The sequence below is a fragment of the Vigna unguiculata genome, chromosome 7, assembly GCF_037176805.1.
Source record: "Vigna unguiculata cultivar grain cowpea cultivar isolate G323 ecotype 2 chromosome 7, ASM3717680v1, whole genome shotgun sequence".
Classification (NCBI taxonomy): Eukaryota; Viridiplantae; Streptophyta; class Magnoliopsida; order Fabales; family Fabaceae; genus Vigna; species Vigna unguiculata.
Genome location: NC_140798.1, coordinates 39,279,696 through 39,337,651, shown reverse-complemented (window position 1 = coordinate 39,337,651; position 57,956 = coordinate 39,279,696). Strand labels below are relative to the sequence as shown.

The window sequence follows — 57,956 nt, the reverse complement described above, 5'->3', positions numbered from 1 at the left end:
TACATGTTGGTCAAAGTGGTTGCCACTCATGCATATTGTGCAATCACTCGCAAGTCAACATGAAACTAGGGGTGATCATGTATTGGATTTTTAATGATCCAATCCACATCCATTTTGGATCCAAATAATTGGATTAGATTTTCGATCCAATTCCTTTTGTTCAAAAAAAGTAGATTGGATTTTTTAAAAATCCAGATCCAAATATTTAGATCAAGTTTAAATCCATATCTAAATATTTAGATCAAGTTCAAAATCCAAAATCCATTTTTCATAAAATAAATTCAAATTAAATGTTTTAAAACTTATGTCCATAGAAATGACACTATAGAATTTGACAGATTTTTTGTCGGGGCCAACGAGGCCAAATTTCAGCAAGGGATGAACTTGGATGACTTTCGAACGAATTTCGGTCGGGGACGACGTGACCAAATTTGGGACAAGGTCGACTTGACAAAATTTCAGTCGAGATCGACTTGACTGGATTCGACTGAATTTCGGCCAGGGCCGATGTTGCCTAATACGACCAAATTTTGGCTAGAGCCGACTTGGTCAAATATGACCACATTTGGGCCAGGCCTGATCAGTCAAATTTTGGTCATGGTTGACTCCACTAAATTTGCCGGTCGGGACCGACTTGACTGAACATGGCCAATTTTCGATCACAACCGACTAAGTTGAATATAGTCAAATTTCGTTCAGGACTTACTCGATCGAATACGGCTAAATTTGGGCTAGTGCTGACTCGACCAAATTTTGGTCATGACCAACTCGCCTAAATATGACTAAATTTTGGTCGCGATTGACTCTACTGAATACCACCAAATTCAAGCCAGGACCAACTCGGTCAAATTTTGGTTGAGGCCAACACGACCGAATTTTGATAAGAGCCGACTCGACTGAATTCGGTCGAATTTTGGTCGTGGCCAACTCAGTTGAATATGGCCAAATTTCAATCGTGACCGACTCATTTGAATACGGCCAAATTGCATCCTAGGCCGTCTGAACCGAATATGACAAAATTTGGGTCAGGGCCGACTCAGCCAAATCTCAATTGGGGCCAACTCGATTGAATTCGACCGAATTTTGACTGGAGCCAACTAGGCTAAATACAGCCAAATTTTGGTCGCGGTTGTCTCGGCCGAGTACGGTCAAATTTTGTCTAGGTCGACTCAGCCCAATGCAGTTAAATTTGGGTCAGGGTGAACTCAACTGAATACTTCCAACTTTTGTCCAGGACCAGCTGGGCCAAATTTTGATCGGGACCGACTTGACAGAATTTGGCCTAATTCAGCCAAGTTATAGGGTCACGCCACCTCAATCAAATACGACTAAATTTGGGCTAGTCCGTCTCAACCTTTAGCCTAACCTAACAAAAAATATAAACTAAAAATTTGGATTGGATATTTTGGATTATCCATTTTGAAAATCTAGATTTAGAGTATGGATATACAATCTATAAAATATATAAAATGTAGATCAGATTGATATCCAAATCCAATAAAATGGATTGGATTTTTAATAAAATGAAGATTAAATGGATTCTATCATAGCAAAAATGGTTTGGATCATGAAAATTAGATTTTATGCTTTAGTTCAACTTTTCATATCATCCTCTGCTTCCTTTCACTCATTTAAGAGTTCAATAAATAAAAATTATTGTTGTTATCCTCATAATTTTTATTTTTATGTGTTAAATAAACCTTAATTATTATTTTTACCTTCATATTTTTATTCTTTCAATTTTATATGTATTTAATCTTTTTTATTAATACATTTTTTTACAAAAGTATAATTTAAATTTGTTAGTACAAATTTATGGATATATTAACAATTCTTTTATTAAACTTCTAAAAATTTCAATTAAATTGTAAGCTTTAAAGTTTATAAATATAAATTTCAATGTTTAGTGTTTATGAACGTCTTACGTCTCACGTCCCACATCCCACGTCTCACGTCCCACGTCCTGCATCGTCCAAGTCCTGCGTCGTCCCACGTCTCTCGTTCCACGTCTCACGTTCCACGTCTCACGTTCCACGTCCCACATGTCACGTCTCACGTTTCTCGTCTCACGTCTCATGTTTATCGTCTCACGTCGCACGTTCCAAGTCTCAGATCCCATGTCCCACGTCTCACGTCTTACGGATCATGTTTCATGTCTCACATCTCACGTCGTCTCATGTCTCGCGTCTCACGTCTTACGTTTAACGTCTCACGTCCTACGTCCCACGTTCCATGTTTCACGTCTCTCGTCTCACGTCTCACGTCCCATGTCTCATGTCTCATGTCCAACGTCCCATGTCTCACGTCCCCCGTCCCGCGTCCCACGTCTCTCGTCTCTCGTGTCACATCTCACGTCCTACGTCCCCCGTCTCACATCTTACGTCACACGTCTTACGTCCTGTGTCTCACGTCTCACGTCCCGCGTCGTCCCACGTCCCACGTATCACGTTCCACATTTCACATCTCACGTCGTCACACGTCCAACGTCTCAGATCTCATGTCTCACGTCTTACGTCTCACGTTTTTTGTCTCACATTCCACGTCGTCTCACGTTCCACGTCCCACGTCTTACGTTCAACATCTCGCGTCCCACATCTGTCTTACGTTTAACGTTCCACGTTTCACGTTCTACGTCTCATGTCCCACGTTTCACATCTCACGTCTCATGTTCCACGTTCCACGTCTCAAGTCTATCGTTCCACATCTCACGTCGCATGTCCCACGTCCTTCGTCTCACGTCTCACGTTGTCCCACGTCTCACGTTCCAAGTCTCAAGTCTCAAGTCTCTCGTTTCACGTCCCATGTCTCACGTATCACGTCGCACGTCTCACGTCCCACGTCTCATGTCACACGTTTCACGTCGTCCCACGTCTCATGTCTCATGTCTCATGTCCAACATCCCACATTTGATGTATCACGTCTCACGTCTTAAGTCTCACATTTCTTGTCTGACGTCTTTCGTCTCTCGTGTCACATCTAGCATCTTATGTCTCACATCCCACGTCGTTCACGTCTCACGTTTAACGTCTCATGTCAAACGTCTCACGTTCCACCTTTCACGTCTCATGTCAAACGTCTCACGTCCCACCTTCCACGTCTCATGACCCACGTCTCAAGTCTCACATTTCACGTCTCTCATCTCTTGTGTCACATCTAACATCTCACGTTTCACGTCCCATGTCTTACGTTCTACGTTCCACGTCTCACGTTTCACGTTTCATGTCCCACCTCGCACGGTCCATGTCTCACGTTCTACGTCTCACGTTCCACGTCTCACGTCCTATGTCTCACGTCCCACGTCCGACATCCGACATCTCATGTCCCATGTCCCACATTTTACGTCCCATGTCTCATGTCTCTTGTCCCACATCTCAGATCTCTCCTCTCACGTCGCACGTCCCATGTCTCAGATCTCATGTCCCACGTCTCACATCTCACGTCCCGTGTCGTCCTACATCGCACGTTTCATGTTCCATCTTCCACGTGTCACGTCTCACATTTCACGTCTCTCGTCTCTCGTGTCACATTTCACGTTTCACGTTTCACGTTCCACGTCCAACGTCTCACGTCTCATGTCCTACGTCCCACATTCCTTATCCTACGACTCACGTCCCGCGTCCTCCCACGTCGACTACCATGTCTCACGTCTCACGTCTCTGTTCTCACATCCCTCGTATCACATCTCACGTTCCACTTCTCACATCTCACGTCCCATGTTTTTCGTTTCACGTCTCATGTAACACATCTCACGTCTTTTGTTCTACGTCTCATGTCCTACATCCCGCGTCGTTTCACATCCCATGTCTCACGTCCTACGTTCCACGAGTCTCGTCCTATGTCCCACGTCCCACGCCCCACGTCTAAGTTCTCATGTCTCACGTCTCACATCTTACGTCTCACGTTTTATGTGTCACATCTCACATCGTCTCACGTCTTACGTTCAGCGTCCCATGTCCCACGTTTTATGTTCAACGTCCCATGTCCCACGTTTCATCTCGCTTGTCCAACGTCTCAAGTCTCGCGTCTCACGTCCCACGTTTTACGTCCCACGTCTCAAGTCTCACATTTCACATCTCTTGGTCCGCGTTTCATGTTCCACGTCCCACGTCTCATGTCCTATGTTCCACGTTTCACGTTTCACGTCTCACGTCCCATGTCCCACATCTTACATCTTTCCTCTCACGTCGCACGTCCTATGTCTTAAATCTCATGTCTCACGTCTTACAAATCTCGTCCCGCGTCATCCCACGTCGCACGTTCCACGTCTCACGTGTCACATTTTATGTCTCGTCTCTCGTGTCACATCTCACGTGTCACGCTTCACGTCCCACGTTCTACGTCTCATGTCCCACATTATTTGTTCTACGTCTCATGGCTCACGTTCCGCGTCATCCCACGTCTCAGATCTCTTGTCTCACGTCCCTCGTATCACGTCTTATGTTCCACTTCTCACGTCTTACGTCTCAAGTCTCACGATTCATGTCTATCGTCTCACGTTCTACGTTCTACGTCTTAGGTCTCATATCTCACGTCTCACGTTTCATGTCTCACGTCCCACGTCGTCTAACTTCCCACGTCTAACGTCTTTTGTTTAACGTCTTACGTCTTACATCTCACGTTTTACGTCTCACGTCTCACATCTAACGTCTCGCGTCCCGCATCGTTTCACGTCTCACGTCCCATGTCCTACGTCGTCCTACGTCCCTTGTCCCATGTCCTACGTCTTACGTCTCACATTTCATGTCTCACGTCTTTTGTCTCACATCGCACGTCCCATGTCTCAGCTCTCATGTCCCACGTCTTATGTTCAACGTCCTACGTCCCACGTCCCACGTCTCACGTCTCACGTCTCTTGTTCCACGTATCACGTCTCACGTCCTATGTCCCACGTCCCACATCTCACGTTCCACGTCGTCTCATGTTCAACGTCTTACGTCTTACGTCTCACGTCTCATGTCCAACGTCCCACGTCTTACGTCTCACGTCTCAACGTCCCACGTCTCACATCCCGACGTCTCACGTCCCACGTCTCACGTTTCACATCTCATGTCTCTCGTCCCACGTCTCACGTCCCATATCTCATGTCCCACGTTGTCTCACGTCCGACGTCTTACGTCTTACGTCCTACGTCTCACGTCTTATGTCTCACGTTCTACGTTCCACGTTTCATGTCCAATCCAAATTTTTAGTTATAATTTTGGTTATGTTAGGCTAAAAGTTGAGACCGACTAGTCAAAATTTAGTCGTATTTGATTGAGTTGGCGTGACCCTATACAAAATTTGGCCGAATTTTGTCAAGTCAGTCTCGATCGAAATTTGCCCAACTGGCACTGGACAAAATTTGGAAGTATTCGATTGAGTTCACCCCGACCCAAATTTGACTGCATTGGCCTGAGTCAACCTAGACAAAATTTGACCGTATTCGACAGAGACAACCGCGACCAAAATTTGGTTGTATTCAGCCTAGTTTGCTCTAGTCAAAATTTGGTTGAATTCAATCGAGTTGGCTCCGATTGAGATTTGGCCGACTCAGCCCTAACCCAAATTTGGTCGTATTTGGCTGAGACGGCCAAGGGTGAAATTTGTCAATATTCAAATGAATCGGTCACGATCAAAATTTGACCGTATTCAACTGAGTCGGCCACGACCGAAATTCAGCCGAATTTAGTCGAGTCGGCTTTGGTCAAAATTCGGTCGTGTTGGTCTCGACCAAAATTTGACCAAGTTGGTCCTGGCCTGAATTTGGTCGTGTTCGGCAGAGTCGATCAGGACCGAAATTTTGTCATATTTAGGCGAGTCGGTCTTGACCTAAATTTGGCCAAATTCGGTCGAGTTGGTCATAACCAAAATTTGGTCAAGTCGGCACTTGCTCAAATTTAGTTGTATTCGGTCGACTAAGTCCTGAACGCAATTTGACTATATTCAACTTAGTCGGCTGTGATCGAAAATTTGTTATATTCAGTCAAGTCGGTCCCGACCGACGAATTTAATGGAGTCAACCCTAACCGAAATTTGACTGATCAGGACCTGACCCAAATGTGACCATATTTGGCCAAGTCGGCTTTGACCAAAATTTGGTCGTATTAGGCAAAATTGGCCAAATTTTGTCGAGTCGACCTTAGCCCAAATTTGGTCACGTCGTTCCCGACCGAAATTCATTCGAAAGTCATCCAAGTTCATCCCATGCTGAAATTTGGCCCCGTTGGCCTCGACAAAAAATCTGTCAAATTCTATGGTGTCAGCTCTATCGAAAATCTAATCCACAACCATTTTGGATCCAAATAATGGATGTGGATCCAAATTTTTGTCCATAGAGCTGACACCAAAGAATTTGACAGATTTGGCCGAATACTTCTAAATTTTGTCCAGGACCAACTGGGTCAAATCTCGATCGGGACCGACTTGACAAAATTTGGCCTTAATTCAACCAAATTTTGTACAGGGTCACACCAACTCAATCAAATACGACTAAATTTGGGCTAGTCCGTCTCAACCTTTAGCCTAACCTAACAAAAAATATAAAGTGAAAATTTGGATTAGATATTTTGGATTATCCATTTTGAAAATCTAAATTTCGAGAATGGATATCCAATCCATAAAATATGTAAAATGTAGATTAGATTGATATGCAAATCCAATAAAATGAATTTTAAATGGATTGGATTTTTAATATAATAGATATTAAATAGATTGGATCATAGAAAAAAATAGATTAGATCATAAAAATTGGATTTTTTGCCCACTTACATGAAACCCATATAAAAAATACTTACTGATACATACTGTCTGTAGACTCATAGCTAGTTTGTACAAGGCCTCCCAATCTGGACAACGCTAATGCAACTTCAATCCTTTCATGTGAATCTTATAACTTATTCATCTTTCTACCATGTGATACAACCTTCAACTCAATACAATCCTACAATTGTCAATGAATATTACTTTAACATATCCAACACACATACTAATCTCAATTAAACTATATCAATATATGAACTTACCATCCCATTACACAATTGTCTAGCAACATAGTCATCATAAGAAACAAGCAACGACTTGTCAAACAATCAATCCTTCGAATTGCCTTCTTCACCAACATCATGCTCCTCCTCAATGACAACATTTTCCTCCACATGTTCATCTTCAACAAGAACTTTAACTTTAACAACATTACTTGGACCACCACACTGTCTTCATCTAATAGATGTGGTTAGTCGTATACAATAACTTTAAGACTCACTTACTATAGTTCTTATCATATTTATCTTACTATAGTTACTATAGATACACAAAAGTTAATAATATCCAAAACTCAACACTTTACACAAACTTAACACACTACATAGACCAATACACACGAAGAAAATTATTATGCAAATAGATATACATAAACCAACGCTAATATTATACAATCCACCTCATCCAAACAACCACCTAAATTGACTTAATAATTCAAAACAATTGTACCAAATTTTCAAATTCAAAAAACACAACTACAAAACAAATTTTGGGAATGGTTATTGAAAAAAACTTTACAAAATATTTTTCGAAATGTTGTTTCCGAATGAGAATGTTTTTTCCGGTAACCATTTCCGAAAACTACCTTTAATAATCAACACAACTTTCCTTTTCAGTGAAGGTAACCACCACCGGTGGGAAGCCACCATCGTTGTTGCTACACTGATCTGCTTGCACACTGACCACATGCTTCTTCTCAACCTTCGTAATATGAGATCACTAACACAAAAAAGCCTTTTAACGTCCGACATTTTCGACCTTTGACGTCTGCCCAAACACCGACGTCGTATCGGGTGACGTCAAAATAACGTCGGCAAAATAGCAGACGTCACTTGACGTCGGTCCTTTTGGGAGTCCGACGTTATCCAACGTCGGGGCCAGTAATAGCAGACGTCAATTTTTGCACCAGAAAGAGGGAAAAAACTAAGCAATTTAACGTCTGTCAGAGACTGTCAGACGTTAAATAACGTCGGCCCTGCAACAGTCAGACGTTAAATTACGTCGGCCCTGGTACAGTCCGACGTTAAATTACGTCTGTCAGGGCACACCAGACGTCAAACTGCACCATTTTTTTAAAAAAATTTGACTGTTTTTACAATATCCACACACCTGAAAATCAGAAAATTCCCAGAACAATTTCATAAAAATTTCAGCACAATTTTAGAGTTACAGTTATATATAATAGAACTAAAGTTTCAACATATATTCTAAACTAATATAAATAACAACAAACTAAAAGTTTCAACATGAAATTCTTGTACAATAAAGTTTTTAAAACGAGTTATAATTCATGTGGTATCAACTCCATCTCTCCAATAGATATGCTGCCCATTCTTGTCTTAGTGTGTGGATAATGTCATCTGGTAGAGGTGATGGATTCTTGAATCGCTGAAAAAGTAATACAATTTCATTATGTATGAATATCATTCTTTAAAGTTTGATATGATTTATAATATGTGAAAGATATATATAATTACCTCTATCCATTCATCTTTAACTGCAGCTCGAATGATTGTTCTTATCCAAGACATGACATAATATCCACATTCCCATGAATCTTCTTGCTTGTTACACTGAACATTACAAATAAAATAAACACATCAAAGTCATAAGTTGACATACAGAAATTAATAACTTTAAAATGAATGAGTTCTAACCTTTGGATATATGACTTTAAGTTGTTGGCCTCTAGGTTTACCCACAATTCTAATGAAATTTTGGAAACATAAAACATATATAAGTTTTTATAACTAAGTAGATACATAGGTTAGGATTGAAAAAAAAATAATACTTACTCTTGTAACATGTTTTTAAAAGCTGGTGGAATCTTCCTATGGCATGAACAAAACCATACAACTAGGCATTGTCTTGGAATGATGAGACAAAGTTGCCAATGATACCTACCATCAATCACAAGTACTTAGCCAAAATAATTAATAATACTTCACAAAATATTATTAGCAAAAACACTTACGAATCAATGTATGGCGCAAAGTAGATCTCTCTATTTGACTCAACCATCCATGTTTGCAAATAAAGTTTGATTTGGTCAGGTGAGTTTCCCGAAGGTTGAATTGTTTGAGGTTCAATGAATCCATAGACGGAAGATCGACCTTGGTCCACAATGACTTTGTCCATGTACCTACAAGAAGACAGTTAGGTATAATATTAAAAGGTACCAATTCCTTGCTTTAAATATGAAATACAATAAAAAAATCTTACATGCACCATAGTTGTATGACTGAAATATTTAACATCTTGTCTCCTGTAATGATCTCTAGTGCATCATTCAGGTTTATGTACAATGGGACATGACAATGGAGGCCAAATACTCTTAACTCCCACTCTAGCTCTACCGGTCCTCTTTTCAACTTGTGTAATTTCAGAAGCAGCTTTCCTAGAGGATCATCTTCTGCTTCCGCCATTTCATCATCTTCACGTATAACACGTGGACGTCGGACCGGCTGTTTTTCAGGACGAGTGGACTGAAATAAAGATTTAGAAAGGTTTGACGTTAAAAGTTTTATAAATTGTAAGATTGAACTACTAAAAACATGATGTCATAATACCTTTGGTGGGCTAAAGTATGGCATGATCAATGCTTTAGGCCAAGCAATAAATGTGCCTAAAGCTTCCCCAACAAATTGGATTTCTGAAGTTGGCACAGGCACTTGGGCATGGGGATCTCGAACTTCATCAATCATCACACGCACATGATGGGGCAATAGAGGAACACCATGGATAGTCTCCCCACCCTGAAGTTGTCGTCCTATGGCCACTACGCGCGGGGGGTCTTCATCAACCAATAGCTCATACTGACTTGTGTAGTCAGTATGATCTACACCAGAGCATGAGCCTTTTGTACTCACACGTTGTCCTGTTGGAGCTTGAGTGGGTAATTCCATGTTCTGTTGCTGCATGGACTGAAGCTTTTCTTCAAGTGTTCTTTGTATTTGTTGTTGCTGTTGAAGTTGTTCCATAAAACGTTGCTCCATAATTCCCATGCGTTGGTTGAATCTTTCCTCCATTTGTTGCTCCATCTTCCTCAAGGCCTCTTGACTCAACGATTCATTACTTCTTTGTGGAGGACCAAAGTAATCTCGAAGACCAATGGCACCTCCAACACCACGCACACGTCCTGGGTGCTCTGGCCTTCCAATTGCCGTTGTGAGTATATCGTCCCGACCATGGCCAACAAACGAACCCTGAGTCTCTTGCTCAATTAATTCATCCTACACCACAAAAGAAAGTTTAATCAAAAGGAGAAACATATGAACTATGATAGTCAAATAAGATTTGTACTTACTATTTTTTGAGATATGATTTGAGCTGATTGTGATGTCATTTGCCCATCGGACTTAGTCCGAGCAGCCTTCCACATCTCGTACCTAGGAATTGCATCCACTAGGTCAGGGGACTCAAGTCCCAGAGTCTGTGCACGCGACTTTTTCAATTTTTTCTCCAATAATGCATAACCACCTCGAGAGAGTACATGTGGTGTATCATTAAGCCTTTGTCTTTGTTGGGCTGCTGTCCTTTTTTCCTGCCACACATAACATTATTTAATAGTTTGAATACAGAAATGTATGACTAGTGTCACTATAAACAAATTTAACAAACAAACCTGCCAGTCTCCAGACTCTCTACATGCACGAAATTGCATCCACTCCTCCTCCGAGATTTTGTACTTCTCACAAGGAGTGTCATGTTGTCTATCTCCAAACACATATAAACGTGTGAGCCTTGCCTTGAAGTCCCTCCATCTGGTGGCTATGTGAGATAAGACTTTCTTTCTAATTCGCTCAGTGTTCGGAGTAATCTCAAATTTGTGCTGTTTAAAACATAAAATATGTTATGTTAACAGTAACATAAAAAAATACTATAGTTGGTTTAAGTAAACATACCACAAGATCCTGCCATAGAAGGTTCTTCTCGACCTCCGCGACGTCATCCCAACATGCAATTGCAATAGAAACTTTCGTTTTGGCCAACATTCCTATGTAGCTACGGTACTTTTTTTCCCAAGGGCCACTGGGTTCACCCGATCGAGGATCAATGTGGACCGGCATCCTCTCTCGTCGGTTTGTGACATCCGGCAACCGAGTCACAGATCTACCAGGTCCCTCCTGGTCTGATCCGGAGCTTGTCATACCTGAAACATATCATTAGGAAATGTTAACAATGAAAATATACTCAATTAACCTCTATTATATTAAAACAGGAAGAAAAATAAAAAAAAAAGTAAATGTGACAATATTATTAAATAAACACCTATCAAGAAATTGTGTTCTCCCATATGCCTTCATTGTGATCACTTCGAATAGCATGGATGTCATCAGTTACATCATCAACTTTGTCTTGAATGGTTCTTGATGAGAAAGACGTTGTCTCAAGTATGTCTAGACAATCTTCATCATCATTTACGTGCATGTTTCTTCCTTCCAATACAACTGACAATTTCTGATTGGCTGGATCAATGACATAAAAAATTTGTCTTGCTTGACTAGCCATAATAAATGGTTCATTTGTATCACTCATCTTGTTAAGATCCACCAAAGTAAAGCCAAAGTCATCTGTGCTAACACCCGAATTACTATCAACCCATTTACACTTGAAAACTGGCACTCTAAAAGTCACATAATCAACTTCCCATATTTCGTGTATTATTCCAAAGTAACTCATGGATGCTGTAACTGGATTATTGTCCTTAGAACTGGCAAAATGTACAGATTCAGCTTGAAGTGTAACCCCACTATTTTGAACTCTACTTTTGTCATCTTCCATCTTTGAATAAAAACAATGATTGTTTATGTAGTACCCGCCATATGTAATGACATCATTGTTCGGTCCACGAGCTAGCCTCAATAGAGTTTCAGAAACATTTGGAGTCGCGTAAACCTTTTTCTTAAACCATGATAAGAATGTTTTGTTATGTTCATTAAGTGCCCATTTTTCACTCATTCGTGGATGTGCTGATTTCGTTTCATCAATGTGTTGCGTTATGTAAGGAATGACCTCTACAGTGTTGTTTAAGATGTACAAATGGGCTTGATCAACTAATTTTCTACTAACACTTTGAATCTTCACTCCACGCACACCCTTACCTTCACATTTACCTTCATGTCTAGTCTTAGGAACTCCAATTGGTTCACAACTTGGCATATAACTTGAGCAGAATTCAATGGCTTCTTCTGCAATGTACCGCTCTATAATAGAAGCTTCTGGTCGATACTGATTCTTGACATATCCCTTTAAGATCTTCATGTATCTTTCCACTGGGTACATCCATCTCAAGAAAACTGGCCCACATAATCGAATTTCCCTCACAAGATGAACTATCAAATGAACCATGATATCGAAAAATGAAGGTGGAAAATACATTTCCAATTGACACAATAGTCTAATGGCCTCATTTTCCAAATCGTCTAACACTCGAGGGTCAATAACTTTCTTGCATATGGCATTGAAGAACATACACAAACGTGTTAGAATACCTCTGACAGAAGTAGGTAAGATGGCTCGAAAAGCTACTGGTAAAAGTTGTTGCATCAACACATGACAATCGTGAGACTTTAAACCGACTAACTTTAAATCTTGCATAGAAACAAGGCTACTAATATTTGAAGAGTAACCTTGGGGAACCTTCACACTTCTTAAACACTCACAAAAAATTTGCTTCTCTTTTCTAGAAAGAGTGTGACAAGCTGGAGGCAGGTAGGTTCGTCTTCCAATTGATTGTGCATGTAACTCAGAACGGATGCCCATTTCAGCCAAATCTTGTCGTGCTTTAACTCCATCTTTAGTCTTTCCTTTTACATTTAGTAAAGTCCCGATGACGCTATTACATACATTTTTTTCAACGTGCATCACGTCTATACAATGTCGTACATCAAGTTTACACCAATATGGAAGATTAAAGAAGATTGATCGTTTCTTCCAAATGCTTTTTTCCGTGGTCTTTTTCTTTGGATGTTTCCCAAACACAATGTCAATGTTTTCCACTTGGTTGTATATTTCTTCACCATTGCGGGGTCTCGCTACAACTTCATCCTCAGGACTGCCATTCTTCATCGCCACTATTTCCATCAATTTTCTTTTTAAACCGCGATAAACCACATGTTGGACACGCCTTCAGTGAAGCAAACTCGTCTCTGTATAAAACACAATCATTTGGGCATGCATGTATCTTTTGATATTCCAAACCCATTGGACATAAAACTTTCTTCGCTTCGTAATTACGGATAGGTAACGTGTTATTTTCTGGAAGCATCTCCTTTAACAACTCCAACAATTCTGTGAAACTTGTATCCGTCCATCCATGCCTTGCTTTTAAACTGAATAATTTCAAAGTTGCTGACAGTCGCGTAAAGTTAGTGCATCCTGGGTACAATTGTTCCTCTGAATCGGACTTAAGAGAATCATATAAATGAACTTTTCCAAAATTCTCCTCCCCAACATCACGTACCATATCTTATAAATGATCATTCATCCAGTCATCTACATAATCTGTTCCTCGTGACGTTGTAGGCTTATCTAATACTTCTCCATGCCAAGTCCAAAGTGTATAACTTCTCATTATACCAAAGATGAATAGATGATCACGCATTGTTCCTAAGTCATGACGTATTTGATTAAGACAACGAACACAAGGACAAAAATATGTCCCGTTACTTGAGATTGCGTGTTCTTGAACATATTGCAAAAACTCAGAAACCCCCTTTTCATACTCTTCACTTATGCGACGCTCATTCATCCAGCTTCGATCCATACTATATGTTCGTAAAAAACTCAATCAATCTCAAACTTTTAACTCTCACAAGGTGAGGCCCTACCCATTCGAAAAAATTATTTTTCATAATTTGCTAACACATGTACAAATAAGTCAAACATCATAAATTTCACAAAATTTCGACAGCATTTCGCATTGGTCTCTGAAGTACACGAAATGAAAGTGATTAATCATGATCACAATCAAGTATGCATCCAGAGAACAACACAAATTAGCCTCAATCGAAATTTTATGAAATTTATGCGTAAACCTCAATGTACACATTGTAGCAAATTATGAAAAATAATTTTTTCAAACTGTCCAATCGGACAATTCAAGATTTAATACAAACGATTAAAAATTTAATCATTTGTATTAAATCTCAAACGGGAACTAAGTTTCGCTCACTGTATACTATAATATCTAATAATAATATTCAAAAATAAAATGCAATGAGAATTATTTAAAATGCATATATCTAATAATAAATATAATTTTATTTACTAATTTTACAAATATTATTATAAAATTTTAAATAAAATATAAAAATAGGCCAAAAAAATTAACAAAAAAATAGTCTAAGACTAAAACTATAATGACATTTATAAATTAATACAAGTAATTCTATACATACAATGAACAAATATATACATACAATGAAAAACTAACCTCCTCTAATTGAAAGACGAACTTTGAGAGGAAGTCTAGGGTCTCCGCACACTGCTGGCCAAATGGGAACGAAGAGCAAGTGGGACGAATCTCAAAACGCTGCAAATGGGGATGAAAACGGAAAATAATCGGTTCAAAACGCGTAAAATCAACCCATAATTAAACCCCAACAAGTTTGATGGCCAAAACCTTTCGAAACTCACCTGGAGGGGGTCGGAAATGGCGTCGCCGGCGGGAACTCTCGCGAAAACGATGAACAGCGCGAGGGTTCTGCGTTTCGCGCAGAGATAAAGCAAAACTTAACGTCGGGGGTGTTATGCCCGACGTTAAGTGACGTCGGGGGTGGGGGGGCCGACGTTAAGTGACGTCTGGCGCGCGCTGGTCCGACGTCCCTTGACGTCTGTCGAGCTGGGGGCCGACGTCCTTTTTTGAGTGACGTCGGGGCATTTTTGAACAGACGTTAAGTAACGTCTGACGTGAAGCGGGCAGACGTTAAAAATGTCTCATTATTTATAAAAATGCCACCGCGCATTTTTAACGTTGGGCTTTTTTTAGGCAGACGTTATTGGAGTGACGTTAAAGGCCTTTTTTGTGTTAGTGGATAATGGATGAATCCCGCATTTTCTCACAAATCACACCCCAAACGAACACCTTTCATTTACCTAATCTGTCCTCCTTATTTCCTTTCAACAATACAAACCTTACATGTGAACACAACATAAGGGGATGTACCTCACTGTCACAGGTTCAACGAGATGTCGATGTAGGTTTGGAGATGAAGGATGAAGATTAAGAAGTTAAAAGATTAAAATAAAAATTTAAAAAGTTATCTATGATATTTACATAATAGGATGGAAAAAGAAAACATCATGCAAGAAATAATACCTCAATTTTTAAGGAAAATGACAGTTTGGCAAAGTTTTTCTTTTACTTTGACAAATTACCTATAAAGATAAAAAAAGTAATATTTTATTACTTCATTTTGGTTAAAAAAAATAAAAGGTTTAATTATTCTTTTGGTCACTGTTTTTGTTTAAAAGTATCAAATTGGTCACTCAATTTCTTTTTAAATTTCAATTTGATCCCAAATTTTAAAAAATTGATACAATTTGATAATTTTTGTTACATTTTTTGAAGCGAATTAATGATTTTTTTTATCAAAATTGACACTATGATTATATTAATTACATCAATAAAATAAATCATCATTATTAACAACTTTAATCTTGAAGAAAATTTCTTAATCTGTTACAATAAATTAATAAAAATGACAACAATACATCCATTTTTTAAAAAATCAGGATCGAATTGAAATTTAAAATAATTGAAGGATCAATTTAACATTTTTGAACAAAAACAAAGACAAAAAAATAATTAAACCAAAATAAAAAATTCATCTATTTTAATTATATTTAAACTTTATCAAATTTGTCTAAAAAATTTGTCAAAAAAGAATTTTCCATTTTAACCATCAAAGTTGAAAATAAAAAGAGAAAAAATGACAAATATTTACCAAAATATCAAATTTAAAAATATAAAATATTGCATTCATTCCTCACGCTTTTTATTATTATTATTATTATTAACTAACAACATAAAACACAAATATATATACATATATATATATACATATATATATATATATATATATATATATATATATATATATATATATATATATATATATTCATACTAGTCTTAGATAAAAAAAAATAAATATTAATACCAGTCAATCATATCAATTCACCTTTGCTTTTCGTAAGCTATAGTCTGTTTCTCACGCGCCCTCCACCATCTCTCCGTCGTCATCACTCTGAATTGTTCGTCTCTGATTCATTCCTTCAGCTGCAGGTTCGATTCGCAAAACCTTCGATTCAACGCGCACACGTTCAATCTCGATTTCGAGCTTCATTTTCTCGAGATCTTTCAACTCTTAATGTGTATTCCGAATTGTTGCTACCATTTTTTTTCCTGGGTTTTTTTTCACTCTGAATTGTCAAATGCTTTTGTGCTATCGCACCGCGTAGTCTGTTTCGTGTGAGTGAATTGTTAAAGAGCTCAACTGAAGTGTTCGTGTGAGCCGAAATCAGGGATCTGTCTCTATTCATAGTTGTTGAATCGTGTTTTTGGTGTTTTAGTTAACATCGCCATAGAAATGATAATAAGGATGTGTAATTGTACGTTTGTTGTTTGGCTCTTTCAATGCTGTGCTGGATTAAGTTTATTGGGAGTTTGCTGCCTATTGAATTTTAATAATTGTCTGAAATTGCACCGGAAATAAATGTTTACTTAAGAACGGAAATTTGTTGCTGTGTTTTCTGGTTGTTGCAGAATGACGGAGAGAGTTGTCATTACATTGTGCATATATCATTTTGGTCAAAAGTTTCTGATTTTGCTATTCCAGTTTTTAAACTATGTTTTATCGTCTAGAGACTAGTGCGCAAGTTGAAGTGTTGTTTTTTAATATTACACAAGTTTGCTTAAGAATTTTCATGATTCGTTTCCAGTTAAAGTCTAGCTAATTCTTATTATTTTTTTATCAGCAAATAAGACTATATATATATATATATGTAGAAGAGTGTTCTAAATATTTAAAGAACTGCGTAGAATACAAGTGACAACATCTATCCAATACCTATTAGAGTACTGTTTATTCCTCACATTTATTCAACACCTATCAGCGAATTCTTATTTTATTTGAGTGCAATTGTGTGTTTTTAGTAGATGGTACCTGACTTTTATGTTAAAGCAATATTAGCTTTTCTTTTTATTTGTTTTAACTTGTATTCATGCATTTCAGTTAAAGTTGTGGGTTTGCTGGAGCAAGTTAATCCCATACCTTCATGGTGTGTGGTGATACTGAAGACTCGATATGGGAATTTTTGATGAGTTACCTTTGCCTGCAGATAAAGCTGTAAGTGTCACCCTCTTTTGATATATGCTGCAGATAATATTTCCTTGTACCGTTTTAATTACATAATTAGGAGATTTAATTACACTCCTTAATTAGGAGGATTAAGAGGCTGACAATATATTTTAGATTTAATATACAGGACCATTGATTGTGAATTATAGGGATAAATTGTGTTTCTCATATCTTAGTATTTTCTGTCATTAAGTTTTCTGTATTCTATTTAAGAGCAATTGCTCTTTTTTGAATATCAATCAGAAACCACTTTTCTTTGAATATCAGATTTTCGTTTGGCTCTGGATATTTATCTCAGATTTATTTTACATGCCTGCTTTTGGTTTCTTTGGCATTCAGGGTTTGGATAATGTATTATATTCTATGAGGATTTATGTGTCGGGGTCATTGTTTTAACATTATATTCCCCCTCTTGTCCTCTTATATTTGTCTTGTTTGCATTGCCATCTCTTAAAATTTCTATTTTTCTTGAAATCCTTCTGACCGAGAAGCTTTGGATGTAAAACCCCTCTTCATTTGCTTGACAGTGTTAATTGCTCTTCGTTGGTCAGTAGTTGGACTTCTCTAAAAAGCCTTTTCCTGCAAATTCTCTTTTCTGTTTCTAAGTTTATTCATAGTAAAGATGTCTTGACTGTAAACTTATAAATTATGAATCTAAATTATTTTTTTTGAAGCTTTTGTTGTTATGTACTTATGGTATTTATTCTGTACTGACTCATGCTTACACTGTATACTTATTCTTGGTAATCTGAGTCTCAATGCTACATTTGAATGCAGTTTTTAAGAGAAGACCTCTTGAGGATAGATGAATGTTGGATTGCTGCTCGTTTTGATTCATTACCTCATGTTGTTCACATTTTGACATCAAAAGACCGTGATGCTGCTGCCCAATTTTTGAAGGAGCAAAGTGATATCATTGAAGATGTTGTGGATGAAGTAGTACATTCCTACCATAGTGGCTTCAACAGAGCTATCCAAAACTATTCCCAGGTTTCTTTAGATTTTGTTTCTGTGATTACTTCAAATATACATTGAACTATGGACAACTGGGTCGGTCACGGTCATTTGTCATTGAAAGTCTTGGGTGGTGTATATGTGTATGTATTGATCCTGCCACAGATTATAGTTTTTGTCACAATATCAGGTTCATATCATTGGCATAACAGCTGCTGCTTTGTTCAATTTTCAAAGATTTGTCAGCTTTTTTTGTTTCTTATAAGTTTGTTATAAGACAAGAGAAAGAACAAAATATATTTTTTAATTATCAACCTGTTTTTTACATAATTTGTGGGACATAATTTGTTGTTTTTAAGTTGTTTTTAATTCGATTACTTATGTTTACTGTTATTTTTAGAATGTATTATATACCATTTCATTTTTCTTTTTCTTGCCTTGTTTATGTCCATTTAATCTAATTTTTGTATTGATTCTGTGTAATTACAATCTTAAGAGACTTTCTTTTTCTGATCTGGAATGCAAGGTTAAAAAAGATGAGAAACAATAAACAATCTTAACCTGAATTTCTTGTATCTTAAGAATTTAAAGTTGAGAAGGAGTTATAGATGTAAATAAAATGAAGGACATTTTATTAATAAAATAATTGAAACTGTTTTTTGTTCTTAAATTTTCTTTTTCATGAACTTGAAATTCTTTAAATGGTAACCGGATTTCTTCAGCTGAATTATATGAATTTCCGTTTGATAACTATTTTTGTTTATCTCCAGATCTTGAAGCTCTTCAGTGAATCCACTGAAAGTATATCTGTCTTAAGAGTAGATTTGGCAGAGGCAAAGAAGCGCCTAAGTGCCCGCAATAAGCAATTGCATCAACTATGGTATCGATCAGTCACACTGCGACATATAATATCCTTGTTGGATCAAATTGAAGACATTGCCAAGGTCTATTCTTTATTGTAGTCATTCTGATCCAATTGTGACTTTGGTCAGTTTATGGGAATAACGGAATCCCATTCCATTGTTTAAACTTATGCTTGCTTGATCAGATTCTACATGCCCTGATTTGGAGTTGTTTGAGCTACTTACCAGTTTTTGCTTTGAAATAAAACACTTGCATTTTTTGTATTTGTATAATATGTTCCTTTAACTGCAAAATAATAAGTAATTATTATAATATAGACCATCATTTTTTTTGTCCAAAATTTTTAGTGATTTTCAGCTGTCAATGAACCACTTGACCCTAAAATTTAATTCCTTAAGTTAGAGAACAGTATTGCTTGCTTTAACCATGACAAAAGAATCATGTGTAAGCACATTGGTAATGAAACAGATAAAATAGAGGCTAATGCCTAACACTTATGTTACTGAAACATAGTATTACTGTGTTGAAATTTTAATTATTAGTCTGATGATGACAGAGGATTTTAGACATCGGGTCAACTGTGTTCTGATACTGTATCAAATAAGCTCATGATCTGAATGCTCAGGCACTGAAGAGCCAATAGTATCTATTTAAAAAGTATCCAAGACAGCAAATTATTTGTCATTCTCATTTGTAGATTTTAGTGTTTTGTTTTGATAATAATTTCACACATACTTTCTTTTCAATTGCTCTGTTTGAAATTATTGATTTCATAGAGGGTTTTTGATTCTGAAGCTCTAAGATACAGGTTCCAGCTCGCATCGAGAAACTCATTTCAGAGAAGCAATTTTATGCTGCGGTTCAATTGCATGTGCAATCAGTATTGATGCTTGAGCGAGGTCTACAAAATGTAAGATCTTAACTTACTACCATTATCTAGAGGACTGCTACAGTTCTATTTTTTGAACCTTGTATTTATGTGTTTTTGTTAAAAGAAGATTTTTATAATTTAGAGCAAAGGGTATGTACTTGAAGCCAACAATAATAATGAGCCAGAGAGACTTAAGGCCTATTTATTTTGGGATATTTTTAAATTTATTGTTGTTACAAACGTGTCACTTTTTTTTTTTTTTTTTCTGATTTCAAATATTGGTACTAGAAATGATGAAATACGTGCTGTTTTTGTAATTATTAGTGAAAACAGGAGATGAAAACATATTTCTTAAACTGAGCAGGCCTTAATAAATCCAAGTCTATAACAAAGCCATCACACCTCTTTGACAATAATGATAATTACAAATAATAACATATGAAAGGGAGTCAGAAAAATGTTTTTGGGTAATTTGATTAGAAGTGCAGTAACTCCTAAATAGAATTCAAATGGTCTAGTAAAGAAGTTACTAAACTACAGAATATACAGTTAATTCCTAAAATTAGGGATTAATGGTTCCCATAGAATAAATACAAAACCAGTCTGGCCTGATCTCTTAATTATAGTATTTAATTCTGTCCATGCAAGGAATATTCTATTCAGGTCTATTCTGCCAAAGGGCGAAGGTGAGACCTTTTTTAACAATTCCATTTGTTTAGTATGTATTGAACTTTCAACCAAATGTAACTCTATTCTACAACTCATGTCTTGTTAATTTTTTTTTCGTTTTTTCACATTATTCATATTTTCCAACTTATTTAACTGCTTTGTGTGTGTCATAATTATGATTTACGGGTGGCTTAGGTTGGGGCACTTCAAGATGTCCGTTCTGAGTTAACGAAGTTACGGGGAGTTCTCTTTTATAAGATTTTGGAGGATTTACATGCCCATTTGTACAATAAGGGTGAATATAGGTATTTGCTTTACGCATCTAATTACTAGCTTTAAGCATCATATCTGCTGCATATTTTTGACATGCTATTCTCATGTAGACTCCAGATCTCTATTTTCTCTATAGCTACTTTCTCCTATATGTTGTTTGCGTGTGTTTTTGTGTTGAAACATTTGGATGTCAAGAATGCTCAAGTACAACAAAATTTTTATCTGACCGAATAGTTTGAAATATATATTCTCGAGTTTTAAGTCATGTGATTTATTTGTTTTGTTAAGTTAAATGTATCTGAAGTGCTGTTTGTTCAGTGTTGCTGGCTCAACTTTGTTAGAGAATGATGATGATGTACCAACCACCACTGCTTCCCTTGCTGCACATAATTCACAATCACTGTCTCGAAGAACAAGATCATTCAAAGGTGACAGTCGGAATAGTCTTCAGACTGATGGATCCTATAGGACAGGATCAGTGGCAGGAGGGTAATTGAATTTATCAGTATTTATGCTATTTTTCTACTTGTTCTGTACTACATAAACCATGTTACTGATTTCCTATTGGTGCATTATGTTTTTTTATTATCGAACCTTTCACTGTTGATTGCAAATAACTCTTTCATGGTACAGAGATGAAATTTATGATGTTCCTATCACTTTGTTGTATTTTGTGTGCAGTGCATGATGAGAGTTATTGGTAATGTTATTTTGGTATACTGGTTATACTATTCCATGCTATCTATGATAGTGTGATTTGGTACATTATCACTTCTTTTTCTCTCATAATCTGAGGTTGGTGTAATTTTCTGTTTTCTTAATGTGTACTTTGAATTGAGTTGTCTTCACTAATATTAAATATAGCTTATAATATTAGTTTAGGAAGATATTCTGACAATTGTGTATGTTTCTATGTATTTTGGGATTGACGTTACTGAGTATACTAGTAAAAATGTATTAAATGTCATCATCAAATGTATTTCAGTTCCTACGATGGCCGTGATGAGGCATATTCAAATGAGGAAGGCACCTTAGATGGGAATATGGCAGCAATGAGAAGTAATGGTAGTGATGTACCAAAGGATTCCAATAATGCTCTTCGTCAAATGCCAACATGGCTCTCAAATTCGACACCTGATGAATTTCTTGTATGAGTGACGTAATTGTATTGAATTCACAAATGAGTGACATAATTGTATTGAATTCGGCACCTGGTGACTTCTAGTGTCATGAACTGATGTTCTGAGCTTCTTGTGCATAGGAAACAATTAGAAAGAGTGATGCTCCACTTCATGTGAAGTATCTTCAGACCATGGTTGAGTGCCTTTGCATGCTTGGCAAAGTTGCAGCTGCTGGAGCTATGATATGGTTTGTTATCTTGGCAATTTATTGTTCTCCTTTCAAAACACTCTTATCCTAAGGCATTTCCTACGTTGGTGTTTAATTTTTCTAACTGAATCTCATCATTACAATTTTAAAGATTTCGGAATGCTTTTTTAAATTAAGTTCCTTTTCAAACTAACTTGCAGACTTGTATAGATAGCATGATCTCTTCTCTCCATCTGAATTTATATTTTATGTGTTCAATCAAAAACCTTTTCTGCAATTTTATTTCCCAGTTATACTATTTAAAAACCAGTAATCCAATGCTATTTTTTTTAAACTTTATTCTAATATCATTTTTCTTTTTGTCCTTATTGTTCTAATATCATACTTTATAGATGCTGGTACCCTCCCAATTCAAAGAAAATTATGTGAATTTTTCGATTGTTAGTCTTTTATATTTTCTTAAATAGCAGTGGACCTAAAATTCTAAATTTCTAACATTATCCTTTACTTTTGGTGAATAACTATTTTACATTATGCTGAACATAAGTGGTCATGTCCAGTTCTAGTGTTTGCAAGTCTAAGAATGCTGTCACTAAATGAACGTACATGTTTGATATTGTGGAATAGTCTGCAGATGTACAGAAGGATGTTAGGTTCAATCCTGATTGGTACTTGTTGTGGGGTTTCTTTCCTTTGTGTATGTATTACTTCTAGTTCTAGTGGTTTGTTTTGGGACAAACCTGAAATTCAAATGCAAATCACCCTTTTTGCAGAAAATAACTAAATACTGGTGATCTAATTGTTATTATTGTTATTTCTTTGAGTGTGTGCAACTGTGTACGTCTCACATTATTTTATTATTACCCTTTTAACTATATTTGCTTAGTTGGTGTATAAGCTGTGCTTGTTTTATTCTATACCAGCCAAAGGTTGCGGCCAACAATTCACGACATAATTACATCAAATATTAAAGCTCATGCAGAGTTTTTGAATTCATCAAGGTCTAGCACTGGGCATGGTTCCCACGCTGGAACAGGTAATCTGCACTTCATAAAAGGTCAACTGGAAAGTTTTCAACTGCCAAAGCAGAAGCCTAAGAATGGAATATCTAGCAGTGGGACTCTGTTGGCTGTGAGCCCCGTATCGCCTCTTATGGCTCCTGGTGGGAAAGCACAGGTTACTGCTAAGGAGCTTCTTGATTCAATTTTGGATTCTGTTGTTCGATTATTTGGTGAGACTCAATAATTTTACGTATTATTCTCCTTTCTGTGTTGATCATACATTATTAAAAATTTAATTTTTCAATCTCATGTGTCACTCTTTAGAGAATCATGTCATTGTTGGGGAGCTTTTAGAAGCAAAAGCCAGTCAGCATGCTGACATAAACACGCCAAAATCAGTGCCAGTGGATATAAGTTGGAACCCTGATTCTGAAGCATCTCAAGCCACCGGAGGTTACACCATTGGTTTCTCCCTGACAGTGTTACAGGTAGTCTATGTTAGGACAATGTAATTGCAAGATATTTGATAATAGATTTTAAAATAAATATACAATTTGGTATGACTAGACATGGTTGTTGTCTTGGTCTAAGTTACAGACCCTGCTCAACGTATAATATATAGGATATAGTGGTTATTGGATAGTCAATTGAAGTTTAAGTACATTTATAAATTCTCTCTCTAAATATATCAGACGTTGTCAGTGACCGATTTTCTTTAAAAGATTATGCTGATAAGTGATTGCCAATGAATGATTTTCTTTTTTAAATACCCCCTTTTTGCAAGAGCTTTTGAGCTTGAAATATGGACAATGCACAAGGAACACTCAGCAGCTTACCTTGAATCTAATTAGAGCTGCAAGGATTGAATTGTTGACTACTTGGTTGCTGAAGCTTGGTCACTTTGCATCCACTTCAGCAACTAACTTTGTTAATACTTAAATGCTTAGGGCCTATTTGGGTTAGGAAAATGTTTTCTATTTTCCCTGTACACACACATATAATCATACAATGTTCCTTTTTAACCCCTCATGCCATTAGATTAGTATTAAAGCATGCATTTTTTTATGGCTGCAATGTGGCTTGTATAGATTGTGTTGTGCTATCATGTTATTCTTGATCATTTTACCAAAACGCATTAAGTTTCTGCTTCATCAGTTAGTGGCAAAGGGTGACCTAATTTATATGAAAAAATAGGATACGTGATGTGGATAATTCATATCCTTTGTTGGTTTGTTCCATCTCATCATTTTGTGACAGAAACATGAAAGGTTTCTGTTTAAGTTCATTGTAAAGGGAGCCTAAGTAATGAGACTGACAGGACCTACATTATATTACTTATATTTTATTTATACTTTCCTCTTATATTCCTTCACTCATGTTTTTATAGAGTGAATGCCAACAACTTATTTGTGAAATTCTACGGGCCACTCCTGAAGCTGCATCTGCTGATGCTGCTGTTCAAACAGCTAGGCTTGCAAGCAAAGTCCCTTCCAAAGATAAAAGGCAAGTGAATTGAATTTATATTGTCCTTTAATATAACATTTATTTTGAATTATTGTTTAGGGTCATTTGAGAGGATGAGCCCTAGTGCAGTGGTATGTTTACGGCCTTGTGACTTGGGGGTCACAGGTTTTAAATTCTGGAAACAACCTCTTTGCTTGTGGGAATAGGGCTGCAAACATTTTCCTTCCTCCCCCGAACTCATCATTATGGAACCTTTACCAGCTGACTTCTCTTTTTTATTGTATACGGGTCCTTTTGCCACATAAGCTCCCAGAACCTTAGAATAAATAAATTGAGAAAAATCTACCAATATAGCATAAGAACTAAAGGGATAATAAATTAAATTACTAGCAAACTTCCAGTGCCGAAAACTATTTTTGGAATCCTCTATTAATCTTCTAATTTAGGAGCACATGGTTTGCAACTCAAATAAGTTATTTCTTGTCTCATAATAGTTCATTTTGTGCCTTTCCCTTTAACACACAAACACACCATATTTTAAGCAATTTTGCGAAGAGAAAAACTTTACCTCAGTACAGTAACCAAGTATTCTATAAAACTTCTAGAAATTGATTTTCAAGTTACTAAAGTTCCACACGAGAATAAAACCTCATCAGAAATTAACATATTATTCCTATGAGATTAATAAGCACACGCATTTTATAAAATTTCCTAGGAATCCTATTCTTGGGACAATAGAGTGTTTTTGTTTGAATTTAAATGAAAGATTCCATGTACAAAACAAACTTCACCTTGACCAAATTTGTATGCTGTTCTTATTAATTATCATTTCTTATTGATTACAGGGATGGATCAGAAGATGGTCTTAGCTTCGCATTTCGCTTTACTGATGCTACAATATCCATGCCTAACCAGGGTATGATAAATCTCAAGTTTAGAAGAAAATATTTTTATATAGTCTCATTACATACATCTGGTATATATACATACACTAATGGGATAAATTTGGAAATAAGCATTGCCTATTCTAGGAAACAAATCCCTAAATTTTAGCACCAGCAGATCGTGGGTTCACTAGGGAGGCGGTGATTGACACTAGCTCTGATACCATGTTGAAATAAAGGAGAATAAAGCAAAGTGTGAATCATCTTGTATGTATGGAGCACATAGGGTTATGCATTTATAAATAGGAAAATACAAAGAGATGGGTCTAAGGCTGTTACATCTAACAACTTAATGACAAAAATATAATAAACTGAATCAGGAATATCTAACAATATGCTAGTAATAAAATCAAGAATAACCAATATACAGAATTAAAAATAATAGGAATCAAATCTAAAACTTCATAAAATATCTTAACACTCCACCTCAAGCTAGTGAGTGAGTTTTCTCTATCCCCAACTTGGATACAATTCTCTCAAAGTTACTGTTGTTCAGCCCCTTGGTGAGTATGTCAACAAGCTATCCTTGAGTAGACACATATGGGATGCAAATCAAGCCACTCTCAAGCTTTTCTTTAATAAAATGTCTGTCCACTTCAATGTGTGTAGTTCTATCATGTTATATAGGGTTGTGAGCTATGTTGATTGGAGATTTATAGTCACAATATAACCTCAGGTTCATCCCACTTTATCTTTAAGTTTTGTCTTCCAATATAATCTTCAGCCATAACAATCCACATATTCCTTGAGCAAATTCTGCTCGACACTAGATCTAGCTACCACACCAAGTTACTAGATTTCCACCAAGGAAGGTGCGATGACCTCCTATCTATTATTGAACTTGCATAATCAACATTAGTATATGCCTCAATACTAGCATTCTTGTTTCTTTTGAACAAAATTTCTCTTCCTGCTGCCCCTTTCTAATACTGGACAATTCTAAGAGTTGCTTGTAAATGTGTTTCCTTTGGTTGATGCATAAATTGACTGATTAGACTCACAGAAAAACCAATGGTTGGTCTACTGTGAGATAGATAAATAAGTCACTTCCTATTCTAGGAAACAAATCTCTAAGATTGTGGAATTCATATTCTAGTAATAAAATCAAGATACATCCAATATACAAAATCAAAAACAATAGGAATCAAATCTAAAACTTCCTAAAATATCTAAACAATAAATTCTATGAAAGAAGTAAAATGAATTTTCAAATTGTAACATAGATGTTGAGAAAAACCCAAATTCCACATTTCCTATAGATAGTTTCAAAATACAGAATACAAGTGGGGGCAATCCTCATTTTATAAACCAATTTTATAGGGTTATGTTAGACCTAAACCGCTCTATAATAAAGTATCAGAGCTTGTCCCATATCTATTAAAAGGGTTACTTACTGTGGTATGCACGTAGCAAGCCCAATAGTGTTGGACTTGAGAGGTATATTGAGAAAAACCCAAGTTTCACATAGACTAAAGATAGGCTAAAAAATTACAATCTATAATTGGAGGTGATGGGCAATCCTCTCCTAATAAGTCAGTTTTTTAAGATTGAGTTAGGTTTAGATCAATTTTTAATAGGATGAAAGACTCATGATGATGTAGGTTCAAAGTTGTTAAGATCTGCTATACAATTTTGATGCAACTTAATTTGCACTAATTATGCAAACTACTGATGTGCGCCTATATGAATGTATTAAAGAAGGCTCTCCTTGATGGAATTTTCCAATTTAATTAGATTAACTTACAATATTTCTGGTGATTGAGCTTTGGATAGATAAATGCATTGTCCAAATAAGTCATACTTTAGAATTAAGATTCAGGGATGTGGCAAACACCTTGGTGTCTCTATAACCTTTTTCTGAATGATAGAGATGCGTTTGTTTGAGTCTGAGGATAAATTTTGTACAAAGGACATGATTTGTAACTTTGTGCTGGTCATTATTAACATGAAAAGAATAGATCTGGTTTGACTGTCTTTCAGCGGCAGCATATTGCTATCATCAACTGGATGAACGTGTGATTAATTAGTATTGGGTAAAGCCTAAAATGATGCGCCTCGAATGTTTAAAATATTGGCACACTCTAGTAACTCTGATATATTTATCATTTGAGTTATGGTTTACGCCTCGTCTTTGGAGTATCAGTATCTCTTTCTGCATTATTTTTACACATTATTAGTTATATAATAACCTTAAATATTTAGGACAAGTGTTTCTTGTTTTCTGAGAGATGGGGTAGCCTTGCTGATTTTTTAGTTTCTCATACTTGTGTTTACATTTTTTTTCCAGAGTATCTCTTTTCCTCACAATGTGTTTTTTTGCATAAAATTTCTATTTCTAAATAGAGAAAGAGGTTCTTGGGAGTTTTATGTGATTTATTTGATGGCAAAGAAAAAATTGCAATGTTAAAGAAATTGGAATTCATAAGTTTTTGAGCAGGTAATTTGTGTTTGTCAGAATACTTAGAATGTTTCACAGTTGTGTTTTCTATGTTCCTTTGTAATTGTTTAACATTTGTGATGGTTAAAGCTACTGTCCAATAAATATGATATATTATAGTATGAATCTTACTAATATCTTGATCTGGATAAGCAAATTATTAATGTTTAAGACTGCAAGTAATTTTGGATAGAACATAAACAAGTAATTGCTGATATTTAGGAAACATTTACTTTCTGGCCATTTGTGTGTCTAGTGTCTACAATTCTATATGGTTGTTCTTCAGCTTGTGAAGATTCTCCATTCCTATAGTATGCATTTCTGACCTGGTACATGTGTCATCTGTAATGACTTTAATTTGTAAACAACCCATGGAAGTTTCTTGTAATATCATTTATTTTACTAGTAATTATTTTTATTCCCTACTTGCAGTTTATAATCTAACGACAAGTCATTGTCTCTAAAACACAAGTTTATGTCATATGATATATATTCATGTTTTTCTTTATCATTTACTTGTTTCTTAAGCTGCTAATTTCTTCTTATTTCAACATTTATGGCCGGTTGCAATAATATTCAGGAGTTGATCTTGTTCGCCAAGGTTGGAATAGGAAGGGTCCCAATGTACAAGAAGGTTATGGTTCAGCAGCAGTTTTGCCTGAGGAAGGCATTTATCTAGCCGCATCCATATACCGACCTGTGCTTCAGGTGTTGCATATTCGATTTTCTATAGTCGTGTAAAGTTTTGATCATATTCCTTATCATATTTGTTCCTCACTGGGTTATTGACTTTGTTGTGCAGTTCACAGATAAAATTGCTTCAATGCTGCCAACAAAGTATTCCCAACTTGGGTGAGCTAAAAAATGTTGTAGTCTGTGAAAGATATGATTTGATTTCATCAAATAGGAAAATTTCTTAGGAAATATTTCTCATTATTAATTGTTGATTTTATTACTTTTTACTCTATCTCTTCATAATATATAAGAATTATCATCCTCATTTACCTATGTTGTCACTAATCCTGTCTATGGTATAGAGCATTATCATCCTCATTGACCAACATTTTCTCTTGGGTAAACAATACCAACTTTAACATTTTTTGCTTGCCAAGCAGCCACTGTGTTCTTCAAGCATAGTTTCCTCTCTAGCAGTTGTCACGTCCTCCGAGAACTTATCTCCACAACAATCATTGTGCCATCCGAGGACTTTCCCTCCCGAATAGCCACTGCACTGTCAGAGCACTTCTGCTCTCCAACAGCTGCTGCCCTCTTGGAGCATTTTTTTCTCTATGGCATCTGCCAACCCTCTGAACATTTTTTCTCTCCAACAGCCACTACACCCTCAGTTTTCTGAACTTTTTTCCTTTCCGGCAACCATCCCTCTGAACATTTTTGCACTCCAACATCTGCCAACCCTCTGAGCTTTTTTCACTCCGACATCTGCTGACCCTCTGAACATTTTTTCTCTCCAACAGCCACTACACCCTCAAAGCATTTATTGTCTTTAGAAGTTGTTGCACCTTCTGAACATCTTTGACTGTCATGTGCCCTCCTAGCAGTTTTTCTCTTCAGTAGCAGCCGCATTCTCCAAGCATCTTTTGCTCTTCAATAACAGTAGACTCTGAGCTTTTTAGCTCTTCGGTGGTCCTTTAAGAGTTTTTTCTTCTGGCAGTTATAAATATATTAACAGTTGATATTTCAATATATGCACCATTTGTTATTCCTGTGAACATAGTATTATCCATTAAAGCAAGCTGCTGCTCAAAGAGGAGTTGGATTCATTACTTTCTATCATTTTCTTTCCAATTCTTGAATTGTTATAAACATAAATGTTTTGATCAAGTATGTATTGAAGACATTGTTGGCCACTTTTTTTCTCTTTCTTCCCTTAACCCTATATGATTCTGATAGCAATTTTTAGAGGTACAGGCATACAGAATGTCCATTATAATTGATTTCCATAAGCTCCTATAGTTTGAAAGTTAGGCAGCAAGTATTGAATGCTGCAGACTTGGTTATAGAAGCTCTAATACTGTTAAAAATAATAGTTTATGTAGCATACTCTGAATAATGTGAGATTGGATTCATTCGGTGTGTGTAAAACCCAAAGCTCCATGACCTTTTTATTTTTTGTAAGACTCAGGCTAAATACTAATGTAACTGTATTAATACAAGCCCTACCTAACTAATCCAATAATAGACTTTTAACCCTAATCATCCAATAATTACTAACCCTAATCAAAGTAAGGAAATAGAATGAAATTGGAAGCTCGATTGCTTCTCAATTAGTTTTCTGTTAAATTTTGTATTTTGTTTTAGGGTACCATGCTTAATGTATCTTTACTGTATATTCTCTATTTTATTTTGAACGACAATAATGCTTCTTTCCAAGCTCCAATTTTGTTGCTATATAACTTATTAATGTTAATTGGTGGTGCTATCCACTTTGTGAATTACAGAAATGATGGTTTGCTAGCTTTTGTGGAGAACTTTCTGAAGGACCACTTTTTACCAACTATGTTTGTGGACTACCGAAAAGGCGTACAGCAAGCCATATCAAGCAAGTCTTTATACTATTCTGACTGTTCATTTTGTATCCGTTATTGAGCACCATGCTTGTCTCCTAATTTTGTCTACTGTGCATCTTAGTTTATTTTTTGAAACATCTAAATTGTAGTGTCAATTTGAAGTTTGGTTTGTCTGATATGCAATCACACTTTATTTGGTTTATAGACATGTTATTAGAAATTAAAATAAACCAGGCATTAAAAAATAATTCTTACTTTATGATAAAAAGATATGAAATGGGTGTATGACAGAGAGATAGTATATGCCCTCAGATTTCTCCACCGTAAGTTTGTATTAAGGTTTGATCTCTACATCTAAACAGGTCCAGCTGCATTTCGTCCAAGGGCACATGTGGCTACTGCTTACACTCCTTCAATTGAAAAGGGTCGCCCTGTGTTACAAGGATTATTGACTATAGATCACTTGACAAAGGAGGTAAATTTTTAACATGGATAGTAATCTTACAAAAAATGTGATGTTTTATTCTTCTATATTAGCTGAGAAGATGATATGATACCTAGTCTTGTAGTTTCTGAGTTTGGCCATTATTTCACTATGCATGATGATTTATTTTTCAACTGATGGTTATAGAACATGGATGTGTTCCCTGACTTTTTCATCTAATTTATTGAAGGTGCTTGGCTGGGCACAAGCAATGCCCAAGTTTGCTAATGATCTAGTGAAGTATGTGCAAACTTTTCTGGAGAGGACTTACGAAAGATGTAGGACTGCATACATGGAGGTATTGTTTTTCCCTTTTAGGATAAAAAACCTTGAATGGAATTGCCCAATTATGAAGGATATTTTATCTGCTTAGGGAATATAAACAAAAACAGAGAATACAGTCACAAATAGAAGCATTATTAGAAATGCCAAACCCTCATGTACCACACAAAGTCACCTATTTGAAACAACTGTTAAAATGAAATGTTATTTTATTATTATTTCTTTTGTATGTATCCAGCTTTAGGGTTAGGGTTAAAGCAGTGCCTTACATTTGTTTTGTAACTCATATACACCGATACAAGCACGTCATTGTAGGTTGAATACACTCTTTTGTTCCTCTTCTCTTTATTCAAGTTGGTCTTAAAGCGGGTACAATCTCACTTTGTCTTCTCCTTCATTGTCTCTGGCAACATTTGTTATTGCCACTATCATCAAAGTCAATGTTGCTGCAGTTCTCCACTGTTGCCACCGCTACCCTCCACGGTCATTAAATTGTAAGAAGTCAAGGTTAGGTGCTCTGTAAGGAAGCGACCCAACCCCAATGGTCACACAACCAACCAATCCCTAGTGCGTCATCAACATTGATCTTTGCACTACCAGATTTTGGCACGTTTCCTCACTGCACAGCCTTCTTGTTACCAAAATCACTTTGCAACATTGTTGTCTATCTCATCAACATCTTCTGCCTCCATTTCTGACCTTGTTCTCTGTCTTGAAGTGTTTTGGTGTTGGGACACATTCCCCCTCTTACAATCTTAGGGTTCTTCTCTCTCCTTAGATATGGTTGTTGTTCTTCATCTTTTAGAAGGCTTCAGCAGGTTCTACTCCTTCCTTTCCTGTTACTCGTACCATTACAAGTGCAAAGCTCAACTGAATAATTATTTGTGCTTGTCTGCCTTTGTGGAGTTATGGTTCCTTGGTCAAGGATATCATGACCATTTGGAAATTGAAGCCAGCTCTTGTATTTCTTATTCAAACAGATCTCCAATTATGTGTTGTTTTCTGACAATCAGATGAGCCTGGTGTTGTAGAGATGCTCGGATCCTTTAAAGGATGTTTCTCTTTTTGGAAGAATGCACAAGACATTTTTGGTGAATGGTATTCTGTCTCTTTGATGCAACTCAAAAAGTAACTTCTCTCAAACAGACCAACCATAAAATGGTCTCACATTTGGAAAAGGCTAGGACTGCTGTAGTAGTTAAAAGATTTCTAGTGGCGAACATTAGAGGAATTCAACGAGAAACTTGGTAGATATTATATGGTGTTGGTTCTGAGAATCCTACATTCAGATTTTGATCATGTTTGTGATAAGATTCTAGAAGGTGATCAAATTCTTTCTATTGATGGTTTAGTTACTGGACTTTTCCGTGTACTTGATGAAAGATGACAATCAAACAGAAGTTATTAATGGCAGTCCCTCGTGGAAAAGGAGGAGGTTGGAACATATGGGGAAACATGGTGGTAGGAGTGAATGTCCTCAATGCTCACACCGCAAGTGAATAGGTCATGCTCAAAATAATTGTTATTCCTTGTGTGGCTTTCCAGAAAAGTTATTCACATGTCTAATTCTGAATAATCAGAATCCAAAATTTCTTATGAGTACTAAGAACTTTTGAGGTACAAGTTTAGGTGCCTCAGACTGTATCCCTGCTAACAATTCATCATTTTCCTCCATTTCTTATCCAAAAATTCATCATCTTGTTATTGTTGCCAATGGATTCAAAGTTGCATCTCAAAGAATTGGACAAGTTTGGCCACATATTGAGAAATGCATGGAGTTTAATCCTTGCTGCCCTCTTTGTTAATTGAATTAAGTTTTGGAAGTATGGTCTGGCGATTACTCCCTTCCCAAGGGATAGCCAACAGGTAATACTAATTGTTACAAGAGGAACTGTGTGTTGGGACCCCCAAAATTTTCTAAAATTCAATAAACATCCCAACTTCTTTTGCTATGTTGAATTTAGTTTAAACATTTTGATTAGTTTGGGCCTAGCTCAACCTTAAAACCTTGATCATGAGACCTCAATCCCTAGACTGGTTTTATTTTTTATTGTACTGGGAAAGCTGAAGGCAAGTAAATTACACAGGAAAAACGGCAGAGCTAGGTATGTTTTTGGACAGTTGAGGATAACCTAATATCATCTAGGATAGGCTGCTATCGTCCTAAATTTAGGATTAGTCTAACTTAACCTCAAGCTAGCTCACGAGGTGAGAATTGACCCAATCTTTATAACTCTACTTTATTCATTCTATAGTTTATCCAGGGTCTCAAAAAGCTCCATATAAAATTTATGGCCCTAATCCTTTCCCTAAACAATTGTATTGTTAGGCCACCCAATAGCTTAAGCTTTTGGGTTATGTTGGTTCTTGAGATTGTTAGATACATAACTGTTTATGTACCTGCACCTAAAAGCTCAAGCATTTGGCTAAGTTGATAATTGACATGTCTATAAATAGTTGTTTACTCTAGCATGGTGGCCTTCACTTTTTGCCAACATTTTAATCAATTATATTACAGGCTGTTCTTGAGAAGCAGAGTTATATGCTTATTGGGAGGTTTGATATTGACAAACTGATGAGACTCAACTCATCAAGTGCATATTTACCGAATCAGCTCGGTCAGTTTAATATGGAAAGTAATTCATCTGATGCTGAAACAATTGAGGCTGAATCAGAACTAAGTGAATTACTGTTAAATTTGCGTCCTATTAAGCAGGTTTGATTTTCTCTGTCTATACTAACAAATTATTGTGTTTCCTTGTTGATATAGTTTTCTTCCTGTATATTGTGCTTATGTAGTAATGACTTTGTTATGTTTTTTCTCCAGGAAAACCTGATCCATGATGACAACAAACTTATTTTGTTGGCATCTCTTAGTGACTCATTGGAGTATGTTGCAGACTCTATTGAAAGGTGGATTTTCTTCATGCTTTGCAATTTAGACAGTGTTTTAATTGCATATTGAACTATTGTGTATAAAGTAAGTATATGTGCAGTGCTGTCAGTATTGCAACTTAGACTGTAGATTCCATGATCTGTAGGTTGTGGGTGGTGGAACACATCCACTCCCAGCAAGAAACTTGCTTTGTTGGGATTGTGGAAGGATTGCTAGTAAGATTGGTAAAATCTGTAAATTGCCAATAATGCTCAAACAATTTTCAGTCGTGGAAAAGAAAATGTGGATCCCCCAAGTCTTATTATCTAATGTGAAACTTCTTGTGAGAACCTCCCCTGGGTGTGCTTGTTTCCCTTGGATCTAACTAGGTTTGTACTTGTGAGTGACTCTGCTTCCTGTGAGCCTCTGGCCTGTGTGCTTCTCTGATTTTATTCAGCAAGTGTCTGAGGTTTGTCAAAGCTGTCTTCGACTAATATAAGAAAATCTTATGTTTCAAGTTGCAATCTCATGTTTTATATCTCTAAATTCCAACTTCAACACAATTAAACTGTGTGTATTGGATGTCCCACATCGACTAGAGATAACTCTCATTTAGAGTATATAAGTATGTGCAAACCTCACCTTTTAAGCCGGTTTTGTGGAGTTGAGTTAAGCTTAAAATTCACTTCTTAACATTGTATCAAAGCCAGGTTAGTTTTGGTGGGCTTGTGGTTAGCTGAAGGGGGAAGTTTCAATGTGGACTCACTTGAGGGGGAGATTGTTGGGAAATTCGAGTGAGTTTAAGTTCTACATTAAGTTAAATTGTAGTCTAAGTCCCACATTGAGTAAAAATGAGAAAGTTGAGTACCATATAAGATGAAGACCCATAAATCCATTGCTTTAAGGTTTTGTGTTGGAGGTGGTATCAATCCCTTATGTGTGGATTGGGCTCATGTCTCATTGGTGTTGTACTTCTCCGGTAATCATCTCTCAAAAGACCCATTAGTAAGTGGTATACTGTTGGGAAAGTCAAGTGTGAGTCTAAGTTCCATATTGAGTAAAAATGATAAAGTTGATCACCATATAAGGATGAAGACCCATAAACTCATTGTCTTAAGGTTTTGAGTTGAAAGTGGTGTCAATATTTTCTGTATGAGTTGGGCTCATGTCTCATTGGTGTTTTATCTCTTCAGTAATCCTCTCTCAAAAGACCCATAGTGGTATGTTGCTGGGAAATCCAAGTGAGTCTAATTCTCACATTGGGTAAAAATGAGAAAGTTGAGCACCATATAAGAATAAAGATCCGTCAGCATTGTGTCCAATTTTTGTTTGCTGGCTTTCTTTTCTTTCTTTTTTTTTTTTTTTTCTATTTAGACATATTGCCCTCCTCTGCATAGCTCTTACATTCTTATATCATATATTACACTTTCCTTTCTGATGGAAATGGATTATGACTTTTGAAATAGGTTTTATTTTATTGTCTTCTTTGCCAGGATAAGAGTTACTAGATGCGAGGGTTTAAGCTTTAAGCTAATAGTCATACTCTTAATATTTATAGAGGTAATTATTGAATATAGTGAAATTAGGTTTAGGGTTAATCTCCCTTGTGTCTAAAATACACACAGTAATATATTTATAATGAAGAATGATACAAGTATATATGGCAACCAGACATAACTGTGGTCAATAGAGGATATTCTTACAAATAATATCAACAATATCTACCAATATAAAACAATGTCTCTATTTCCCTAATTAACAATAGACGTTATGTTTTCCTAAATATCATAAAACGTAATATATGGAACCGTAATCAATGTAACACATTCAGAATACTGATAGCGTACTTTCTCTATTACTTCTCTGATTTCTGAATGAATACCCCATATGCTGAGCCACAAGAAATGGGGACAAAGAGTTTGATTTAACAACCTGGTCTAGGGAGGTAGGGCAGGGCAGCAGATTGAGTTAAGATTATGATGAAAGGAAAAAGAAGGAAAGGGCAATATGAAACTGAGTATGGAGACCTGGGAGGGTGCCACCAAGGCATCTTGAATGCCATGGAACAGTATATTTCTTTTCAAATTTCCATTCAATATTTCCTCTGTATGTCCATGTTGCTGGTACTGTATTGCACCTATGTCATGTTTGAATCATATATAATACCATTTTCTTTCCTTGATCAGAAGTGTGAGATGGGTTTTTTTACTGGTTTCACAAATGAGAGAAAATGAGCATCGTTTTCTCAAAGATCCCTCCAAATATTTAGAACATTATTTGTGGTGTTTAAATCCTTTGTTAAATTTGCAGGCTTGGACAGACAACTCAGAGAGCACCAAATCATGGAAAAGACCATCACAGTCGTTCAGACAGTGCTCCTCCAAAGAGTCTAGCTTCATTTGCTCAAGATTATAGGAAACTGGCAATTGATTGCCTCAAGGTTTTACGTATAGAGATGCAATTGGAGACAATATTCCATATGCAGGTTTGTCACTTGTGAGTTTATTTGTCCCTGTTGTGAAAGGAATAATAATTTGATAGTCGATCATGTCAAAACTTAACTGAGCATCAAGATTTTGAGCAGGAAATGGCAAATACAGAATACTTGGATGACCAAGATGCTGAAGAGCCGGATGACTTCATCATTTCGCTCACTTCACAGGTGTGTCTTTCTATCATTGTGTGTTGTTTTTATCTTATGAAGATTCTTAGTTGGATTCAGGGAGTGACATGGAAGGCTGGTCATTCCAAGAATAAAGTAATGGTGCAAGGCGACATGGTTTCTCTTATTTCTCAGTTTCTGCAGACTTGAGATGTTATGATTATCCTTTTACTTAATGAATTATTTAAATTGATGAAAGTTAAGGATAATTACAATTGATGAAATTGGTTAACAAATTTTTTCATTAGCATGAAATCAACCGAAATCAGATTTATGAGGTAAAACAATTAAACATTATTTGCCCCTGGATAATTCAAAATCAAGAAAAGCAGGATAAGGTCCTGGAACAATAGTTTTTAAATGCTACGAAGTAATGTGGTGTAAATTTATAATTAAGCTCGTAAAATTTATTGTAAGTTCATTGCGCTAAAATTTGGGCATGGAAGTTATAGCCACGTCGGTATATGGTAGTGGAACTTGAGTGTATATTCTATATACACAAAGGGTTTTGCCTTGCAGTGATTTGAGTTTTCAGGCTTGTAAATTCCATATCTATTGATTCCTTCCATAAAATGGAAATTGTTAATGGAATACGCAGATAACTCGAAGAGATGAGGAAATAGCTCCTTTTATTTCAAATGTAAAGCGGAATTACTTATTTGGTGGAATTTGTGGGGTTGCTGCAAATGCATTTCTTAAGGTATTATACTTTTTACAGTTTTTTCTTTGATGTTTGGAGTTGTATTTTCAGTATAATCAATTTTATCAATTATTTTCTTTCACTGCTAATGATAGAGTTCTCTTATTTACTTATTAGGCTTTGGCGGATATGAAATCAATAAATCTTTTTGGCGTTCAGCAAATTTGTCGAAACGCTATTGCATTGGAACAGGTAACAACTAAAGTTTCTCGGTGATGTATATATGGCCTGTTGCATATAACTAAATTTTCAAGTATATGAGACTGTACATTCAGATAGAATTAGAACTAAGGAAATTTGAAAGCCATAAAAATTTTGGATGATGGTACAGGCACTGGCAGCTATTCCATCCATAAATAGCGAAGCAGTGCAACAAAGATTGGATCGAGTCCGCACATACTATGAACTATTGAACATGCCATTTGAGGCAAGTCAACATAACTAATGACTCTACGTTTGTTCAATTTTTTTTTTCAGTCATCTTATTTATTAGTATTCCTATTTGTGTTGCAGGCCTTGGTTGCCTTCATCACAGAACATATGCACTTGTTCACCCGCGCTGAGTAAGTTTTATGCAAATTTTAGTTGTTAATACACTTCTATGGAATTCTATTGACAAAATATTTCTACAGGTATACCAACCTTCTTAACGTTCAGGTTCCAGGACGGGAAATTCCTCCTGATGCACATGATCGAGTATCTGAAATATTATCCACGTAGAAAGTTCCCTTTCGTTTATATTCCTCACATCAATTATATTTCTCATTCATATTTCTGAAAATGCTTATGTAACAAACCGATGCCGATCTTACATGGTAGACTACCGGTGAAAAGTGGTTTTGATTGTAATTCCTTTCTTCCCATCAATTGTTTGTAATGTAATGGTGATTCCAATTTTGGTTGCCGCTGCTTTCCTTTTGAGTTACTCCCTTGCTCGCTCTCTATTTTTTGGGTCTTGAGTTTGAGTGTGAAGAGCATTTCTTTCAAGTCAATATTAAGGACAACCTGAAAATCACTTGTATATTTTTCATGCTAAATATGTTGTATAATTACTTTCTACGTGTGCCCTAAATCTTGCCGAGCACGGACGCCCTCTTTATAGTTTTATCTGACTAAGATCTTTGTGCATTTATATTAATAATTTATTAATGCAAAATGAAATAACTTTTGCTTTAAAGTGGGGGGCAATGTGGCTTAATTATACCTTCAGAAAAAACGTTGCTAAATCTTCTAATTACAGCACTAAATGTTTGATTAAACTAATAGTATTATAATAACAGCTAAAGTTTAATTTCTTGACTTCATCAATGTTTATGAAATTTCAAAGTACTGAAAACGCATGGAAGAAAACTAATGGCCTATATATTATGGCAAATGACTTGTGTCATTTTATAGACAATTCGCACCGTTTACAACGATTTCAACAAACATGTCATCAATTCCCGGGCTTCACGTTCATAGGAAAAGCTCGTATCTCTCCTAAGCATTGGTTTAAAATCTTCTCCCAGTTCTTCTACAACATACAGATACGTTGATTGCGAAAGCATATTGGCTTCACGTCAAACACTCCACAGTGAGCACTGCCACTGTTCAAAATAATCTCCCAATCAGTTCACCAACTATCAGAATTCAACAGCTCAAATCCAACAAGTAATGCTGACGAACACCGATGGCATCAGAGCTGTTCCAATCTGAATAAGCAAGCTCGAGAAATATTTTTGAAGTCCAATAATTTAGAAGCATATTTGTTAACTCTTCCACCCCAATGCGTTAAGGTTTGTTGTATTTAACTCGATATACTTCCCTAACCTGAAATGAAGCAAGAAAAATGTTTTAATTCACCTATCAGTGAATTCAATCGATTGGGACCAAAATAAAGACTACTTCAAGAACTAAGGAAAATTGGATGCATGACAATTACCCAAGGTCTGGTGGAAGTCTAAACCCACCAATGCGTACTCGTTTTAACGAATGAATCTGAAATAAGAAACCAATGCATGTAGTTAGTTACTCGTTTACCTGAAGGAGAAAAATGAAAAAGCCTTTAGTATGTTATTAATCTGTAAATATCATACATGGAAACCTTCCATAATTAAAATGACTATATAAGTTGAAACCCATAAAAACAAGCAGATACCACCAAAGACGAGGAAAGTGATGAGTGTGTCAAGCCGTGATAAAAATCTTTGATTTGGTCTAACTTTTCTGATGGATTTTAAAATAAAGCAGGGTCACATAACGAGCTTTTACTCAACATTACAAAACAGAAATAATGTCAAGACAACACAGTATCATATTCAACTATAGTCAGAAATATTCCATTTTCTACTGAGATAAATTATCAAAACCCAAATCATGAAAGTGCTATCTTGTCATGAGAGCCCACCTGGTATATGTGCTTCCTCTGAAAGCATGATACTGAGTTGAAGATATAACAATTTCAACAATGGATGTAGCCAGAACATACATCAGCACTAGACAACACTCACATGAAAAATATAATAGCATCGCTGTATATCTAATCATCATCAATGCAAGCTATGCCACTCGCAATTAACAAAATTAAACAAGCTCCTAAAAAATCTAAACAATGTCCAGTTTGACAGGAAATGGATTCACTAAATTTCATGATTTTCACATACTGAATATTCCTAAGCATTTAGTGCGTTTTTGCTTCTTGGAAAAGTTAACCAGCATATGTATGATTTAAGCTAACCTCAAGTCCAGCACTTTTTACAAGTTCACGAACTTCATGTTTCCTCCCTTCATGGACCTTTGAGAACACAAAATTAATTGAAGCAACAAACGTCAGCTAGGTCTTCTATCATCAGAAAACTCACATGCTCTAAAAAGTAGAAAGGTGAAAATTCAACCGACTAAAATAAATCCATTTTGAGATGGTGAGGATGTCAATATCCTGGATTATTGCTTAAACTATACCAATACTCCCATGTTACATGTACAAATTAACATTAATAGTCCACTGATATGTTTAGTATTTACATTCCAAGATACTATTGAACACTCAAACATAAAATGGAAACATGATTTGTCATTAATATGCTAAAGTCCTTCATCTGAGGGTTCCTATGCCCGAAGTTCTTATAATTTATTATTTCACATTAGTTAGAGAAATCAAATTATGTTTCCTCACTCTCCCAGAATGACCAAAATTAGCATTATAATTTATAACACAATCAATAGTTCCATACTATGCTGCACCATAGCCTACAACATAAATTTGCATAAAAAAGGCAACTTTGTTAACTTTTCACTAATAGATTGAGATTGAGACACTATGTAACTGATGTGGCAGACCAAAAGATAATTACCACGATGCGAATACGAGCTCTTTGCATATCCGCCTGACGTGGAAGTAATTCCACGGCATCAGGTACACAATGGACACCCTCAATGGTTGTTCCCTCGCTTATGGCTATTAAGTGCCTCTTGTAAATTGAACCATCGACTGTGGCAATGTATCTGAGATAACAAACGAGATATTTCAGAGAATGTGAGAATTTATTTGAATGCAGGACTTTCTTGGTCAGTTGGTCCTAGAAATACAAACACCTAAAGAATAACATATACCATACAATAGTGTAAGATTAGAGATTGCCATGGGACAGGGAGAATCTAATTTCAATCGTTCAGAGCAAGTAAACAGTAAAACACTATGAAACAGAAACACACAACATCAAAATCTTTTGAACCAAACTTCCTGTACACAATGCGTTCCCCCAAGAACCTTACACACACACACACTCGCTAACCAAACTCATTTACTCACTCTTTTGATAAATTAAACGAAGGATGAGAAAGCTTTTGAGCAAAATCCCCTGTAAACAAGCATCATTGCATATAGTATTAGATGAACTGTTCTTGTTTAAGACAAAATTTAACAATAGAATGGAAATAAAACTGGTTTCAAAGCAAATCACATACCATCGTTAGTCACAATAATTAGCCCAGTAGTGGCAACATCAAGGCGCCCTACAGTAAATAACCGTGGTGTGGGTACCCCCGGATGCTTTTTACCCTGGAAAATGATATATAATCTCAAAAAGAGTTATCCAATGCCCGAACAAAACTATTTAAGATCAAAGAGTTCAAAATAAAAATCTACCATCAATCAAATACAAATTAATAAAGCTCAATGGGACACGTACCCAAGTGTTCAAGAAATCATCAAATAAACTTATCACAGATTTAGACTCCTTCTCCCCAGACGAGCATATATACCTGTGGAAACGCAATTGCATTTGCATCACCTACAAATTCAGTTCGTGCAAAGTAGGCATACATTTATAAGTAGTGTTTGGGCAAGTTTTCCCAAAAATCCTCAAAGGAAAAAAAAAATAGAGAGGTAAATAAATTAAATTTCTCCAGCAAGCTAAAATCAATGTATAAACTTGTAGAAAATTCTTATCTAAGTTCTCCAAAAGCTGTAAGTAATTAAGTTGATATTAGCTTACAAGAAAAAAGATTAGTTCAAAATGTTCATGGAAAATAATTTCTTCAAAAACCGTAACGCTCAACATACCCTTTCGGTTTGTTCAAAGCCAAATAAACCTTCTGAGGTTGCCTCTTGGAAAGCCGGTTCCCATTCACATAGATAACATCCTTCGCAGGATCAACTCTAGTCTGCACTCCCAACAATCAAAACCTCCAGATTCACATAATTCACAGAAAATAAAATCGCTGAAGAAAGCAAATAAGCCAAACCTGAGGCGTATTACACACGGAACCATTCACCGTAACTTTCCCTTCAAAGATAAGCTCCTCGCAGCTTCTCCTCGACGCAACTGAAAACATTCACAGTAACTGACTCCGTAACCATCGAAACTATCTCGCAAAGGCGTTAACAAATTCCGTAACGAACTCACCTCCGGATGCGGCGAGGACCTTACTGAGACGCGCGCCGGAGGGCTCCTTGATGTTTTGGTTGTAGAATCGCCTCGCCGCTTTGGAATGCTGCGGCGGCGCCGTCGAGCGAATCTTTTGAGGTTTGCTGGTGGCGGCGGTGGTTTTGGTTTGGTTGCTGTCCTTTCTGGTTCCGGTTTGAGCGGTGGCAATGACCTTGAGGAGGCTCGGGGGAGGTTCGGATTGGAGCTTGAGGTTACCGTCCTCACCTCGGACGATCCACGGGATGAGAAGCGGCCCATCGGGCTCACTCGAGACGTCGGGTTGGAGGTCGAGGTCGGGGTTGGGCTCGGACTTGGGCTTGGGCTTGGGTTTAGGGGGAGCGAAGGAGATGTTGAAATTGATGGAGGAAGAGAAGGAGCACGTGAAGCGAGGGAGAGTGCGGAAGGATGCAAAAGACAGTGTGTGGGATTTGGAAAAACAGTGAATCAGAGAGAGTGCGCCAATGCCAGTAGTTGCACCCATTTTCGCTGCAAATTTCGAGTGCCCAAGTAAGAAGGATAAAGAGTGTTTATGCTTTTTCAGATATTATATTTTCTACTTATTTAAAAGCTTCTTCTTCTTTTTTCAATTTGTTTTTTTGCTTTTACATTTTTAACCATTTTTTTATTATTATTTAGTGAAATTTTGCTACTTGAACCACTGCAATTTTATGATTTATTTCATGTGTGATAAAAACTCTTTATTACACCATACGATAATCTTATATTTGGATAGTAAATTACACAAGTTTGAGAAAAAAAAATATAATGTCCTAATTCCACATTCTTCTTTATGATCAACTTTGTCACTAATTTTATTATACTTGTTTTTCAAAATTCATACAAAAAAGCCTTAAATGAAAATCTTAAGGCTTTGAATCCTTAAGTTAATGGACTAGTTTGATTCCTTGATTCAAAATCTTAAGCCTTTATTAGTGTAGATATCTTCTAACTTTGACTTCCTCTGATGTCTTTTAAGGTGTCATATTTCTATCCAAGATATCTTTCTTTTATCTTGTTTTCGAAAAAAATTGTGAAACAAACTTTTAATTATGTGAACAAAATTTAATCTTATTTTATTTTCAAGGAAACAACTTATACAAAAGTGTTTACGTGGTATTTGTTTAAATTTCAAATGAATAAACTTGTTAAACAGGAAGAGAAAATAATGAGAAAAAATAATGAGTCAACATTTTCTCTTAAAAGTTAAAATTAACTTTTGAAATTAATATTAGTTATTTGAAAATGTTAAGTGGGGGAGCTTTTTTATAAAAGTTTATTCAATGGAGGCTAGTACAAGTGGTTTCTTAGATAGATCTTTCATGGTCGTGTAATTTATTTTTTTTCACCCTATCATAATTATCTACCAAATTTAAAATCAAGTAATAATAGGTTTATTTTTCAAAAGTTTCTTTTAACTTTTGAAAATATATCTAATTATTTTTCGTTTTTTTTTCTTATATTATTGGTGGAGGTTTTTCAATTCATGTTAGTCTAGGTTTTTTCGTAAACTATAACTAATTGTGATTATTTTTCAAATAACATCTTGGATATTGTATTTTATCAATGTAAACTACTATATTTCTTAGTCCTTAGTCCGTATTAGTTAGAATTCTCATTATTAACATCAATGTTTTTTTTTTCTAATGATAAACACCATTTTTTAATACTTTATTCAAATTAATAAATTTAAATTGTATTATTCAATCAAACTAGTTAAAGAGAAATAAAACTAAAGCAATTGATATTCAATGTGTTTAAATTTTCTAAACTATATAAAATTTTCTTTCCTTAATATTGCTATCGCCGTCATTTTCCTTATAGTAGAAGTCCGGCTTCGGTAATTGTACAGAAGAAGTGGAATTATTTTATTAAAAAGATAACATTTATTCAAATAGAAAACAGAGAAAATTTATTCATTTCATTTAGTTTCAATAAAACGTCAACTTTAGACCGAAACTGCTTCAGTTAAGTGAATTGTATTCTGTATAACCCACAATATCAAAAGAAGAAATAAATATCAAAAACCAAAATACAAAGATGATTGGTAAAAGTAAACTAAAGGCCTTGATTCCTTAATTTGATCGATGACTTTGGCAGAAGTAGAAAGCTAACAGTGTTTTCCATCATGGAACTTAGCATTTCTGGAGGATTTAAAAGTCTTCAAAAATTCTGTAGCCTTCTCCAACTCTTCCTTCTGCTTTGCATCGTTCCACTTGTGCTCCTTTGCCAAGATCTCAATCACACGAGGCAAGGCTTTTTGTGCTGCATCAGTTTCAAGGAAAGCAAGACGAGTCCTCCTTGCAATGAAATCAATGGCAGATTCACAATACTCATTACGAGCACAGTAGGCCACTTCTGCCTCCAGATAAGGGTAACCGTGGGCAAGTCGTTTACCTAAACTTTCATTCTTAAAGAAAAAAAATACAGAGAATCAGTTTAACTTCACCACTTGTGAAACACAGAACATAGAAGAAGTATTATAACATGTGCATGAAGCTTCTTGATAGACAAATATTACCATCATAGCACAGATCCTTATTTTGTTGGTTAATTTTCAGATTTGGATCAATTTTTTCAGAAATTACAAAAGAAAGTTGGTTGACTAAAAAATTATAAAATTGGGTAAGGTCAGTTGGACCCAGACCGACATCTAAACAGATACCATCAAGAATAACAGCGATTTGTGTGGAAATGGGTAGTCGCTATTATGAATCGATAAAAAGGAAGTCGTCAAGACTTCTACCGACTTCATCTTAATGTCCTTAGGATTCATAGCGACTTTTTTGAGTCTAGAAAAAACAAAATCGTAATCACTCCTAACTAATATGCTTCTCTCATGATTCAGGAAGAAATCCTTTTGTACATGGCCAAGAATCACTCCGAGATGACCCTAATTTATAAATAACTGGTCAAGCAACCCCATTATATAATTTGTTCGTTCAAAAGTAACCCAGAATTGAAAAAAAAAAAGACCTATTTTGTTAGAAAATGCATAATTATCATCATACGAGATCTGTTACTATTATTCCATTTTTCATTACGATGCTTTTTGTATATGTTTGTTGCTGAATGAAATTGACAACAAGGAATATACATTAATGCAAGCTAACCTGAGCAATGGCAGCCACACGCTCAGCCAATGTTCCATATGCATGAGACAAGTGTCTTGCAGCAGCAGAATCCATTACCCCACGAACAACTTTACCACTGTATGAACTTTTCATGCGTGTATACTGTTGAGCAAGAACTGTAAAAGATGAACGCTCCCACCCTTCACCCCCAACAAGACGGAGATTGTGAGTCACACATTCACTGGTGGGGGAAAGCTTTCCAGACTTAATAGCAGCATTAACAGCATCTTCTGCCATACTGAAAACACATTTTCATCAGAATAATAACAATGTTGCTGGAATGCTGAGAGACAAAGGCAACAATTAGTTACATACTTGGTTAGCGAAACAACATTTGAAAAAACTTCAACTTAGAAACTTTAGCCGCAGGTTAAATAATTACCTCCGGTAGGTAGTCCACTTGCCACCAGTGATGGTGACCAAACCAGGGTAATCCTCGCATACAACATGATCCCTTGAGATACTCTCGGTATTTTTGGCCGTTGGGTCCATTGCTAAGGGGCGAATGCCGCTCCAAGCAGAAAGAACATCACTGCGGCGTACCTACAACGTTATTCATTCCCCATTACCAAACAGTGAGGTATGGAAAAAACAATTATTAATTCTTTCGAAGAAAAAAAATGTAGATCAAGTGGATACTCACTAACATCATTTGATCAAGAATTACAAACACAAACCTAGATAACAATAAAAGAAGAGGGAGGGGGTTCCCACAATAAACAGGTTAAATTATTTAATAATTAAACAAACATATAAATGATGAAACGCATTCTCCTTTTCTTTTTCGTTTTTTGCTAAGACAATCCAACATATTCGGAACAAGCAATATCCATGAGATTTCTTAATTCTGAACCTAAATCAGAAATAAGAGAGAGGAAAAACACAATAACACCAGCCAAATCCTTTTTCCTGTTTGGTATGAACTTTGTCAGTCAAGCATCACATCAATGTGTTCTGTCCACACCAATTCAGAGAATAATAAGGAGTTAAAATAGTCATCTATATTGGAAAGTATAGCATACTTTAACACTAAGGTAACCGGAGATGGCATCCAATATAAATTGTATTTCATCTTCGTGTGGTTCTGGAAGAAAAGTAATGCCAGTATTAGAATCTGTAGTTCCAGCAACTGTTCTTCCCAGCCACGGCAACATAAAAACAACACGTCCATCCTTAGTTTTAGGGACAATTAAGCCCATTCCTTCAGGAGAATAATAATCAGGGAGTATAATGTGCACCCCACTGCTGGGAGAAATCATTTGCTGTGCATTTTTGTTGGCCATTTTCCTTATAGAGTCACAAAATGGTCCACTCGCATTCACAACTACTTTTGCATATGTATCAAACTCATTGCCTGCAGCATGTAAAATAAAATAAAAAAATAACTATTAAGCTATACATAACTAATATTTAATTTTTATTCTTAAAACTAACATATTAAGACATGTCCCAATTAAAAAAGGACGTTTACCAGTTAAACTGTCTCGAATCCGTGCACCAATTATCCGTTTTCCATCATCATCCTTCAGTAAGGATACAACTTCAGCATGGTTCAGCACTGCTGCACCAGCTAAAGCAGCAGTGCAAGCCAATCCAACGTTAAGCCGTGCATCATTCATCTGCCCATCATAATAAACAACGGTGCCCCTTAGAGTTCTATCATTTACCTTCCTTGCCAGAGTGGGAAAGAGATCAACAGACTCTTCTGTAGAATAATATCTTGATATGTGCAACAGTTGTCTTCCTGCGACCAAATCATACATTTTCAAGCCGATCCAGTAGTACACTACTTCAAACCAGCTAAAACATGGAGTCATGCATGGCAATGCATGACATAGGTGTGGTGCATTGTCAATAACCTGTTTCCGTTCTTCAAGTGCATGAAGCACTAACTTGAATTGCCCATAGTCAAGGTTAAAGACAGCTTTCTCCAGGTACCGAACACCTAATTCACAAAAACACTGACAGATTAGATTTAGCTCAAGTGTTTAGAAAATTTAATCTTAAAAAGTAAAACAGTCCTTAATTTAATAAAACATAAAAAAGTACTCCTCTCATTCATCTTTATCTGTCTGTCAGAGGTTTTTTTATGCACAAATCGATAAATGCAAAAATATTATTTTATCCTGATCAAAATGGTTTTAAGATTTCCTATTTTATCTTCTTTTTTTTTCATTTTTACATTAGAATAAATATTATATATATAAATTAATTAAACATTGGCGGACATTAATCAAAACACTAGTAGGCAGTAGACAACTTGATTAAGAAGAAATTTGATGAGGAATTATGCATTCTCTTCCTTTCTTTCCCCATCTTCAAGGGTCTTAGCCCCCACATGCTTCTTGATCTCAACAAGAAGGGAAAAACAAGTGCTTAAACACGAAAACCTCGCTTTGACAAGGTGCAATCGGAGGCCAGAGGAAAAGTGAAATTCTAACAATCAACTCCTCTAAAAGTTTAAATGTTGGGTGAAGGGTTAACAAATGGTTTTATATATCTACAGAAATTCAACTTTGATTAGAAGAATGAAAATCATTTGGCTATAGAAGCTCCAATACCACTACCAACTCTTTAAAGCTTAGGTTGTTAGGTAGACTCGTGCTTGATTTACTCAAAGCAAAGGAATATGAGGAAGCAAAAGCCTTGAATACTTATAAGGAATCATGACGCCAATATCCAACCTGGAATATACCCAGTTCAAACAGATTGATGTTGTTCCATGTGCTTATGTTCATTTTTATCATCTTCTTTATAAAAAAAATGCTTTCTCAAAATCAGAATCATCGACATACATTATTCACACACATTATTACACCTAAAAAAACACAACCAAATGATAATCAAAAAATAGACAAAAAAAATAAACTACGTTCAACCGAGAAAGGTCAAAAAAGGTTCTGCAACACCACCGTGACGTCAAGGCTTAACTCAACAGCAACTAATATCAGTGAAAGCATCGCTACATCTTTCCACAATTTCCTGGAACGTCAGATATTGCAACAAGCCACACCGTCAGATATTCCAACAAGTCACGCCACGCCGCGACTGTAGTTCAAAACGTTCCTTAAAACCGAAGGTTCTCGATTCCGAACAACGATTGCATTCATTAATGCAAATTCATTTAACAGAAAAGTAACGAGAATTATATCTATCACTAATAAAGCATCAGTGACACAAAATCAACAAATCATAATCCATTCGCAGCAATGTACCTCCATGAAGGAGCTTTGTGGACCGAGACGAAGTTCCGGCAGCGAAATCCTCCCGCTCCACCAGCCCGACACGGAGTCCTCGGGTTACGGCGTCGAGAGCAGCGCCGGAACCGGTAGCTCCGCCCCCGATGACAAGAACATCGAGCGGATTAGACTTGCTGGCGCTTGCGAGCGCCGACTGCTGCGCTTCCCTGGCCGGCACGACGGCGCCGGGCTCGTGCACCTTCTTTCGAAGGGCTTCGAGCCGGGAATTACCTCCGTAGTCGCTGGCAGATATTAGAGGATCATGCAGCACGACAGCCCCGCCGTACGCGGCGGCGATGGCGGTGGCAGTGACGGTGCCGAGTTTCCTGAGTCGTGTCATGGCGGTGAGAAGAGAGGGAGAGAGAAGAGTGCGCGTGTGGTGCAATGAAAAGCGGGGCTAAGAAAAAAATAAAACGGTTTTTGGAGTGGGTCTGGTAGGGAGTTGAAAGTGAAATCGTGGAAGTGAGAAACTGAAGTACAGCGTGGCGACAAATGTCAAAAGCTTCACCAGCAATTCTTTTTGTGTTTCAACTTCAACATAGGGAATGGTCAATCTCATTTTTTATGCTCCCCCAGTTTAGCAGGTCAGCGACCAACACTTTTTTTTTCTTTCAAATTCTTTTACTTTTAAAACTATTTCTTAACAATATTTTATTATTTATAGTTATTATCATATTTATAACTCAACCTTCAAATTTGCTCATTAAAATTAATTTGTGCAATATTTAAATTAGTGTAACCTAAGTGTCTTTAAACTAATATTTATATTAATTTTAATTTTATATATTTTAAAGTAAAATTATATTCACTGTGAAATTTGAATTTCAAAATAATACAATAAACTCATTTTTCACGATCACACCCCTCGTTTACACATAAAAAATATGTAAAAAACAAATATTAAATTATCTATAATATATGCCATTAATAAAGAGATTTTTTTACTGTATATATTTTATCTTTTATAATAGTTTTTTTTTAACTTAAATAAATATTTTATTAAATTTATTTTTTTAAGATCATTTATTTAAATTTTAAATTATAACTACTTTTTTACTATTTTACTTTTTTTTAAAGTAGTTGTTTATTTAATATTATCTTCTAAGTAATTATTTTTTAAAACATGAGTATTTTTTTTGTTTGATACTTTTTTTAACTTAATTTATTTAAATTAAAATAACTCTTTATAATAAAAGAATTACTACACAATAAACAAAAATTATCTATAACAAAATTATAAAAACATTTAAATTATATTTACTTTTATAATTATAATAATAATATTTTTATTATTTTTATTACCACTAGTTCGCATTTTTTTAATTTTTATATAAATTTGAGTTAATATTAATAAGGAATATGTAATTAATTTTTAAAATATTTATTAAATGTAAAATTATAAAAATAAAATATGTACATAAAAGAAATTTTTAAAATAATTGTTAAAGACAAAAGATATTTTTAGAATAACAGCTAAAAATAAAATATTTATAAAATAATTAATTTTTAAAATAATAATTAAAGATAAAACTGAAAAAACAAAATATAAATATAAAGATAAAAGAGGATAACTATATATTGGTATCTTTATCTATAACAATATATATATAAAGATAAGATGATTCTCTCTTTTATGTCTATATTTCAAAATATCAATTTTGTTCTTTAAAATATAATTATTTATTAAATTTTTAAAAATTAATTGCTACTTTTACAAGTTTTTTTATAAAATAATTTATCTCTAGTTCTTTTTTTTCCTATTTATTAACAGTTATTCTCTCATAATTTTTTATATGTTTTACTTTATTTTTAATAAATAATTTTATTTTATATATTAACTTAATAACATTATATTATTATTACCTACTAATATAATATCAAGCATATTTAAAAATGCGTACACACATTGTATGCTAGTATATCCTTAAAAGAATGAGATTATTAAGTTTTACGATCATTATATAATAATGATTTTGAATATGTGTATATTGACGATTTTAATTTCATTAATATAAATGATTTTATCATTATATTTTCTAAATTTTTATAATTTAAAAATGTTAATTATTTATTTATAATAAAAATATAGAAATTATTTATTTATATTTTATATTTTTAATAATTTCAATAAAATTTAATTTAATTTTATCATAATACAAATAATAATGTACAATATTAATAAAATAATAAATATTTTTGTTTCATAAAAACAATTTTACATTAAAAAAATATTAAAAATATATATAAATTACATGATGATGATTCCTTAAATTACAACACAATATGAGACTATAAATATCTTACTACATTAGTTAATTTATAGAAATATATCGATTTACTTTTAATTTATGTAAAAGGATATGCTTTTAAATTATTACGAGATTTAATGAAATCGTTAGAGACGACAACTTTAAGATACTTCTTAGACATGAAACTGACTTTTTTTTTTTTCAAAGAAATTTTTACACCATTCACAACTCTTTTTTCTTTTTTTATGTCTCAATTAAAATTGTATTAAGAAGGACAACTTTAGATTATTATTTTTTAAAGGGTAAAGTAGTTAAAGACATAAATACTTTAGTTTGATTTTATATTTTATTATAGACTTTCTTTTAATACAATCACCGGTGAGATAATCTCATTATCCCTAAACATCTCAATATTAAATTAAATGTCCTACATTTAAAACAATTAATAATTATTTTTTATTGTATTAGATATTTGTAGTAAGAGTTTTGATACTACATTTATAATGTAAAATGGGCATAAAAGGAATTACCGCAAACATATAATTATTTTAGAAAAAAAAAAATGAGAAGTTTCCCCAGAAGATTTTATGGCTCGTGACCTATATACTCAACCAACCAACAATGTATTCAGTTTATTTGGGCAGGGTACCCTTCAATTGAAGGGTGTTGAATCCGTGATATTGATATATGCAACACAAGCATTGCTTGTACACTTTTGGCACTTAATCAATAAGCCAACTAACTCCAAAATTATCTCATTTATTTGATTGCTGACAATTAATATTTTAGTTACAATTTTATTTTTTACAATAAAGATAAGTAAATAAGATGAATAATATATGTTTAACCTATGTGTCGAAAGAGAAAAAAAAACAAGTGATGTCAACTAAAAATAAACCACACTGACTTAAAAAACGTGTTTAATATCAATAAAAAAATATTATTAATAAAAAAATTCAAACGACACCTGAAAAATATATTAAAAAAAATTACGATTCACTTTTAACATAAAAAATTTGTCAATATCAATAAAAAATTATAGAGTAAACAATACTTCAATATTCACTAAATCTATATCTAAGTCAAACAGAAAATATAAAGAAAAGAGAGAACTAAAAAAATTAAAACTGTTTAGAGTAAAATTTAAAATTCTTTAATTTAAAATAATCAAATTATTTTTCACAAGTTTCAAAAAAATAATTTCTTTGAAATTTATATCCAAACTATTTATTGTAAAATATTACAAATTTATTTATAAAATAAAAATAAATTATCCTCTACATTTTTCATGGAACACCAAGAACTCGAAATTAAAAACATAATTTTATAAGATTCTCGACATTCATTTATGCTACTGTACGAAAGCACAAAAACATAGGTTGAGATTCATTGCAATGCTTGTTTCTACCATACTAGTAGTGAATTTTAGAATCAACCGCTCCTTTTTACATGATTTCCTCTTTGACTTCCCATTTCTTCTATATACTCATTACAAATATAAATGCTATGCATTTCAATTATACTGTTGCTAATTCCTTGAAACTAAAAGCACTCAACATACAGTGATATTATTAAGGAAATTGTTGGCCATGTGTAGTGCTGTGTTGATTCTATATCTTTCTTTACTTCACTCAATGAGAGTCAAACACATGCAGTTTAATTCAGTAGTTCTCACTGGCACTTTGACCAGGGAGAAACAAAAACAAAACAAAAAAATAGCCATGCAATTGAACATAATTATCCCCAAGTGCAAGAACAACAATGATGATAAAAATGTTACTTTGTTGATTTTAAAATGATTCATACAAAAAATAACCCTACCTTCCCAACTTTTCTTGAAGTTCTCCCTATTATATATATACAGGAATGAGGTAAAGCCCTCTCTCTGATATTCTTCACCATTCTATTATTCATTCTCTTTAGATTGATAACCAACCATTATTTTTACAGAAGCATCTCAGCCATGCCATTATAAAACTCAACCTTCAATGAATTATGCACTGAACTAATCTAGTAGTATTTACCATTCATGAAGCTCCTTTTACCTCAGTTGAAATAGTAAATATTGAAATTCCCAAGAAAATTCATACCAGACCAAATCATGTACAGCATCATGCTTATTTAAACCTTAAAGAACAACTCTACAGCATAACAAAAATAATTTTATTTATAGACAATATCTAGAAATGGTTGAAATTGCACAACAGCCTTTAAGAGCTGAAGCATTTTATTGAAGTGTAGCCGAGCTAAGACCTTTTCTCATCAAGTGTTCCAGTTCCATCAAGCCACTCCTCTAGTTTAGCTTCTTTACAAGCTTTGAAATCTTCATATCTATCTGATGATACTGACAATAAATTAATGCTAATATCACTTGCATCATGGTCTTCATGTTGAGACTCATCTTCACCATGGCTTGCTACAGGCAACTCTTCAGTTTTGGCAGCCCAAAAAGATGAAGAAATGCTTGCAGATGAGGCTGACAATGGCAAATTAGGGTAAATCTGTGGTTTTTCATCCATGGAATCTATTGATCCACTAGCATCATGCTGTCGCCACTTGAAGCTGCTAGCCTTCTGTTTTGCTGACATCAAAACATTTGAAAAATAGTTATTTCCCTTTTTGTTTCCCTCTTGAGTATTAAAACTAGCCCTTTCTGAATGAGAACGTGACAATGGATTAATCAACCCTCTCTTCGGCTGTTTTGTTTCTAGAATTTTCAGCGATTTCTTAATCTCTCCAATCATCTTATCAGCTATGGGAAATCCATGCTCTTTCATTGCTCGAACCACCGTGACAGAGTCCTCCAAATCTTCTGTTTGCAAAGTTGTTTCATGAGATTTCTCAACAACATTATTCTTAACTTTGATGACATTAGGTACTGCATTTTGGACATGCTGTTGGATAAAGAAAAGCCCAACGGATGGTTCGTTTGCCACGTACTTGGTCATCTCAGCCATGCATTCACTTATCTCCACAAAACCATCAATGATGGAGAAATCACGCATCTTCCTGGGGTAAAAACATATTTCATGATTGTTGTTGTGCAAAACAAGATAACTAGGTAAAAACAAGAGAGTAACAATTTGAACAGAGATATTAGCCCGTCGTACATAAGGAAAATTTAATTTACACATCCAATAGATTGATACATTTCATTCTGTGATCCAAATCCTCCAGAGTGTCAACGCATACTACTAATTTCTATGAAACAGATGATGCACACAATTAGATGTACATTCTGAAAGAGGACGTTATGGTTGTGGCAGAACAAGAACGAGGATACAGACTTGACAAATTATAGAGACGATTTTTATACATGTATTGGCCACGAAACAAAAAGGAATTGTCTATGAAAGGAGTCTAGAAGGCAAAACAAACATGCCAAATCAGAAGCCTCTACACCACCATGGTTCTAATAGAACTGGAAAAGTCCAAAACAAGCAGAAAACATAGAAGAAGAGAAAAAAAAAAACATGAAAAGTTAGAGAAATGATAAAAAATAACATCTAAACTCATTCAAAAAAGAAGACCGTCTCAATTGACAAAGAAAGCAGATAAGAGAAACAACGAGATATGAACTTCAAGAGACATGTACAAAACTATAATACTAATTTATCATATATTCAAACTCTCGTAGCATTAACTATCAATGAATCTTTTTCTCCACTTATCCTGACTTGCACTAAACAGTAATAAACCTAACGTGAAACCATTAAAGGAGCATTAGAACCCTAACATGAAACCTACACGCAGAGATCAAAATCATAAAGGTGGAAACAGGGGAAACAATCAAGCTCCCTTAACATGCTATTGTTCCTCCCTCCATCATATTTGCTAAACAAAGTTACAAGTATAACGTAACGCCGCCCCCAAATTTTTTTTATCATTTCAATCCTTAATCACAAAGTGACAAATTCCCATAACTCCCCACAGATTCACTTCTCTCCAATCAAATACACCGATAAGAAAATTAATGTGAGATGAACACTTGTGATGCGTGAAAGCCTGTAGACGTGTAACCACAATGCAATTACCAACATCAAAGAACCAATAAGTATACTGCACCTAAAAAAAATATGATTTTTTTAATCCTTAATCACAAAATAATCAATACCCATAATTCTCTACACGCGTTTTTCTGCCCAATCAAATACACTGATACAAAAATTAATCAGATGCACAGTTGTGGTGCGTGAACGCCAATAGACTTGTATCCAAACAGCAATTACCAACATGGAAGACCATGGACAAAAAGAAAAACAGCTTACTATTAGGATAACATCCAGAATTTCATATAAAAACCATGGTCAGAAGAGATCCATCCCCCCCAAAGGGCATTTGAAGTGAGTATCGATGTGAAGTCCTACAAGCATTTGAAACGAAGGTTGACCTTGTTGCTGCAAAATCGGTAATCTAGCTGGAAAATCAGCTCTAATTAAAGGAAGAAGGTGAAAAAAAAATGAGAGGAAAAAGGTGATCGATTTGATTTATTTGCACCCATACGGAGCCATGACGATGATAGGAGTTAGGCAGGTTAATGAAAAATTAAAGAGGCTTATGATTATTGTTAAGAAACTGTAAAGGGAAGAAAAAATAGAGAACCTACCCTGCGGTGGAAGCAGTCAAACCAAGGTGTGAGGAAGCATTAGCAACAGCAGGAGGAGAGAGAGTCATGCCAGTGCTTTAGAAGTTACACTTACGATGTGGTCCTTGTCTTTTCTTTTCTATGTGTTGGTGTGCTTCGTCCACCACCACACGCGATGCAACACCGATAGTGACACAAACATAAATCGGAAAACAGTGCTTTTTAAAGTGAAATTCAACCCCCAATCATTTATATGATAACTTTATTATCTTTTATAATCAATAACTTTAGAATTATCTTAACGCTATTTTTTAAAAATTGATAACGTATTTTTTAACTTATTTTCCATCTTTTTAAATATTATAACTCTGTAATTTAAGTCTAACAAAATTCAATTGCTAATAATTTTAAAGGACCGAAAAAATTGGATAATTAGAATGATATCATTAGAAATCTATATCATTTACCAATTTTACGTGATTATTTATAAATTTAATTCTTAAATAGTATTGTTTAAGTGATATTTGTGAGAACCCCTCTTTGTTTTTTTTCTTTCCCATGAACCCTCTCTCTCTTTGTTACCAACTTCATATAAACAACACTTCACTCTTCTCCATCTCTATTTTCTCTGCCTTCTCTCTATTAGAAAAGAGTCTGAATTCTCATCCAAAAGTCTGAATCATTCTCTTTCATATACATAAATCATACTTGAGGTTAGTTCAGGACCACTTCCTCAAGCTGAGCCTCCCCTCCCTACGCGTAAGTCAATCTCAATTTCTCCCTTGCTTTCAAATTTTTGAATTTTGGGTACTTCCATCTTTCTGGGTTGAGTTAAGGCCTGTTCTTACACTTGACATTTGCAATTCAATAACTTAGGTTGTGAGATTTAGGTGCCCCTTGTTGAAAGAGTTCTTGCTTGTGATAATTGCAAAGGTAAGGGAAGCTAATTGTCTTTCTTATTATTTTAGTTGTGAACCATGTTTGATGAGTTTGATTGAAGTATTGTGTGCTAAATTGATGTTTGAAACGCATGTGTGATTGCTTGATTGATTTTTGCCATGGATTATGGACTCCTGCATGTGGGAACAGTAGAGTAATATGGTATTTTCGCCTAGGCAAGTGACTCTCGCCCAAACAAAAACACCAGAGATCCCACCCCTGTTCTTGTGCGAAGCCTCGCCTAGGCGAGCTAAGCGAGAGACACTCTCGTCTAAGCGAACCAGCTCAGCCTGAGCGAGAGTTCGCCCAAATATTATTTTTGGCCATTGTTAGAACCTCGCTCAGGCGAGATAGCCTCTCGCTTGGGCTAGATTGCCTAGCTTGAGCGAAAGCTATTGCAGTGGGGTGCTTGATGTTCTGTTTTAAATGGTGAAATTATATGTTTAAAAGTGATTTTGTGCAATTAGTCTCCTATATGTTTGGAATGTTGTTGCTAATATTGAGTATGGTGAAATTGGATGAATATGAATTATGAGAAGTGGTGGTTGAAATATAATTTCAAGGGAAATTCAGAAGAGAATGTTAGTGTGTGTAAGGACGTGAGGAATCCGTATTGATTGGTATCCTGAAACTCCAATAATCATTCACGCTCAGATAGAGCAGAATGGATTATGTCGTGAGGAGTAGCAGGAGGTCCTAGTCTTAGGACTTGATAAAGTCTTAGACACGAAGGGGTGTTACCCTAGGAGTGGTTGGGTGATAACCCCTTGTGCCCAAACTCTGCAGAGTTTTGGAATCTTCACAGGTTCAAGCCACCAAGAGCTCCAATGTCGCTTACACAATTCGGATATCAAGTCTAAAATTATACAATTGAGCTATGTTTTATGAATGGTATTTATACTGTGAACTGCATGATTTTTTCTTATTTCAGTTAGCTTACCCTTCTCGTTTATGTTTGTTTTCCTTGTGTGTTCTCCTTGCAATGATCACCTACGGTTGGTGTGAGCAGAGCCGAATCCAGATAAAGACACCCCTTTCCTGGACAGGAGTTGATCTTTTGCTTGGATATTCCGTGGTAGTGTTTTGGTTAGATGCTATGGAATTTTAAGATGTATAGATTATCCTTTCTTGTATACCTATACTTGCCATCAGGGATTTATATGGTTATTTTTGGATGACTGTATAAGC

At 35.3% G+C, this 57,956-nt stretch overlaps 5 protein-coding genes across 14 annotated transcripts; 1 reads left to right on the top strand and 4 right to left on the bottom strand.

The window, feature by feature from the left end:
- Nucleotides 1–8,332: 8,332 nt before the first annotated feature.
- On the bottom strand, nucleotides 8,333–12,964 carry LOC146884866 (uncharacterized). 2 transcript variants are annotated; one of them, XM_085675753.1, is made up of 10 exons: nucleotides 11,290–11,451; nucleotides 10,923–11,170; nucleotides 10,643–10,849; nucleotides 10,325–10,561; nucleotides 9,588–10,250; nucleotides 9,241–9,503; nucleotides 8,993–9,160; nucleotides 8,814–8,918; nucleotides 8,676–8,724; nucleotides 8,333–8,591 (listed from the first exon to the last, which is right to left on the bottom strand). In XM_085675753.1, the coding sequence occupies exons 1-10, from the start codon at nucleotides 11,312–11,314 to the stop codon at nucleotides 8,466–8,468; spliced, it is 2,091 nt and encodes a 696-aa protein (XP_085531879.1). In that variant the 5' UTR covers nucleotides 11,315–11,451; the 3' UTR covers nucleotides 8,333–8,465. The 2 variants fall into 2 exon arrangements, with proteins under 2 accessions (XP_085531879.1, XP_085531880.1); XM_085675754.1 differs by lacking the exons at nucleotides 8,333–8,591; nucleotides 8,676–8,724; nucleotides 8,814–8,918; ... (3 more) ...; nucleotides 10,325–10,561; nucleotides 10,643–10,849 and having other exon boundaries at nucleotides 11,058–11,170; nucleotides 11,290–12,964.
- A 3,196-nt stretch (nucleotides 12,965–16,160) lies between these two features.
- On the top strand, nucleotides 16,161–38,620 carry SEC8 (subunit of exocyst complex 8). Its single transcript, XM_028081333.2, has 27 exons — nucleotides 16,161–16,306; nucleotides 17,256–17,369; nucleotides 18,159–18,371; nucleotides 19,106–19,279; nucleotides 20,008–20,109; nucleotides 20,935–21,044; nucleotides 21,331–21,501; nucleotides 21,998–22,160; nucleotides 22,274–22,380; nucleotides 23,265–23,572; nucleotides 23,667–23,830; nucleotides 24,730–24,845; nucleotides 25,652–25,722; nucleotides 28,768–28,895; nucleotides 28,990–29,039; nucleotides 30,647–30,747; nucleotides 31,078–31,190; nucleotides 31,390–31,497; nucleotides 34,000–34,197; nucleotides 34,309–34,394; nucleotides 36,667–36,841; nucleotides 36,941–37,018; nucleotides 37,617–37,718; nucleotides 37,836–37,910; nucleotides 38,050–38,145; nucleotides 38,232–38,281; nucleotides 38,351–38,620. The coding sequence occupies exons 2-27, from the start codon at nucleotides 17,328–17,330 to the stop codon at nucleotides 38,436–38,438; spliced, it is 3,189 nt and encodes a 1,062-aa protein (XP_027937134.1). The 5' UTR covers nucleotides 16,161–16,306; nucleotides 17,256–17,327; the 3' UTR covers nucleotides 38,439–38,620.
- Nucleotides 38,621–38,967: 347 nt separating this feature from the next.
- Nucleotides 38,968–43,157, bottom strand: SVR1 (pseudouridine synthase family protein). Of its 3 annotated transcripts, XM_085665083.1 has the most exons (11): nucleotides 42,605–43,156; nucleotides 42,444–42,523; nucleotides 42,262–42,362; nucleotides 41,888–41,960; nucleotides 41,664–41,757; nucleotides 41,509–41,557; nucleotides 41,051–41,201; nucleotides 40,435–40,491; nucleotides 40,105–40,136; nucleotides 39,640–39,695; nucleotides 38,968–39,527 (listed from the first exon to the last, which is right to left on the bottom strand). In XM_085665083.1, the coding sequence occupies exons 1-10, from the start codon at nucleotides 43,104–43,106 to the stop codon at nucleotides 39,683–39,685; spliced, it is 1,152 nt and encodes a 383-aa protein (XP_085521209.1). In that variant the 5' UTR covers nucleotides 43,107–43,156; the 3' UTR covers nucleotides 38,968–39,527; nucleotides 39,640–39,682. The 3 variants fall into 3 exon arrangements, with proteins under 3 accessions (XP_085521209.1, XP_027937135.1, XP_085521208.1); XM_028081334.2 differs by lacking the exon at nucleotides 40,105–40,136 and having other exon boundaries at nucleotides 42,605–43,153; XM_085665082.1 differs by lacking the exons at nucleotides 38,968–39,527; nucleotides 39,640–39,695 and adding an exon at nucleotides 39,702–39,923 and having other exon boundaries at nucleotides 42,605–43,157.
- A 1,412-nt stretch (nucleotides 43,158–44,569) lies between these two features.
- Nucleotides 44,570–49,458, bottom strand: SDP6 (FAD-dependent oxidoreductase family protein). The gene is made up of 6 exons (XM_028079548.2): nucleotides 48,972–49,458; nucleotides 47,228–47,701; nucleotides 46,779–47,110; nucleotides 46,139–46,299; nucleotides 45,736–45,994; nucleotides 44,570–45,032 (listed from the first exon to the last, which is right to left on the bottom strand). The coding sequence occupies exons 1-6, from the start codon at nucleotides 49,333–49,335 to the stop codon at nucleotides 44,733–44,735; spliced, it is 1,890 nt and encodes a 629-aa protein (XP_027935349.1). The 5' UTR covers nucleotides 49,336–49,458; the 3' UTR covers nucleotides 44,570–44,732.
- Nucleotides 49,459–53,283: 3,825 nt separating this feature from the next.
- On the bottom strand, nucleotides 53,284–56,024 carry LOC114191946 (uncharacterized). Of its 7 annotated transcripts, none has more exons than XM_028081415.2 (3): nucleotides 55,851–56,002; nucleotides 55,513–55,661; nucleotides 53,284–54,249 (listed from the first exon to the last, which is right to left on the bottom strand). In XM_028081415.2, the coding sequence occupies exon 3, from the start codon at nucleotides 54,247–54,249 to the stop codon at nucleotides 53,491–53,493; it is 759 nt and encodes a 252-aa protein (XP_027937216.1). In that variant the 5' UTR covers nucleotides 55,513–55,661; nucleotides 55,851–56,002; the 3' UTR covers nucleotides 53,284–53,490. The 7 variants fall into 7 exon arrangements, with proteins under 7 accessions (XP_027937216.1, XP_027937214.1, XP_027937218.1 ...); XM_028081413.2 differs by having other exon boundaries at nucleotides 53,284–54,253; nucleotides 55,851–56,001; XM_028081417.2 differs by having other exon boundaries at nucleotides 53,284–54,253; nucleotides 55,513–55,641; nucleotides 55,851–55,979.
- Between the last annotated feature and the right edge of the window lie 1,932 nt (nucleotides 56,025–57,956).

Bases quoted from the DNA above. Each gene is read 5' to 3' on its own strand.
- LOC146884866 (XM_085675753.1), bottom strand. From the start codon at position 11,314: ATGGGAGAACACAATTTCTTGATAG. The intron at 11,171-11,289 runs GTGTTTATTTAA...GATATGTTTCAG, and splicing joins AGAACACAATTTCTTGATAG to GTATGACAAGCTCCGGATCA. The intron at 9,161-9,240 runs GTAAGATTTTTT...GTCTTCTTGTAG, and splicing joins GTCATACAACTATGGTGCAT to GTACATGGACAAAGTCATTG.
- LOC114191946 (XM_028081412.2), bottom strand. From the start codon at position 55,918: ATGACTCTCTCTCCTCCTGCTGTTGCTAATGCTTCCTCACACCTTGGT. The intron at 54,254-55,850 runs GTAGGTTCTCTA...TTTTTACCCCAG, and splicing joins TTGACTGCTTCCACCGCAGG to GAAGATGCGTGATTTCTCCA.
- SVR1 (XM_085665082.1), bottom strand. From the start codon at position 43,106: ATGGGTGCAACTACTGGCATTGGCGCACTCTCTCTGATTCACTGTTTT. The intron at 41,758-41,887 runs GTACGTGTCCCA...ATCATTTTCCAG, and splicing joins ATGATTTCTTGAACACTTGG to GGTAAAAAGCATCCGGGGGT. The intron at 39,924-40,104 runs GTGGGCTCTCAT...AAAATCCATCAG, and splicing joins AGAGGAAGCACATATACCAG to AAAAGTTAGACCAAATCAAA.
- SDP6 (XM_028079548.2), bottom strand. From the start codon at position 49,335: ATGACACGACTCAGGAAACTCGGCACCGTCACTGCCACCGCCATCGCC. The intron at 47,111-47,227 runs GTAAACGTCCTT...TACATGCTGCAG, and splicing joins GATTCGAGACAGTTTAACTG to GCAATGAGTTTGATACATAT. The intron at 46,300-46,778 runs GTATGCTATACT...ATAACGTTGTAG, and splicing joins CCGGTTACCTTAGTGTTAAA to GTACGCCGCAGTGATGTTCT.
- SEC8 (XM_028081333.2), top strand. From the start codon at position 17,328: ATGGGAATTTTTGATGAGTTACCTTTGCCTGCAGATAAAGCT. The intron at 19,280-20,007 runs GTCTATTCTTTA...TCTAAGATACAG, and splicing joins AAATTGAAGACATTGCCAAG to GTTCCAGCTCGCATCGAGAA. The intron at 23,831-24,729 runs GTAGTCTATGTT...ATGTTTTTATAG, and splicing joins TCTCCCTGACAGTGTTACAG to AGTGAATGCCAACAACTTAT.